Below are 72,089 nucleotides of genomic sequence, written 5' to 3'. Positions count from 1 at the left end.
AAACTAACTCTTAATGTAATGCCTGTATGCGGACATATATATTGATATGTTCAATTGTAGATGTTCTTTCACAGGTGCGACCTTTATTCTTTTGAAAAAACAGATTGTCATCATAATCTTGAGGTTTTATTTTCCATTCCATTGGATGCATTTATATGTGTGCGTTGGAGTTGCTGAAAAATCTGCATGTAAAGCAATCTCTATTTATTACGAGTAATGCTATAAGCAAAATAATTTATTATTCACGAGCTGTTACAGCTACATTCCAGTCTTTTGCAAGTGTTCCTTTTTGTTTCTGATTCGACTATTGTTCAGGTTGTGTTGTTGTAGAATAATTAGACTGGTTAGCAAGCAGCTAAACTCTTAGACTAAAAGAAAGAAAAGGAGCAGCCATTTATAGAACACATGAATGTAACTCTTTACAATCTTTTTAGCAGATGCTTCACCAGTGAATGAGAACTTCTTGCTATGGATTTGAGGTGAAGAACTTCACTATGGGTCAAATTTCAAGCCAGACACAAACTGTAATGAACAAGTTGCCAGAAAAAGTAGCAAAGCATGTCTCTTTGGTTCAAGAAAGTGGTTTCCTAACATATGAAGAATTTCTGGGAAGAGTAGCTGAACTTAATGATGTGTAAGCCTTGCTTCCGTCTTTTTTCATGTTTTACAGAGAACTTGTATGCAATATATTCTTCTGGGCTGGCTAAGCCAGGACTAGCTATCTGTTTTTCAAATGTTTCCTTTGGATCTTGAAGCTGTAATGGTTGTAATTGCACTTAATAATAATGGTTGCAATGCACTTAAAAAACAAGGCCATTTCTCCTCCGTAAAGTCACTTTTCTCCAATCCTCTTCTTTCTGCCAGTATTGCTTCTCTCTTAGAAGCTCACAAGAGGTAGTCATCTAGCTCTGTCTTTTGTATTACCTGTCACCCTGGCTCTTCTGTCCTCCATCAACCACCTAAAGATGCCATGCTGTGTCCATAGGAGGTAACAGTATCAGCCCTATAAAGAGACAGTACAGCAACCCAGGGAAGGTAGTACCTGAGACAGATACTTGTGACCATTTCTTAATGAGAGGGAGTGGAGGGGAATGTGCTGATCTATTCTCTTTAGTCACCAGCGATAGGACCTGTGGGAATGGTGTCAAGCTGAGGCAGGGGAGGTTTAGGCTAGATGTCAGGAAGAGGTTCTTCAACGAGAGGGTGGTTGCACACCGGAACAGGCTCCCCAGTGAAGTAGTCACTGCACCAAGCCTGTCGGAGTTCCAGAAGCGAATGGACTGTGCACTTAGTCACATGGTCTAAACTTCTGGGTAGACCTGTGTGGTGCCAGGAGTTGGACTTGATGATCCTTATGGGTCCCTTCCAACTCAGGATATCCTCTGATTCTATGTCTCTGGACATGCAGTGCTGTTCCTCATTAAAAATGAGATGCGCTTTACTATTTGAAACCAGTGAGCAAGATAATCCCAAACAAAAGGCTGCATAAGTAAGATTTTTTCATAGCATGCATTTTGTTTGATACATTGACAGTAAAAAGAAAAGAACAAAAAAGCAGAGTTGTTGTTTTCACTCAGTATTTATGGTATTAAATGGGCTGAGGTGGAAAAGGGGTTTTGCTGAAAAGGGTTTTTTTAATGTGTGGGTTTTGGTAGCGGTTGCTGTTTAACTATAATGCAAAGTTGTATTCAGTTTAAAAATATCTTGTATAGTGTCATGCTTTTATGAATGTCTATTGCATCATCAAGAACAGATAGCTACATTTGGGGTAGATGGATTTTGAAGAATGTTACCTTATGTTTCACCTGAGAATCTAAATATATTTCAGTATAATTAATTCCAAAATATCATTCTTGTTCAATTTTTTTAGTTCTTTACAGCATTTACTTTAGCCTGTAAATTTAGTTTGTTCTGGTTCTTGTGGAAAGACCATTGTGTCTGTATTTCATTAAAAAAAAATAATCATCTCAGGGGCACCTGAAGCTTACTGCTTCATTATTAATATAAGCTAACAAAAATACACCTTTTCTGCATATAATGGTACTTGCTTTCTTGCTTTCCTTTTTTATATATATATATATACATATATAAAAGGAAAGCAAGTACCATATGTGTGTGTGTATATATATATATATATATATACACATGGTAAGGAAATAAGCTTTCTAGATAGCATAACAGGATTGTATGACTACTGGAATAATCAGTGAAAGTATATTGGAATTAAAATGTCTGTAAAGGATGCTTACGTTTTGTGAGGTTTACTGTTCAATTTGAAATGGGCTATGTATTTTATATTGAATGACATGCAAAGAAGGTCACTACTCTGGGATAAAAAGCACATAGGTAAAAAATAAATGATATTATAGTAACTGAGGTTACTGATCTTTGCATATCTAGCACATAACGTTAGATTGATGTTCCTTTATTTCAGTATTGCAAAATTGGCTTCTGGACAAGACAAACATCTGTTGTTTGAAGTGCAGCCTGGTTCTGATTCTTCTGCGTTCTGGAAGGTGGTTGTTCGGATAATCTGTACTAAAGTAAGACTGCTGAAAAATTTAATTTGGCAGGGGTTTTTGTGTTTAGATGTTGGAGGACTGTCACTTTCACTGGTAAAATCCAACACCTGTTAGATTTTTGATTTTGATACAGGTGATGTATTCAGGGATATTATTTGAGATAAATCAAAGGTCTAGATTTCTGCAAAAAGCAGGTTAACAAAAACACTTTCACAACTAAGTTTAAAGGAAAGGTATCTTCTCATGGTGCACTTACAGCCCGTTAATTACAAATTCATATGACTTTTGAGATGACTCAGGTGATTATGGACTAAATGATCTTTAAAGTTCCTTTTCAACCCAAACCATTCTATGATTCATGGACATCAAAGAGTACAACAAACTGGGAACCATATATTTCCTTCATAGATGAAGTAAGCCAGCAATTCAGAGCATTATTAGTTGAGCTAGCATAACTGTATATATCCTGACTCCTTATAAAACCAATCTAAATGTTAAATATTTAACTATTTGTTTGAAGACCATGACAAAACTTACTAAGGTTGCTCTTACTAATAAGGAGATTTTTCCTCAGTGAATCCTATCAAGATAACATACACAGATGGTTCTGAAGCCAGTAAGCATTCTTAATGTGCAGTTCAAGCCAAGTGAACATTTAAACTTTGTTTGAAATGAACAGGTTGTAATTTTTTGGTTGCTGTTAGTTTTCATTAAGGCCACTATCACTGCAGGCTATTTTCAGCTCAAATGTGAAATGACTGATCATTCTCTTCCCTGTTTTAAGGTTAACCCATTTTTTAGGCATTATGTCCCTGCTTCCTTAAAACTGAATCCTTCTGAGCAATGATGATAATTGTCTTGTCCCAGAAACGTAGTCGTAATTGTTCTTCAAGAGAAAACAGAGAAGAGCTGTATTTTCAGATCTTAACTCTTACTGAAGTGGACTGCAATTTGCTAACACTGTGATGGACAGTTGGGAAAGTGGCTACTGTCATGAGAGTTGCAACGCATAAAAAGAATTTTGATAAATGTATGGTCAAAATCTGATATATAACTGTATTTAACAATTCTTATTTCTTAAGGTAAATAAAGCAAGTGGTATCGTGGAAGCTTCAAGAATCATGAACTTATATCAGTTTGTTCAGCTTTATAAAGATATTACCAGTCAAGCAGCAGGAGTTCTTGCACAGGGCAGTACTTCTGAAGAAACTGCAGAGAGTTTGATGTCTGTGTCATCGTGCCAGGCCAGCTTATGGATGGGAAGGTATTTTCATATACTTAAGCTTCTGACCACAGTTAAAACAAATATTTTGGCAGTTGTGTGTAAAACCTGAACTGCAAACACATAATGATCAAAGCTGCACGTGCTTAGGAGATGCAGACTTTATCATTGCAAGCATTAATAGCACATCTTCTCTTGTACCAAGAGAGCTGCAGTGAACTTGGTTAAAATTCTTTTGGCACTACTATACCTTAGCTTTCAGGACAATCATTTTAGTGGTCAGTTTTAATATAAACATGGTATATGTTGTATGTCCTGAATAAGGAAACAGGATGAAATGGAATCAGCTGCAGCTACAAATCTAGGGATTTTGACAGTGTTTGTTTAAACAGATTTTGTTATTGTTCCACTTAAACTTTCTCTTCCTCTTCTACAATTTGGCATGTGAAAGTCCCCATCTGTTGCCACTAGAAACTCATCAATTGTGGTAGTAATTTAACTTGTAAGACTGGAAAAATGTGAACTGTCTCACACGTGTTGACATCCTGCTTTGTTAACTAGAGGAAAAGCAAAAGACTGAGGTCAACACCTGCAATAACTTCAGTTCACATTGAATGTAACAGCAAGAAGCTGCTCACCCTTTCCCTGTGTGGAAATGTTGCTAGTGGTAATGCCTTATGTGCAGCTTTCCGAATCAGTTCAGTGTTCTAACTTAGTCTTAAGTAAGGTAGAGTTGCTGACCTTGGTAACTCTTCTTAGTGTCATATTCCAGCTGTTATATTGAGAAAAGGGTAAACAATGTTGGCATTAAATAGAGCACTTTTTTTTTTTTTTTTTTTTTTTTTTGTAAGCCAGTAGACAGCAGAATGTGCTCTTTCTGTTCATGTTCCTGTTTCTCATATTTGGAAACAAATAATCTTCAATTAATAATTAATAGTGATTCTGTGATTCTGTAATAGCTGTTCTGAGTTATTAAAATGCTAGTATCAGGTAGAAAATTTGGGGCACATTTAGGAAAGCATATTTTCCTGCTCTTTCTCAAAGATGAATGTATATCTAGAAATGGCCTTTTAATTAAACAAACTGCCACAACCTCAAACCAGTTGGTTGTAGAAAACAACTTCAAGTATTACTAAAGTCAATGAATAGATAAAAGGTTTCCTAGGTTAGTTTCATTTTCAGGCTTTGCGATGGGGAAGATGAGCATCCTATTTCTGTGCGTGTAAACTTCTTTGCTTGAGGTAGTATTGCTGACAAATAAAAGAAAAATTGAACATACTTCTCTAATATGATGGGGTAATACCCTAATTTAGTGAGCTGGCTTTTCCCAATTGTATCTTATCCAAGCTGTTCAAGTCATTCAGAAAAATACAGCCTGAAGCACCTTGAAGTATTTTGCACTTAGGAAATTGGTTTTCCAAGGTATCCTCCAACTTGCCTAAACTCTGGTCACCTTTAAACGTTGTTCAGCTCTACAAGAGCTGTCTGTCACTATCCAAAAATAGCAAATATTATCTGTTTCATTCTTCTTATCTTAACTTCTTACACTGGGAATGATAGCCTCGTTCTCTGAAACATACAGCTCCTATTCAGAGCATTCCAAAATATCCTAACTGCTTTATGCCTTCTGATAGTGAAGAGAAAAACATTTCCTTAGTTTATCGTTCTTATATTTTGCCATTTTTCAGTAACTTAGTCCTGTAGCTAAGTCTTAGATTCCAGAAACATTGTAAATAGGGCACCAGTTTTGTTTTAGGTGCTTGTGTATATATACCAGCAAACCTCAAAGACTGAAGTATTATCAAAGGGTAGTATTCAGAGCTGTGTGGTGGAGGGAAATGAAAGGGAGCAAGTCCAAAGAACACAGTGGGGAATCAAAAGATAAATATATATGAATTTTTTTTGAAACTGTGCTTCTCGATGTACGTGAATCAGCATCTGTAGTTAGAAAAAAAAAATCTGGCATTCTAAAGTAATTTCTCAAAAAGCAAATAGGAAAAGGAAGGTCCAAGAACCTACTGAAGAACAAAACAAAATTATGTTAGTTACTGTTCATTAGCTGGCTAATCTGTACAGTGAATAAAATTACTCTGTATTTGAGCATCTCCCAGGACACCTAATCTAAAGCAATAGTCCTTGAGGTGGACTGTCTTTCCTGAAATGCCATGTTTTCTATAGTGCTGCCTCTGTGCCTCAAGTCAGAGAAGGGATTCCCAAATCAGGGCTTTTGTAAAACCTAAAATTTCCAGGACACTTAACTAGCTGTTTTGCATATGAGCCTTGACTAGTTGGGTCATACCTAGTTGGATCAGTGAAAGTTGAGGATTCTCTGTACCTTCTCACGCTTGAGACATCTTAGTGATGCAAACATTTGAGATGTTGCTGTTATGAACTTGAGATACAGATACCTGTTATTTGAAAAAAATGAAGATGGATAAAATGAAAGCATCTGTCCCAGTGAGCAGTCTAAGTTTTGAACTCCCCTCACACTCAGGAATACCTGGAAGCTTAACTGGAAAAGCTAGGGTAACAACCAACTTGGGAGGAAATCTTAATTTGAAGGAACAATAATGGAGAGTGTATTGCAAGTGAAAACAATGCTTTTCAATCTTATGAGCTGTTTAGCTCTTGGCATTTTGATGGCATGTGAAATTAGTGAACATGCACTCCAGTAGTGAATCCTCTTAACATGAGTGCTTTTGTCACATTTCCTAGGGTTAAGCCTGAACACAGAAACTTGACCAAGTTCATTCTGAAATATTTCAGCCTGACAGTCTGTGAGAGGAAGGCAGATTCTTCTCCTGCTTTTAATGTAAAAAGTGTTTCTGTTCGTTGGCCCAGTCCTGTGATATGTCACAGTTACAATTTACATTTCCCTTGTTGATATGAAAAAGGATTTGCATAACCCTTTGCAACACCAGAAGTACAACATGACAGGAAAAAATAAATGTGTTTTCTAACTTAGTCTAGTTTGGTTGCTGCTATTTGGTAGCTTGAAGTTGTGTCGGCTAACATAGAATGGGATGATGTAACTACATCCACAAGGCTACATCTTCATCGTGGATAAGTACAGGTGTTGTGTTCTGTCCATCAGGAATTTTTAGGAAAAATGTTGTAACTAGGGTTTTTACTAGGGCATAAATAGTAAACTTGTTTGTCATCTGGGAGAAAATACTGCCTTCTCTTCTGCAGGGTTAAACAACTGACAGATGAAGACGAATGTTGCATCTGCATGGATGGACGTGCTGATTTGATCTTGCCGTGTGCTCACAGTTTCTGCCAGAAATGCATTGACAAATGGTAATAGATATTAAAGGTTATTCATTATTTTATAGCATGCACTGCTTATCTGACTTGTTTCAGTTTGGTTTAACAGATTCCTTAGTTAGTTGCTTAGAATTTAATGTTTAATTACAAAACATTGTAATCTTGTTTGAAAACTTTAGAAAAATTGGGCATATGCTGATGCTGGTACATAATGGTCCACAAATCTCATAAAAAGCTGCTTTTTGAAGAAAAAAAACAGTAGCTTGCAAGAGCATGCAGATATGAAGATAAGTTGGACCATCTTATTACTTCCCTGGGGAATAGCTATTAAAGGAATTTTTGTCTGCGTGTTGTGCTTTCCTTTGAAACAAATATACAATTTACTAGTTATTTTTTTCCCACATGCCATCCTTCTATCTGAACTGGAGAGATAAGGATTTGAAGAGCGATTATTCGGTGGATAAGGAATTGACTGGATGGCCACAGCCAGAAAGATGCAGTCATGCCCAGGTGGAGGCCAGTGACAAGTGGTGTCCCTCAGGGGTCCGTCTTAGGAGTGGTGCTGTTTGGTACCTTTATTAATGACACAGGCAGAGGGATCGTGTGCACCCTCAGCAAGTTTGTAAGTAATACCAAGCTGAGTGGTACAGTTGGTAAAATCAGAATGAAGGGAAGTCATCCAATGGGACCTGGACAAGCTAAATAAGTGGGCTCATGAGAACCTAATGAGGTTCAGCAAGTTTAAGTGCAGGGTGCTGCACCTGGGTCAGGGCAGTCCCAAATGTGAGCACAGACTGGGAGAACTCATTGAGAGCAGACCTGCGGAAAAGGGCTTGGCGGTGCTGGTGGACAAAAAGTTTGACATGCACCAACAGTGTACGCTTGCAGCTCAGAAGGCCAACTGTATCCTGGGCTGCATCAACAGAGGAGTGGCCAGCAGGTACAGGGAGGAGATTGTCGCCCTCTGCTCAGCCTTCCTGAGGCCCCACCTAGAGTATTGCATCCAGGTCTGGTCCTGCAGCACGAGAAAGATGTGGACCTGACAGAGCAGGTTCAGAGGCGGGCCACTAAGATGATCAGAGGGTGGGAGCACCTGTCCTATGAAGAAAGGCTGAGACAGCTGGGTATGTTCAGCCTGGAGAAGAGAAGACTCCAGGGACACCCCATTGCTGCCTTTCAGTACTTTAAGGGGGCTTACAAGAAAGATGGAGAGCGACTTTTTACACTGGCAGATAGTGATAGGACAAGGGGGGATGATTTTAAACTAAAGGAGGGGAGATTTAGTCTAGATTTTAGGATGAAATTCTTTACTCAGGATGGTGAGGTCCTGGAACAGGTTGCCCAGAGAAGCTGTGGATGCCCTATCCCTGGAGGTGTTCCAAGGCCAGGCTGGATGGGGCCCTGGGCAACCTGATCTAGTGGGTGGCATCCCTGCCCATGGGAGGAGGGTTGGAAACAGATGACCTTTAAGGTCCCTTCCAACACAAACCATTCTGTGATTGTGTGATTGTACTAAATGTATCAGAGTTTTCCTAGGAAACAATTTATTCTTAATAGCAATGCTTTGAAATGTTTCTATAACGTACCTTATGTGTTCAGCCTCATACTAAACTGAACAGCTTTTCAGCTTCTGTGTCTGATATATCAGTTGTTGGAAAACAGAGAAATTGCTTTCTGTAGGAGAGTAGCTCTCTCCACTGGCCATACAGAAGACCTGCAGGGATTAAGCAGTTTTCTGGCAGCCTAGTGTTAGGTGATAGGGATATTCTTGGAGATTCTTGACTAGTTAATCCACATGATTTTACATTTTAAGTCATAATGACTTGTTTTGTGTCTTTTTCAGTGGCTTATCAAGGAATTAATACTTTGTAATACTCGCTCAAGAAAAAACATAGTAAAAGTCTGTGGATCTCTTAGTCAGTCATCTAGAGTCAGTCATCTAGGAAAATATTTTAACATCAGCATTACAGGGCTTATTTTAGCTGTCTTGGTGGAGAATGGATTATATTCTACTATGGCTGATGCATCAGCTGAACTAAGTTCCAGTTACACCATTCTTTTCTAGTATGCAGTTTCTAAAGTTCATGTCTTCTTAACCTAGGCACGTAACAGAGACTCACAGCTTAGAAGCATAATTGCTTCAGACACCTGAGTAAGTGGGTGGAAAGGGACTCTGAGGGGCCAATTCTAAACTTTAGTGGGCTGATTGATCCAGGAAAAGGATTCCTTTTTCTCTTTACAGAGGAAGCTTATGGAGACTGGTTTTTGAAGTACCTCAGCTGTATATCTAAACATAGGAAGAGTTAATTTAGACTGTTTAAGCTTTCTGGAAGGTGTCTAGATGTATTCTGTTTTGCCTGAGCAAACTCAGAACATGACTCCAAATTTATCATTCAAAGACTAGAGCCGCATTCAGAACTGTGGGCAAATCTTTCTCATAAAGAAAAACTTCTGAAAGAAAAAGATAGTGGAGGTCTCATCCTATTAACCTGATGATTCTTTCAATTCTCACTGGGTTGTTGGTTGTTTTTTTTTATTATTTATGTTGTTCATTGGTTTGTTTTGGGGGCCAGAAAAAAGATTATAAATGAAAAATAGTCATTTCTCTGGATTTTTAACAGGAGCGATCGTCACAGGAGCTGTCCTGTCTGTCGTCGCCAAGTGACTGGGGCAAGCGATTCTTGGGTGGTTTCAGATGCACCTACAGAAGATGATATCGCTACTTACATCCTTAACATGGTAGATGAGGCAGGCCAGCCTCACAGACCCTGACACTGGCCAATAAGCTGACAGTAGTAGAAGCACTTGAAGCTTTTTTCATGAACATCTGGTTTTACCTCTTGTTGCCGTTCTTCCAGTCTTTTACTTCTCTTCTTGGCTGCTGTGAACCTACGTTGCTCTTTTAAAACACAGCATATATGAGCCAGTGTATGTGTTTGCAGTCTTAATTATTAATCTGTACTTTCAGTGAACTCTTTAATCATTAACAACGGTTATTTTAACAGTAACTTTTGATATTAACAATTTGACTACTAGATGAAGCTGTTTGTAACACAGCTACAACTGCTAACTGCTGTTTGAACATCACAGTGTACTGTTACTGAAGATGCACCGTGTTAGATGGATTGACCTCACAGTTCTTTTTCTTAAAAACAGTCCCTTTTAGATTCATGACAAATACGAATAAAGATGAGTTAGGACTAGTGATTACTGATTTGAAATTTTACTGCCGAAACTTGAAGATGTCACATTGCCTATTCTTCAGTACCCAGTCTTGCTGTTTTTAGAGTTAACAGATAGTGATTTCTGTCTGTTCTGCTACAAGTTTTAGTATTAATTATTTTAAATTGGTTTTGGAGAGTGCTAGATATCCATGTAAATATACTTGTGCGTTTACCGTTATTCTTCTAGATCATCTCTTAGGGTATTTATTTTTAAATGGATATTTAGCATAGTCTCATTAGCTTGAAAACATAAAAGTTTCACACACAGTCCTAAAGAAGTAAATCACTTCCTTTCTATATTTTTTTCATCAAGAACAGCCACAATTATTTTTAAACAGGCATATCTGAAAAGAATGACTTTATTCGAATTAGCAGTTAAGGTGTAGTTTAGTCTGACACTGTAGTTTTATTTGCTTCTCCTAAGTTTTCCAAGTGATAAAACTAGGTATTCTAAGGATTACAAGGTGATAATCTAAGTAAGTAAGGTGCTGTGCTTTCTATCTACAAGTGCAATATGCTTTTATGTAGCAGAGAGAATCTTCTACTTTGATAATAGTTATGTTTGCAGTGAGATATGCATGTGACAATGTGGGAAAGGGATATCATGACTGGAGTTCAGCAGTGTATTTCTGTCTAGCAGAATTAAATCTTTAAAGAGCTGAGTTTAGATAGTCGAAAACAAATTGTCATCATTAGTATTCAGGAAACCACATCTGAAGCCTCTTTGGCTTAAATAATATTGTGGCAACCGACTGCTGTTGTGAAGAATGAATTAATGAATATATTTATTTTTGATATTAACAAAGACTCCTCTTTTAACTTGAGGCTGTGAGAAATACTCCACTGTATCATTTGAGGGAATATCAGCATATATCTTACTTATTGCAAGACTGTGTTTTTAGTTGCCATACTTGTGCAAATTTGATGCCATAAGACGAAGGCCTTTTATCAGAGAGTAGTTCTCAAATACAAGGTGTGTACACACATCTGGGTTATTTTTCTTAATTGGCTAAAAATAATTGAATTATGTCAATGACCAAATTCCTCTGTTATACTTCTGTTTGCTAAGGAATATGCACATCATAGGGCACCCATTTAAGCTTGGCGTGTGGCACAGTTGTCAAATTTATCATAGACATTTAGACAGATAAGCAGCATACTCCTGGTGTGTGTATCATCTAAAAGCCAATATGGCTTAATGTATAAATCTCTATTTAACTATTTAAAAATCCATTTATGAACTATTTTTAGAACCATTTTAGAACTATTTTTTTCCCTTTGTTAATCCTTTGATATCAATGAGGTATTCTTCAGAAAATATATGGACTGTTTGGTTACATAAGGGCAGTTATTTGGGCTGAAAATTGTAATAGTCAGGGATTTTCCACTAAAATATTTGCAAATGGTCATAATCACATGCCAGTTAGGTTTCATTTTACTTTTTGAGCTTGCATTACTCCATATTAAGAACTTCAAAGTCACATTTGAATTTTAGAAACTTTTTTTTATGTCACTGGAATAGAAAAAGCATCTAAATCTGCTTCAAGCTAACTTCATTTTTCAAGTATTTTGAAAATTATACTTCTAAACTGAGATTTTATAAGTTAACTTTCTGCTGAGAACTTACACGAACTTCATAAAATATAATTTTCTAATGAATGCAAAGATTGTTAACTGTAGCATAATGACACTTGCAAATACAATATAAAATATCAAATTATGCAAAAAATAATTAAATAGTGAAAAGTAAACTTTGTATTCTGTACAGCTTTTTAAATTAAGTTGCTTATAATTCACACTGCTGTGATGTAGGTACTGTAATGTGTGCCTTGTAAAATGTATGTAGTGTATGTTATATGGGATAATAGGTACATTAACACCAAGAAATTAGTAATTTGGTACAGTTGGTGTTTCCTATTCTGAAATATATTTAGCAACCTGTTTTGGAAAAGGAATCACGCTGGCAGGGACATGGCAGTGTGTTCCAGAAGCCAGACCTTAAAATGTGAATTAATATGAATAACTATAGGTGGAGGGCATTAGAACTGAATCTTCTTGTGCTAAAGTGAAGATTTCTTACAGATTTAAAGTGAAAATATAATTTAAGTATTATAGATTGTATTAATTGCTAAGTACATTCCAATATATTAAAATTTGTGTATGAATTGTGCAATAAAGTTACTTTGGAAGAAATATCAAGCTTGAAGAATCTCTTTAGCTTTAATACCACAAAAGTCTGGAAACTGAATTTTAATCTGTATTCAATTCCATCATGCAGATGGTATGGTTAAATGTCGTAATGAGTCAGAGGTTTCTCAAATGTTAGTGTGATATTAGCAAGGTAGCTTAAATGCATCTCTGCAGAAGGACTCACTCTGTTTCTTCCTTTTTCTCAAAACAAATAAATTGGAACATTCTGCAGTGGTGGAAACAATCAAACCTCCACTTCTCAAAAGGACAGTATCAAGCAGGTTTTTTTCAGGGGGGGAAGAGGAGGGGGAGATTTTTTTTTTATTTTCCAAGGAATTGTGATTTATTTTGTATGCAAGTTTGTCCATTGTGGTTTTGATAATAATTTAAAGTTTAAGAATGATAAGGTGGGAAAATCTTTTCTTCTCAGATTTCACTTGTTTGGGTTTTGATTTTTTTTTTTTTTGGGGGGGGGGGGAGGGCGTCAAAAAGAAATTAAATCTGTAAATGTTGTGTTTCTTCTGTCTAGTTGCTTGGTTTATCTGTTTGGATCTTTGGAAGCCAAGTGAGAAATGAGAGAGGAATTCATTAACAGGTCAGGAAATTAACAATTGCAAAACAGTTGACAGAGACACCAAGAGGTAGGTGAAAAATTTTTTAAAATGTTTGTATTTAGTATGTTTAAAGATTTGGCATCAAATCAATGTGACGTATATGTTTATTTTTTTAGTGGTAAATGTCATATTTATCTTGTACATCTTTCCTTTTAAAGAGGATTCTGTGTAGAATTATAAAGGTTTTCAGGTTTTCTAATGCATATTCATCCTAGTTCTGTTTTCAGGTTTTCTAATGCATATTCATCCAATCACAAAGCAAACTATGAGATCTCTGTGCTGTAGGTTTAAAACACTTTGTGCTTTGCTGAACCCTGGATCAGCAGCCTCCTCGGGGTGCCTTAAATGTAATTGGGAACAGTACGTTAACCTGTCTGCCCTTAAATCTTGATACAACATCTACCCTTTAGTTCTGCATCTACTAAATACACGTTCTGTAATGGCAGAAATTATATTCTGACTAATACTACAGCAGTGAATTCTGTTCTTTGTTTTTCTGTTGCTAAACCACTCTTGAATATAAGTTGCCATAAAGTTTTACTTTCACCTGCTGGAACTGGTGACTGGAATTCTGCCTATGAGCATTTCTTAAAAAATATTAGAAAACTGATACTTTTCTAGTCATCTCTTTAGATGCTTGTCCTTCTCAAGCCTCATTTTTATCGTACAGCAACATACCTTAAAGACTTTTTTTTTTTCCCATTGCTCCATGTAGCTGACAGTAATGTGAATGGTACAGTGTTCTTCTCCAGTAACCCCAGAGTTCTGTCACCAGATATGCAATTTGCTGTAAATTAGCCTTGTTCTTACCAATGTTACATCTGTAATGGATTTGACAAGGTCTTTACTTTTATTATCTGAGATGTCCACTCATGCATTAGGAGGTAGGTGATTGCTTACCTTGTGAACCTAGCTATTGAGGTTAAAATACTGAGCTCTGTGCATAAGCTTCAGGTGCGAAGTTTAAAAAAAAGTCTGTTTTGGGAATGTGGTGGAACTGTGCCCCATGTTAAGACTGGTGGAGTGAAGAATGCTATTCAACAGGTAATCAAATGAGCACTCCTCTTTGATTCAAATTAGTTGTTAATATATTTGGAAACACAAAGTATTTTTGTGAATGAAGCTAAAGTTAGCCAGAAACTTCCCTTTCAGGAATTCGCTTGTGTATAGAAGACGGTAGGGTCTTGGTACAAAAGTCTATGCATCCACATTAATGTCTCTCCAACCCACTTTAACAGACCTTACAAATAAAATATCATGTGGGAGAGTACGTTAGCCATAGTTTATGATTAATGCATTAGCAGTGTTGTTTTTCACACTATTATGTATACTATGATGCTTAATGTCAGTATTTTGAGAAGTATGTCAGTGTTTTGAGAAGTATAAGAGAGAAATGCACATTATTCAGTTATGTATGTTCCCAATTTGCTATTCTTGTGCTTAATACACACCAGCTTGTTCAGAAAAGCAACAAAGGGTTTGTACAAAGAGGCACATTTTAATTTTCATCTGAAAAATCTTTATTTTCTACTAAAAAAGTAATTTGTGTTAAGCTTTTTCCCTCAGAAGACATCTTTACTGCAGCAGAATGTTTATGTTGCTATTAACTATTTCAGTTTGTCACTTATAAACTTCTTGGTTTTGTTGGTTCATTTTTTTATTTTTATTTTTTGGTCAGATAAGGCTGTTCTATGTGCTTAAATTGTTTCATCCGTGGGTGTCAGAACTGCTTTCCTGCTCCCAAATTCAGTTGTTTTGACTCATACTTTAGCATTAAGATGAGGCTCCAATATCAGAAGAGCTGCAGCATGCCCTACCCAGATTTCCATGAGCATGAGCATGGAAATTTCCACTTCGGATGAGCATGGAGACAAGGTACAAGATGGGTATCCCTGCAATACAGTTTCACCTTAGGATGTAATGCCAGGTCTTCTGTTGGGACACATCAACGTAATTGGTTTTCAGTAACACTGGGTTGCTCTAAGTCAGCTAAACATTTGCTACCTTTCCAAAATAATGATTATCATCTTCTGTATCTGTCTCTGCTGTTTTTTTTCAGTTTTCATGCTGTGGTAATCCTTCATCTTTGGTTTAATCTTCTGTAATGCTAGCAATTATATTGCAGTTTTTTAGTTATACTTAAATACAGCAGCTACAATTTTATGAGAGGCATACACACACAAAAATCCTATCCAGATTTTTTCATTTATTTATTAATGTAATGTTTAATGCTTCCACAAGAACCAAAGATAAACATCATTTAACCCAGGCACAGAAGGAAAAAGCAGTTCTCACAGACATCCCTTCCTTTACCCCCCTTTTTCAGGCCAAAATGTTAACTAGGCAACTAGAATGGAAAGGTTTAGCCACAAGTAAAGAGCAGTGACATATATGAGAAGTTAAGATAGGTCTGTATGAAGAAAGACTTGCATTACCCAGTAGCAGAGTAAGTGCCTTAAATCTGCTGAAGTTCTCTAGGAAAATAGAAGAGCATCACTAGAAGTTGTTCAAATGGCAATGTTTTAAATACCAAATAACCATTTTACGTGCAAGTGTAAAATGCTCTGAGCTACTAGATTTAAGGAAGTCTTGAATAATGTTTGAATCTTACCAATGAAATGATGAGAAAATAGGCTAGTCTCCCATTCTGAAGCACTCCTCCCCCCCACCAAATCACCACCTACAGTGATGTTCTTCTAGTCCTTCTGTTTTCTGTTTGGGTAAGATAAACAGTGGTGTAACCAGGTTGGATCTCAGCACTGTCTGGGAAAAATTACATCAGCAATTGCCCAGTTTCTTATTTGAGTAAAGGTGTCCAACAGTAATTCAGCTGACATTAACATTCCAGCACCAGATCTCCCCTTCGTTACATACATATCCTAATATTGCAGGGTTATTTTAAACAGCCCGAGAATCAGTAACCTTTTCCAAATTGAAAGATGACCAAAAGAGATGTAGTAATGGATGCCTGAAAGGCTGTACATTTGTTTTCCTAAATATAACACAGTTAGCTCAATTCACGCTTAAAAGCAGCACCCAAGAATGCACTGAAAGGAGAATTTGTGGTAATGGTCATTTGTGTGTTATTATTGTCAAAAATCCAGATTAGTGTCTCTTAACAATGAATACTGAAAGATTCAAATAGTTCTTTTGATTTGTTTATTGTTTTGTTTTAAAAAGCTACCACCATGTTAGAACCAGATGTTTCTGAGGTCGGGGAAGCAGAACACGTATTGGAACATACAATAGTATAATGTCAAGAAAACTAAAAAAAAAAATCTAAATAACAAAAGAAGCCATAACAGCAATGCTCAGATGAAGCAGCCCAAGTAAAGCAATGATTATGAGATGAAAAATACTTAAAAGTTAAATTCATCAAAAAAAACATGTTGCTGATACAGAGTGGATACAGTTGCTTTTCTCAAGTAAACAATGTTATGCTTATAAAAATTATTAGGGTCTTGTACTAATCAAGACAAGACCTGCATTTTATCAAAAGGTACCAAAAAGGTTGTAACCACTGTTTTCAGACCATTGTAAGAAAATTACACTCTTGGATCCTGATAATGCATTATCATAGAATGGCCTGGGTTGAAAAGGACCTTAAAGATCATCTAGTTTCAGCCCCCCTGCTCTGGGCAGGGTTGCCAACCACTAGAGCAGGCTGCCCAGAGCTGCAACCAGCCTGGCCTTGAATGCCTCCAGGGATGGGGCATCCACAACCTCCCTGGGCAACCCATTCCAGTGCCTCACCACCCTCTGAGTGAAAAACTGCTTCCTAATTTCTAACCTAAATCTCCCGTCTTTCTTTAAAACCATTCTCCCTTGTCCTATCACTACCAACACATGTAACCAGGCGTTCCCCCTCCTGTTTATACTCTCCTTTCAAGTACTGGAAGGCTGCAATGAGGTCTCCCAGGAGCCTTCTCTTCTCCAAGCTAAACAAGCCCAGTTCCTTCTACCTTTCTGCATAGGAGCAGTGCTCCAGCCCTCTGATCATCTTAGTGGCCCTCCTCTGGACCTGTTCCAAGAGCTCCACATCCTTCCACATCTGTTAAGTGAGCTTCTAGGAATTTCTAACAGCGAGGCCAATAGGTATTGTTGGCTAAGACCTTAGAACAACTTCATGTTACACAGTTGGACAGTATAGCACTAGTTCATGGTGCTAGCGTGCTAGCTGCACAAGGATTTAAAAAAAAATGGCACTAGTGGAACATTGAGACCTTAGGCTAAATGGCTGAAGAGCTCAAGACAAGTCTTCTGCCACCTGTCTTCAACCATATTTTGGATGAAGAATTCCTCTTCTATCCCTGCCAACGCTGCAGCTCCCTGAATGACCTTAAGTCTGTTCCTGTTCCCCCGGGCATCGTGCAGCAGCCTTAGTTCCAGGCTGTTTCCTAAGAGTCTTTTTTCAGGTTAATTTCTCTTAAGGGGCTGTTACAGGTCTGTACAGTTATAGGCAATGAGAGGGAATTCTTCCTTTCCTCACTTTGCTATTTTCCTGCAATCCCCATTCAGGACAGCAGGTACATAGGAAAAAAAAAAAAAAAAAAAAAGAAATTGTAGATCCGATAGCCTGTGGAGTCTGTCTTCAATAAATATGTATGTTTATGCCATTGAGTTGTTCAGTTTAGGTATTATCACCAACACACCTTCTATCTGCATTTACAAGGGAAAGTGAGACCTGATCAGCTCCCGAAAGGTGTCCAAGAGAAGGGCCTGGCCCAAGTAACTTGAGTGGCATGAGACATTTGATGTAGTAAAAGCTAGCAGGGTTCTAGGTCTATTAAGGCTTAATTGGCTAAGTTTTCTTATTTGCTTTTTATGCATTAGTTCTGAATTGCTGTTCTAAAGATGCCTAACGTCCCAGTTTATTGTTTTAGCTATCCAGGTCTCTAACTGTAGGCTGAGGATCTTAGCTTAGGGACTACAGGCTTTCAGATGAAGTAGTGTAATGTTGAATTTACAGGCATTTACATCCTCTGTTTGCCCCTAGCCTTGAAATCCTTTTTGGTGTGAAACTACCTGCAATTGCTACTATATGGAGATACTACCTTGTAACATTACTTCTACTCCTTTCTGAGTAAAGTACTACTTTGCCTTATGAAGGATGTTCAAATAGAAAAAAGAATCAAAGCGATAAATACTGCAGTAGCTATATTTTACTAACCACTCTGTCATAAATAAAAAGTTTACATTTGAAATGACCTGGGGTAGCTCTGTAAAAATAGTTTGACTTCTCATTCAACTCTGTAATTGTCTAAAATAAAAACTAACACAAATTTGTAAAAAGACATCAGAAGTAGGATCAGAACCCAGGTCTGGAGTTTCTACCACTGATTTGTAAGAATGCTTCCTTTGTTCAAGTAAAAAACTTCTCATTACATGCAACTAAAATTATCTGCATAAATTTCCAAGTAATTTGAACTGGCGTACCCACATATTCTGATTACAAAGCAATAAAAAGTGTTCTCAACTTACAAGACAAAGTTTGCATAATATAATTACATTTCTTATTACAATGTACAGTAGTGACAATTTTGACACCGTGTTTTCTACCTATTAGATTAAAGAGCATTAATCTGCTGTTCTTCACAGATATCCTACATGACAACAGGAAACAATTAATTAATTCGTCATTAAATGTGACTACCAAATTTTGTTTTTTCTTGTTTTCCAATTTAACTGGTGAAACGTTAAGGTAAAAATTGTGTCAGGATGCATTCCAGAATGAGAGGGTAGCCTCTAAATTATACACACCATACAACTTCCAATTGGTAAATGCCACAATTGCTACTGAGATGTGCAGGACAAAAACAGGTGCATGTATTCTGTCAGCATCTGCAGTATCCTACGATGCATCTTACAGATGCATTATGTATAATCTCCGCAGTTTTGCAAGCTACAATATAGTGCACAGTTAAGGCTGTATGAAACAAATTATACATAATTCTGAGTTTGCATGTAATATTTACAGCAGTCTTACAAACCCTACTGTTTGTAGAAACTGAAATTTTTGCGATGAGAATAATGCTGTAAAAGAAAGCAGCAAATGCTGTTTGCCTTCCATAGCTACTCTATTTTTCTCCGAACTCTTCAGTTATGTCTTGGTAGCATCAACAACAGATGATTCAATATTAATTAGCATCTCATCCTGTTTGGGAATGAAATGTTGTGGTTTCTTTGAGTTTGTAACTACTTTGACAGAGTAGAAATCTCTTCTGTTCTCATAGCATCAGACAGGAAACTAAGTTCATTGCACAGTGTCTCATACCTGAAAGCCATCCGGATCTGTGCAACGTTTGTCTTTCGAATGTCATTTCCTTCAGGTCCTTCTTTACAGTAGTTCAACCCTAGGAATTTCTGTTTTTCCTGTGAACATGATTAAACATAGAGGAAGAAATCAGTTCAACTCTTTTGATTTATTGCATAACTGAATATATAGTTGAACTATTCCAGTACAAGTGGAAGGAGCAACTTTAACCAGCTGGCCTTTACATCAGGGTCTTAACCACTTCTTAAGCTTTTAAAGCCAACATTTATATATATAATTTACTGTCAGCAGCACATTTAGTTTGGCTTGCTAAAACCCTTTGTACTAGTGTTCTATCTTTCAAGTGAGAAATCAAAAAAGAGGCTTAGGTTTCTTTTGTTAAAAGTTTGCACAAGAGGAAGATGAGTAGTTGTCACTACAGAATATTGGAAGACACAACAGAATATACTTGCAAAGCCCCTTCACATACTTGTTCCTTGAAAGGAGTGTCTGAAAGGGACACAAAAAAAGAGGATGTTCTAAAGTAAGTCTTAAAGAGCATGCCATAGATTTATAGAATTTTAAAGCAAGGGGATTTAATGTAATGTGCCTACCTGTCTGAAACAGAACATTTCATGTAATACTCACTACTAGCTAAAAAGAAGTCTTGCTTAATGACAGGCAGTTTACTTTTACTTATTGCAAGACGTATAAAATTACTTGCAGAGGGATACTGGATTAAAGGATTAAAGTTTTGGGAGTAGAGGGAGAACTGAGTATAAATAGGTACCTAGTCTCTGCTTATTGGGGATTCCAAAACAAAGCTAATGAGGAAAAACTACAACTTTAATACTTTTAAAATGTGAGACTTCATAGATATTTTGCAAATATTTCAGTAAAAGAGGATAGGGATGTATTACATTGCATAAGGACCTGCTATGTAATTTTCAGACTACTGGATTCTCACTTCCTACTCGCCCTAATATTCACAAAAGATGTCTTTCAGCCACAATTACCTTATCTGACAATCCACTCTGTAACACACTGTTTCTTGCTATTTCACACAAGTCACAGGTACTTAGTTTCCACACCTGGGCTGCAATAGCATATTCCTCCATGAGAGCTTCCTGTATCACCAAAATATGTTTAGTATCAAATGATAAATAATGCAAATAAGATGTAAATGTGGATATGCGGTCATTACTAATTCATGAATTTATACATGCTGTTTAGATAGCTGTGAAAACTTACAGGATTAAGACATTAACATCACAATTATTAACAAAGAGGATTGTTTATTTAAAATTTTCCAAGGGTGACTGTTAAATAATAGGCACTGGGTATCAAGTTATTTTAGCCTAAGAAATTGCAGCCTGTAGTCCAGAACCTCAAAGGCATTTATTAGACAATTGCAAATGAGATTCTGGGGATTATAAAAATCTTGGAGGATCTAGGCTTAAATCTTTAGTGAATATGCTACATAGACAGACAGGGCAATTTCTCACTTCTAACCTCCCCTACAACAAAGATGTTGGTTCTGACTCTATTGGGCTCTCACATCTAAGGATGTCCCGCACTATGTGTAATTCAGACTGTGTTGCGTTAAATCCATGCAGAAAGCCCCCACCTCTGTCTTTTCTAGCAGAGGCATGTATATCATGGGCAAGAAGCAAGCCTGGGTGAAGCACAGCAGAGCTTGGCTCATCCTCAGAAGACTGACAGTTGAGCAGCGTATGGGTCATTGTAAGGCACAGCGTGACTCAAGTCAGCTCTGATGACAAAATTGGGGCATCATAACAACCAGTGACAAGGCATTTCTGTCCTGCCAGGCCACCCAAGGGCAAAAATCAGTTTCAGTTCACTGAGCAAAGAGTTTATGTGATCTTCAGAAACTCCACATGGTGTGTTAGTAGTGTACTTCCCCAGATTTATTAGTAAGGAAACTGGACTTTCCTGGCACTCTAGAGGATTGTTTATGAAGGCTCAAACCTCCCTCCAGCCTCATCCTTCATTCTATACTTCAACAGCCAACACTGGAGAGGCAAGAGTACAAAAGAAACATAATTAGGAAATTAGACATTTCCCTCTGAAACCTAATAGTGAGCAGTAGACTGAGAATGAGGAAGAATAACGAATGAAGTGATTGAAAGACATGGAACTTTATATCCTAAGCAATGACATAAAACAGCTTTCAGGTCATTCTGGGCCTACGAGGTACATTGTTGCCAAATTTGAAGACCAGTGATTTTTGCAATTCTTACCTTTGTATAATGAAACTGCATAGGATCATCTGTAGAGAGAGAGACATGAAGTCCCTTATGTAGAAATTCCCGTAGTGGATTTTTTGAGTACTCCAGGAATAGGCTGTTGTTACTAAGTGGAGACATGGCAATGGGTATTTGTGCAAGATAATAAAGATACTGGAGGACAGGACTCTACAAAGACAAACAAACAAACAAAAACAGTCAGCATTTAGTGGTACTGTGGGACAGTGGGGAAAAAAAAATATCTCCATTAGGGAAAATGGAAACCATATTACAGTGGGAGGATGAAGATCAAAAAATGTATGTTGACACTGAACTCTGTGACTTTTTTAGAAAATACTTAAGAGTCTGAATTGTAAATTGTTACTGATCTTTATAAAAATAATGTATGTTCCTCAAAACAAGACTGCAGTCTTGTCTTTAAAAATAAAGTGACTTCACTGTAGATTAGAAAGCGTATGAGACTATAAAGGGTGCTGCATTTGATACTAACAACCTACCTGCCCCAGAAGCTTGAAGTCACAAATAACATCACATGTATCAAAACTGCTAAGCCATTCGTTATTTTCAAAACTGCAGTCCAATTTGAGGAGCAAAAATAGTTGTGATTTATTAGACATTACGTGTTGCTGTGCACATAATATAAATAATCTGTGGTCACCTCATCTTTATTACTATTTTTGGCTCAAGCAACCAGTGAAGCACCTTCATTATTATTATCTATCTGTTCTGCCAGGTTATGCCACCAAGCTGAGCAGGAGAGGGAAGAGGAGAATATTCTGGGTCACGTACAGCCTTAGTACTACTATGTCTGGGTCTAATTTTAGGAATCAGTGGTTAAGAGGGTAACATCAGACATGGTTTTAGACAAAACTATTCTTTATTCCTGGATACATTGTAAAATACAGAGAGAATTTTCTAACAGTAAGCAGAGAATTCAATTTATGAGAAAATTTTCAGAAGAATTACAACACTCATGTTTCAAGTCTGCCACCCACTGACAAATTATTTTAATTACAAAACAGTGGCCTGGGGATGAGGAGTTGTATGATGGTTATTTACTGATATGCCAGAAATGATGTCTGTCCTAGCCACGACAGTCAAGCTGTATATACAATATTGCTGTGCTATACAGCTATGTTAAATTTCATGATCAAATGATCCCAATTACTCTAGATATAAATAATCAAAACCTTAATCATAACCTTTTGAGTGAATGTTGAAGCACAGGGATGTCAGTCAGGGAAAATGACCTTTGTCCCTGTGCATAAAAAAAATTGGGCTTTCCTTAAATAATTCTAAGATCTAAAACAAGGAGTAGTAACAAGCTAAAGTACTTTTTTCCACTGCAACTTAAGCTCTGCTTAGAGTAACCAAAAGCAGGCATCATCAAGCCCTTGACATATAAGAACAGTTGATCTTTCCTATAAAGACAGAGCTTCAAAATACTCATGTGCTGAAATACCTATTTTTGTAGCTTAAATAAGAAATAGGAAGCTCTGCTGAGCTTATTCTTTTATGATCAAAGTGAAGAGTAACTTGTGCCATGCTAAGAATATAAATTTGGGACTGTCCAGATAAGTTAACTTGGTGACTGCTATTTGAACCAGTGACTGATGTCTAAGCAGATAGTGATTAGTTTAGATGAGCAAGCGAGCAATACCTTCTTCAAGAGCAATCCATGAGAAATGTTGTCTGCTGTCAGAAAGGCTGATACAAGATGCGTGATAGACCCAGCTTCTCCACAGTGAGGTCGAAACAGAAAAGTACACATGCCTCTTTCCCTGAGGAGATTGAAACCAAGTTCCACTAACAAGAAATGCATGATTATCTATCTGTTATGTATATAATTATAATTAATATGGTATTTTAAATAACATTTTAATATATGCATTCTCATACAGTTTGGCATGACATCCCATCAGGCCTACGTATCGGCCTATCGAGCTGCTGTCAAATAGGGCAGGTCCCTCTACCCAAGTCTCTTCCATGACCTTATGTATTTGTGTGTTCCTTCTTTCCTTCCCCAGTTACGTCTCATTTAGCAATTGCTTAACTACTGGGTGAACAGTTGAGCTGGGAATTTTAGTTACTATGCTAGACTTCACACTATAATTTCTAGAACTGTTTTATTTATATCATAAATATTTAAAAATGATGCTCTAAGTTATAATGGACCCTGTTTATACGGCGCAGACACATACCCCAAGTCTTTGGGGGTGTTCAAAACAGAATTTCAACAAGGACTGATGGAGAATATAGCAATTTGAGGATAGATGGTCAGTAATGCTTCTCCTGAAAAAGGATCTGAGGATGTAATCTAACTTTGCTGATGTAGTTCCTATTACAAATAGCGTAAAACAGTCCTGCAATGGACTGGCTGTGATGTCTCAAATACTTACTGTGTTCAACGGGGTGAACAGTTTTACTGACTTGTTGATGAGTTGTTTCATTGACTCACCTAGCTATAAAGATTATTTTATGATTACCTAGGGAGATTTTCAAACGGTAGCTGAAATGATCTTGAGGTTAAAAAGAAATGTGTAAGTTCTGACAGAATCTCTGTTTTTGAAAAGACAAAAAGTGTACACTACAGAGAATGCAAAGTCAGGAGGAAGGGATGACTTTAGTTTTAGTTCTGTAATGAACAAGACACAACTCAGCAGGTATCTAACAACTAGGCCTGTCTGTTATAAGTACAAAGCAATCCAGGGTGGATGTTTTTATTATGAGATTTGATTATATAGGGTGGTAGAGAAAGAAATGCTTAACGTAGCAGTGGGAGAAGGCAAGAGGAGAAGGCAAATAACATTTTGATTGTAAATTCGAATAAGACTTGTTAAAATGACAATTTATGTACCTCCTATAAGAAAATTTCCCAACATTTTATAAATAATAATGAACCAAATCCTTGCAGGGTAGGTGACGATACTGTAATATCAACAGATGACCTCTCTGTGCCTCTATTTGAGTCAGTTGTGCAGATCACTTGGCAAATCAGCTACAAATTCAGGAACATAACCTCTAGTTGAATTTTAGGCTTAACTGAACCAATGCCAAAATTTGCTTTCACAGTCATGTTTTTGTATTCAGAATCATACATCCCTGCATTACTTGCCTAGGCATTGGTATCAGAAGTGATAAAACTGAATGAATCAGTAAGGACGTTTAAGGTAATTAGCTAGATGTGTGGTTTATATTTATGGCTTCCTTTGTCTGTCTTCGGTAACAGCAGCAGCCCTTAAACTAGCATTTCACAACTTTGTATCTCTGAAATCACCAGGAGATAACAAGCTACCAACAAGTATGTTAGATTTGGAAATCCACTGTGAATCTGAGCAAAGGCCAACAAGTCAATTTTGTGGGGTTTCTTTTCTTTCTTTTTTTTTTTGTTCTAAATATATTCAGATTTAAGGATTTATACACAAATGTCAAATGAAGATATTAATCTGATGCCTTTACAATTTCTGAGTATTTCATTTAAGTTAAGTCTACAGTTAACATTTTCAGAATTAATCATGTACTCCTCTTGGACTCTTTAAAATCGTTTGAGATAACCTTTGCTTCCAAAGATGTATGATTTAGACACAGGCTTCGATCAAGACCAAGATTACTAACTGATATTTTTCTTTCCGGAAACTCATAACAGAGCAAAATGACTACTTACTTCCTAAGGTTGTTTAGCAACATGATGTTGACATACATGTAATACAAATAATAGCTATATGGGGGATTCTTCTCACTGGTCCAGAGGTCAGGGTTAAGGCTTTTATCAGAAAACATATGGCCACTATGTTTGGATTCATCATCAACACTGTCAAAGCCAGTCACCTGTGGGAGATGAGATTCACAGGAATTAGTGTTTTCAAGAAGCAAACTTTGATGTTACTTATTCTTGTTTCGGGACTTGTTTGCACAAAGCATCTAGTTTCCCTCCTTATGCTAGCAGTCCTGCTGTTCTGCCCTTCTACCATACCATGCAGACAACAGGAATAGCATGTTTTCTTTGAAATGTTACCCAAACAGCAACACATTCCAGAAACTAGTTCTACTATGAAGCAGGGTTTGCAGAAGCACAAATAAAGAACAAGCATGAACATGGCACATTCCTCCTGTTATGCAGGAAGATGAGTCCTGCCACTGATGCTACAGTGTTCGGAAGTGCTCCATCTTAACAAGGCACAATAGTATGGGGCGAGGGGAAAATAAAAGAAAATCTCTTAGATACAGATTATAACCCTTTGACCTCATCTGCTTTGTTATGTGAACAGCAGCTGTAGGCCAGAAGCTCCCAGGAAACCTTCAGTTCTGATTTGAGATATATTCACAAATGTCTCTCTTAATGAGGTCAACCAGATCCTTCCTGAGCCCCATCAGGATCTACACGTTGTTTCCCTTCAGTCGCCTCCTTTTCGGAGGTGAGTCTCAGAGGCAAGCTCCTTCACGTACCAGATTAGTAGGTTCCCTCTGCACAAGAGCATGTGAACATCTTTTGGTCCTTCATTATAGAGAGGACTACTGGCAGTACAAATAAATAGCTGTTGAGCTGTTTTAAAACAGTAATAAGTATTCTACATAGAAGAAAGGTTCTTTTAGTGTCTGGCAACAGCTGTGTTGAATAGAGGCTCCATTTCATGTAAGACAGAAAATCTGAGCATACTTACATATTTGAGGAAAAGGTGCAATTCTTTGTGGTCTTTGGGATTGATTGTTGCTTCAAACAAAGGCACAAAAATGTTCTCTAACATCTTCCCAAAACTAGGCAGAATATTTTTTGACCTAAATATATCACTGAAGGGGAAAAATACACACAGTTGTGACTACTCTTTAATCATCTTATGTTTTTCATCAGTTTTCACATTTCCTTTCATTTCTGTTTATATTCTAAGGCTTCAGTTTTACCAGGATTGAGAAATCCAAAGTTTAACATCAGGGCAGGGATTGTTCCTGTGCTTTGTTTCCTGCACAGCCTGGCATTCTGCTTCATCCAGACTCTGCAGAAGTTCCTGAGTGCTCCCAAAACAGTGCAAGTAAGCAGTAGTAGATTCAGTCTCAAGAACAATGACCCTTTCCTTTACAGCAATCCAAGTACTAAAAGGGGAGATAAGGAATCACCCCTCATGAGAGTCTGTTCTCTAGTTTTAACTACTCTAAATGAAAGTAAAATGTTATGGTTTAGTGAGGCTTTCACAAAAGAGAGGCAGTACTTCAGTGAGTCATTAAATGCATGACTTAATGAAGCGCTGGTGAGGGGTCTGGAGAACAAGTCTTACAAGAAGCGGCTGAGGGAGCTGGGGTTGTTCTGCCTGGAGAAGAAGAGGCTCGGGGATGACCTAATCGCACTCTACAAGGTACCTTGAAGGAGGCTGTAGCGAGGTGGAGGTTGGTCTATTCTCCCACGTGCCTGGTGACAGGACCAGGGGGAATGGGCTGAAGTTGCACCAGGGGAGGTTTAGGTTGGATATTAGGAAGAACTTCTTTACTGAACGGGTTGTTAGGCATTGGAATAGGCTGCCCAGGGAAGTGGTTGAGTCACCATCCCTGGAGGTCTTTAAAAGACGTTTAGATGTAGAGCTTAGGGATCTGGTTTAGTGGAGGACTTGTTAGTGTTAGGTCAGAGGTTGGACTCAGTGATCTTGGAGGTCTCTTCCAACCTAGATGATTCTGTGATTCTGTGAAAGGAGAGGAACTTTCTCCTTAGTGAGTAATACACTCTGGGAGATACACGCGACTATGACAGCTCTTTCTCTACTCATATTCCAACTATGCAATTTTAAAACACAAAGCTCAGCCATTAAGGCTGGGAAAATCATCATGGGAGACTGTACTAGTTACAATACACAGTAGTAGAAACACAAACCATTTAATAAAGGACCTAAAGTCCCATAGGATGCTTAAAAACTTAGCAGTACTAATACTGTTTTAAGCTTGTAGATGCGGGTTGCCTTTCTAAGTTCACTGTCATTTAGTCACTGGTCTTGAGGAAGTTTGGTGATAATGGTCTTGCAGAGCAATTTCTGCTCCCTTACGGAATTCAAGTGTTGATTTATTTTCATTACTGAATTGCATTTTACCTTGCCTTTGAATGCAACTTAATTTCATCCAGTTGTGATTTTTGTTTTCAGTATCTTCAGGCTTTAAAGTATTTCACAGTTGTTTTGAATAGCTTCATAAGAGTACATTTAAACCCCATCTCCTCCTCCACCCCCAGACTGTCAGGAGATTTGCAGCAATGGTCAAGAATAAATTTCCCAGGCTGTTGCTTATAAATAGAACTACAGAACAGCTCACAAGCCATTTAAAAAATATATCAGAAATTAAACAAATTCATTAGAATGATTTCAAACTCTTAAGATTACCAAGAACTCATAATTACTTACTAGATTCTGGGAACCTGAATTATCCAGCGCATATTTGGGGAATAAACTTTATGTTTAATGAACCATTTTGCCAAGCTCAGCCATTCATCAGGAGACCGTCCATAAATGGATAATCGGGGTTCTGTATATTGGTATTTACTTTCTTCTAGTTCACGGGCTACTTCCTGTTGAACAATAAATATATTTGCTTTAGTTTGGACACTGAAGATCATTAACAGCTACTAGTATATTCATCACTGTATTTTCCTCAGACCAGGCATAGCTTTGTTCTGTTACCCCTTAAAGGGAATTGTTTGTCTGTTGTTTTTTTTACTTTATTTTAGGTATTTAAATACTCTACCAGAATGCCATTTGAGTATAACTAACTGTAACACCTCGATTTAGAGGACAAAATTTTTGTGCAACTATTCTGAATATTTTTGCAAGACATGTTCAAAATTGGTAAATCAGAACAATTATACTTTACACCATCATAAATGACTGCGTAAAACAAGCAGAGCATTAACGAATCTGACCTAGAACTCATGGTAGTAAGTAACTTTAAGGCTATTGATTTTAGACAAGTACTTGTGTGTATCTAAAAATTGTTGGTATCTGGTTCATGAATACAACTAATTCTTTTGTTGTAAGAAGCAAATCTGAAGCCTGTGCATGTGTGTGCAGATACAGATTTCTGTAGAGGTGCTTTCTTAGGTCTTCCCTAGCAACTAGCACCAGCCAACTACATCCTAACAAAATATTAAGCCAGTGATTTGAGTCTTGGCAGCTCCCCATTATTTTGAAACCACACACAACTCTGCTTTGAACTTATACACAGTTTAGAGCTCAGACAATTGTTTAGGAAGCAGCAGTGCCTGACTTGGCAGAGGCCTTTCCGATAAATTGGTAGAGCATGCTGAATACTTGAGAATCACTTAACCACACTGCTAACTCTAGATACAGTTATCACAAATGTTTTACTAACCCTTATTTCTGTACAACTGGAAAAGCACAAAAATTATTTACCTTGACCATGCGAGCAAAATATTCACCACCAATGTAGTTCTCAGTTTTCAAATACAAGTCCCTCAGCTCACTGGCACCAACTGGATTGTACTTAGAATTGAATTTGTCAAATCGATGAAATGTTTGACGACCCTATAGAAGGAAAAGAAAATCTTAGTTTTAAGTACACAAATAGTTTATAAATAAAATTGCCTAGAAATAAAATGCACAGAGAAGAAAAGAACTATGCTTAGTTCAAACATGTGAAGTAATGCATGCGTTTAAATTCTGATTTAATGTTACCATGAAAAAAAAAAAAAAAGTAGAAAACAATTTCACACTTAGAAAACATAGCTTTTTCTCTTTTATTTTGGTATCTTACTTACTGCATGGACATCTAAAGAGTCTACAGTGAGGTCATAAGGGTCCATGTGAAGGCTTTCAAAGACTTGCTTTAAGGTCATCTTCTTGCCTTTTTTCTCTGCAACAATCCTGTCTGGCTCTGTTTGATATGTATGCTTAATAAACCTCAGTAAGTGCTTCTGGTTCATGCAAGCAGCAGCATGGATATGAGTATCAACCTGAAATCAAAATAAGGTCATTCATGCTTGTTACATTCATATATAAACTTACTTTGTTAATTGATGTATGTCAGTGATAACAATGACTAAAGCCTTCTAAAATATTCCTTAAGCAATGAATGGATTAGTGCCTCAGCAAGTCAAAATGTTTCAGAACCCTGACAGTTTGGTTTGGGGAGGATTATTCAGTCATCAGAGCTATCAATAAAATCAAGTAGCCATCAGTTAATATTTCGCTTTTTATATAAGAAAATTTTCAACAAGATACGTTACAAATGCCAATCACAGAATTTGGATTCAGAGAAAAATTTGAGGCTTCCTTAAAGAATGTTCCTTTAGTATCCTTCAATAGATTTCATCCATGAATCAATGATGTTGTTGTAGGTACAAACGTAGTTTATAACTAACGTCTCTGACTGAAAGGACCTGGAATTCTCAGCCGCTTCCTAAAGCATAAGTCATTTTTTGTTTTTCGACCACATGAAACATTTCAGGTCTCATGCATGGGAGAGATTTTTGACACTTTTTTCAAGTTTAATCAAAATACAGTAACTCATAATACTGACAGGTCTTTCAGTTTCTTCAGAACTGTTCACACACTGAGGGAAGTGCAAGCTTCACAGAAGGGCCGAGAGCACTCCTTCATTTTTTCTGGAGTGCCTATTAAAAAAAAAAAAAAAAAAAAAACGACAAGAACAAAACAGCATCCACTGATATTCTTCTCTTTTGCCTAAAAGCTTGCACTGCTATTTGAGCAGCCTGTATTAGATAGATCACAATCCAAAGACACAACTGGTGAGGTCTGGGAGTTTGTTTAAGTTTTCCATTTTAAGTATTTGTAATTTCTGCCTCCAGGAGCTATGTGCAATGAATAACACGGTCCCCTTGCAGTCAAGGGTTCAGTATTTTTAACTACACAGATAAAGAATAGAATAAAACCAGGTATATTCCCCAACTTCTGCTTTTATGAAAAGGCAGGTAATGCTGTTAACTTCATGAGGACTAAGTACCTGAAAGGAAGGAATAGGCCTTAGCAGGGATAATGAGGAATTTAACAGCACAAAAGTATCCTGTGTGTGTGGAGCAGCACCTATGGGTACATTTGCTGTGAAATTCCTTGAATAATCCATCCTGACTGAACAACAGAATAGCCTAATGCATGTCCTAGCCAAAACAATGAAATGCCTCTAGAAACAAATTACTATCAATTTAAAAGCAAAACCAACAAAACAAACGCACACGCAAAAAAATAACCCATAAAACACTGTCCTGATTAGATTTCACAGTTGACAAAAAGATAAGCGCAAAAGCCCTGGGAACTGTTTGACAGACTCTGAAACTGTTCTCCAGTCCAGAGTGCCAGATCCTAGCAGAAGCAGTTTTAGCTCAGTAGTGCTACGGGCTGCCTGCTAAGCTTCAAAATTAGCCTCCAGCCCAGGAACTAGCTGGACACAGAGGGCTGCAAGAGCAAGGATGTGTGGTAGAAACAGTCCCAACTTTCACTATTTCTAACACTTGCCTTGTGCACCAGCTACAATTTCACATAACACTTTATGGTAAAATGTTATGATTCCAAACCATCTCCTACCAAATATATAGGATAGAGGAACTATGAGGTGCTTTTTTATACTTATCACCTGAACCATCTGCCCCTGTCATATATCATCTTGAAACATGTATTACAAACTGACTATATGCTGCTTCCTGCTCCTGCAGAACCCTTCTGTTAGCTGGTCTTGTAAGACCTGTCAGTTCAAATATGCTGCACACTACAGCTGAATGAAGAGAAGCAAGAACCAGTCCTGTCTCGGAGTACACAAAAGGAGGTGCACTACTAATGCACAGGAAGCACTACTGTGTGTAAAATAGTAAAACCGGCTCTGCTAAACGTATTATTATGTTCCCTGGAGTACTTGTATAGACATTTGAACCCAAGTGCATTTTATAAATGCTTACTTAAGTTAGGAATTGTCTTCTGTTTTAGAAAAACATTGGTTACTACAACCTGGTCCTGTACCAATGAAATACCACATACTAGCAGGTTTGGTTAACTTCCATGGGAGAACTAAATAACAGTTAATAGATATATAAGCTCTAAACATTCATGAGAAAGCAATATATGAGCATACAATACCAGTTACAGGGAACCTCAACAAGTATAGTTTATTTAGTTTCAGAATGTGGTAGTTTCAGTGGTGGCTCAGCTACTGAAATTACTGTCCCTTCAACACTTCCTCTTCCTTTAAATCAACATGACTCAGCTACTGTTATAAGCGAAAGCAAGGAGACATTTTGTTTGTTTGCTTGTATGCAAGGATCAGATGACAGAATAGTAACTGCATTTCTTTTAAAGTCCTGCTTCTCTTTCAGAAATAATTTTCTCAAGTGTGCCTCTGCAATTTGGCAAGTTCCTGTCAAATCCTCACCAGTCCCCATAACCATATCACACACAGCTCTATAGCTATGCTAACCACATCCGGCTTATTCCCTGAGAACCAAGACCTACCTTCTTTTCCTTCTCTTCCTCCCTGTCTCAAAATATATTGCCTGAGAGTGAGACTTTCTACCAGAGAATGCTTTTATCAGAGAAGATGCAGTACTTTGGCTGCTTTAACTGTCCAGTACATTCTAACATTTACATAACCAGCAACTTTATACCAACAAAATTTAACAAACACACAGCTTTTTCTTCATTCTGCATTTTAGGAGCTACTTCATTTTTTGGAAAGGTTTTAATGACTTGAGCTTTGACCTAGCCTAGCACATAATACATTACACTGTATGCTCTTGTGCATTTTCACAATTAAGGGTGCAATCCCATCCAAATGAAGCAGCTAGTCATAGAATGTGACAAATGGTCCCCTTGCCTCCTCCCTCACCCTAAAAAAAGACAAAACTGGTCCCATTCCTGTGGCTGGTACTATCCTGTTCTTCATACATACTAAGCTAAGTCTTTTATGGGACATGATTAACAATCCCCTACCACAAGGTTTATTTGCTTCTACTTGCATGCATTCTACCTGCATGTCCAGATTTATTACGCTGCCTCTCCATCCCAATTTTCCCTTAGTGAAAAAATAAAAAACACTTGGCTGCACACCCTTAGCCAAGCTCTCTGACTGTAGTTCTTTTTCTCCTCTCCCCCCAAGAGGAAGCATTTTATGCAAGGTCACATTAACCTTCAATGAAAAGAAGAAACAAAATGACTGCCAGAAGCCTATCTTGGAACACATATGCCTTGTGTGAACTTTTTTTTTAACCAAATGAAGATAATGGTTAACCCAAAGCTTTCCTTACTACTTTTAACTCAATCATCCCATTCAAGCAGTGGCAGACACCAGTTTTCTTCCATTAATGGATGGTCAAATTCCCTTCCCTCAGCAATTCTCCAGTAATGGAGCCAGCCTGTTCCTCTGCACCTTCTCATTTCAGACCAGCCCTTTCCTTGTTGACCGGAGCACCCATGCCGTTCTGTCCGCAGACTTTGCAGATGAAACACTTATCCTTCCCAGTCAAGACGGTTACACCTGTGTACACCTCACAGTGGGGAATTCCCTTTGCCCTCCAACCACGCCTCAGAGGCACCCCCTTCCCTAAGCCGCTCTGCCTCCCTCCTCTTCCTGCATTGCTTCCCTTTGCTCCCACTCTCTCAAATCTCCACAAAACATCAAGTTGCATCAATTTCATGGATATATTTCAGTGCATAGATTAATAACATCGCAACTGCAAACTACCTGTTCTGCATATGCGCACTTCACCTTGTGCATGCTTCTGCCCCGATAACTACGACCTTCGTGGACTTCCCAGGGAATCCCCTGCAGCCTCAACACCCGATTGACACAATATCATTCCACATTGCACTGACAGATAACCTGCTCACCAATATATTTACACTGCATTAGCTTTTCAAAAAGGAAGCAACAACCTTTTTCACTAAGCTTAATTCTTTATGTGTAGTTCTGTAATAGACAATGAAAGGCAGAAGACACAAAATTTTCTGCTCTAGGGCGATGTGTCATATCCTCAGGTCTGGTTGACTGACACACTGAAATAATGGCTGAAAAGAGAAAGCATATGGATGGAGAACTAGGCCATCCATTTTTCACCTTTAGAAGACTATATCAAAGCTACTTGCATTGGAGGACACCTAGCAATGCAGTACATAGATACACTTCATACAGGCAGTGAATAAATGGTAGGTAATCAAATATTTTGCCTTTACCTTTAAAAGAATAAAAAGGAGACAACCTCCCCCCTGAAAAGAACAATACAGACGAACCAGAGTTCCTATTAAGAGAAACCGCTCCAATACCAAAAAAGCACAGTAAATGCCACCTGCAATTAGCAACATTTTATTAAAGTAAAAGAATATTCAACATCCTGCCTTTACATTGAAGGCATATTTCATCTGAAAGGCTGAACCATCAGCCCTCAAATATCTGAGGCTGTTGGACAAATGGTCTATTTGAAGCGCAGCCCAAAAACCTCGCATCCTTGCTTATGAAAACAGGATACCCTAGTACACAAAGGCTAGAACTCAGTTGCATGCTGTGGAGCTAAACTTACTACTTTATTTCATTCCTACTGCAGTCAAACAGGAGTTATGTAGCAGTCACTGTGACTGCACTTTGCTATGCATTGACTGGAGAACGTGGGAGAGCCTTGCCAATGGCAGACTCCAAAGTCTTGTCTAAAGTTAGCCTTCTCCTACACAGACAGTTGTCCACCTCCTGTGGTGAGCCAAGTGGAGTCAGTCACACTATCTTACCACCTGTGGACTCTCATCTGGGTAGCGAAACATTTCTCATTATTAAAGGGTAATTTTCCAATTCCAGCTTGATCAGTGCAAAACATCTCCCTGTTTGCATTCTGGTCAAGTCCAATACCTCAGATATACACATACACTTCCCTTACTTAATGGAAATCTTATCTTGGGATTTATTATATTGATAAGCTCTCTGGATAACTCCCACTAAACCAGGGAAAGAAAAGGGCAGGGTCAGAGACAAGGGAAAAGAACAATAAACTCCGATTGTCATGGCAGCAAATAATGCTGACCAGCTTTCTGCTGTACCTTTCTAAATACAGTGATAAGTGCCATTGATAGACCTCGCTACTATATCACGATCGCTTTAATTTTGTTATTTTCCATCAGTTACATTAGCAAACCGATTGTACCAGTATTTCCATACTAGTGTCTCACAGATGTAATCAACAACTTGAGTAACAACTCTGTCAGGAGGTGAATCTTATTTCTTGCTTTTCATATGGGCAGTTTGTATTGTTAAGGATTGAATAAAAGAGAGACATCCTGAAAATACAGGCCCTAGTAGTGTCCGTTTCCTATGATAAATTTCACTGTTGATACTGTTACCATTAAAGAAGCACTTCTGGTGAGTTATGGATCCAAACATCACTTAGACTAGCAAGATAAAATGATTATTTGGGGGCTTACAGTAACTCTGTCAACAATGCAGTTTACTTGCCACAGAGAGTACTTTATAAAAATATTATCTGTAAGGGTTTAAGCAAGATTAACTCTGTGCTGGAAGATTTTTTTAAGCAACATCTAGTAGCAGGACAAGTCTCTGCCAGAGAAGAGCAAGCTTGTTCCTGCTCTCTTGAATTTGAGTGTTGAGTGATGCACATTTTGTCCTTCCGAACAACATGAATTCATTTGTAGACCGGCTTATTTACTAGTAGATAATTAGAAAATAATTACATGCTCAGAGACACTGAACAGTTGCTTTTAAAAGTTGAACAGAGCAAGTAAAGCTTCTCACTACTCAGACTGATTGCCAAGGGATTTATCTGATCCACACCTGTCCATTGCATCTCTCAGTCACCATATGTTTTATTATTAACACCTCTATCAGCTAGGCAAGTGTTTTATCTGAATGTAGCACGGAATACGTATCTTGGCTGGAGTTATGCAAGATAACTGCCAACAACTTCAGATTCGAATCCTGCCCACTTGAGTGAATTAGCTAACAGATCATCCCATCCACACTCAGATAAAAACGTGAAATTCATTAGAATTTATCTAACCGTCCATCTGCTTCTGGCCATGTGAGAGACAGAGATACATTCATCAAACACTTGCTTAGCAGATTTTGTGCTTGACAGTTTATTACCACAACAGTAGCAAACATTCAGCAGCCAGCATGCTGGACACTATAGAGGAAAGCCAAACTGACTTTTTGATGTACTAGCAAACCAAAACATAACAAAAAGGATCAGATTGTTGACCTAAATTCCAAAGTTACAAAGTAAGGACTACCTCTTTCAATTGTCTATGGAAACAACGCAAAATGGACCCGAAATGGTTAAAAAACACAGCAATGATTACTGCTTTGTGAAGAAATCTCACTTATGAAACTGAAGCATTTTCTCTCCAGTAACATCCTTTAAAATTGAAGAAATGAAGCAAACTAATCAACATAACACTGTTGATTCTATGCTTTTAAAGGAACGCAGCTCCCTTGAGTATGTGGTAGGAAATGAAACAAGCTACTGTGATTCCCCTAACCTGTCTCCTAATTAAATCCCAGTGCACATCAGGTGCAGCTAAGATTATAACTCTAGTAAGTGTGGTGGTTTTTTGTAATATTGTGCAGGCTTTATTTTTTTAAAACCAGATACTGATGGGAGTATAAAAACATCAGTTCCGTTTCCGTAGATCTTTTGACATGTATTTTAACACATGCAAGTTCAATTTGAAGTGAAATTTTTACCCAAAATATACACAGCTGTTCATACTGCAGTTTATTATGATTTATCTACATGAAAGCAGGAAAATGCAGTTGAGCTATCTTTTAAGCGAATTAACTAAACTCAATTAAACCTCCACATGGATGCTTTTATTCATAATCCAAGCAAGCTTAATTTGATTGACCATTTCACTCCTTTAAAGCAATATACATACAGTTAAACCCCTTTGATTCTGAAAAGGTAAATACAGGAGTTTAGCATAATCCCCTTAACACACATTCTGGTTAATGTTCCTGAGTGTTACCATGTAGAAAAAAAAAATAATATTCTGAAAATAACATAATTCAGTTGAATAGTATTCACACACAACTTCATGCATATCATTTATACCTCACACACAAAAAAAGTACAATTGTTGGAACTCCTGCTGAAAATAATGTCATGTCTTTAATCCTTCCCACACTTACCTTTCTCACATTATAGAAGTCTCGATGGGGATTGCTCTTTAGTTCTTTAAATTCAGACATTTCATTTAACATCTCATGCAAGCTAAATTTGGATTCTAAAAAGTTAAGCCGACGATGACAGTATGTCTTTCTGTAAAAGAAAACACACACAAAAAAATTAACTATAACTTAGAACTGTTTGTATTTCAAGTTTAGAAAGACCTTCAAAGGTTTCACAGTAAAAGCAGATATTTTTTAAAATGAAATAAAGGGCAAATCCATACTTTGTTTCCTAGAGGTTAACACATACATTAGTCAATATCCAGTATTATTTCAGACCAAAGTTACTTGTGAAACCTCTAACGAAACAGAACTATACATAACCATACTGTTAGGTGCTTCACATTGTCCAAATATTTTATCGCTCTATCTGTGCCTAAACCAAGTTCTTTTAGTAACGATGTGATCAGAGAAAACAAAAAACTTAAAATGAAATGTGATATCAATCACTACTATTCTGGAACTGAAAAATTCCAGAGCAGATCACTTTATATATAACAGAAACAACCTATAATCAAGACTTACTATGAAAATAAAGATTTTTTCCCCCAATGCTTATTTGCTTTTCAATGTGAGCCAAGATAAAGTCCAATATAATTTCATTTTTATGCCTTAGAAACACATCTATTGTGTAGATATATTAGTTTTCTTTTTTTTTTTTCCAAAATACTTTTGTGCGCTCTTCTTAGAAAATGTCATGCTTTTCTGTTCCTGCTTGCCTACTCCTCCAGCTTCACTTTCATCTTCTGTTATGGTTTTAATTCTCTTTTTAACAAATGATGTTTGTTCTCTTCACCGTCTGTCAATTCTTATCAAATCTACAATATTTTTATGGCACAATTAATGTAATACTCAGCCTTCTTTTTTTTTCTACTTCTTTATTGACAATCTCTCCAAGGAACACAAATCCCATAACAAATTTGAAAGTCTGATTCAAACACAGTCTCATGGTATCAGATACTGATCAAGGCGAGTTTGCCTGCTGCAGGCTATCTTTGTCGCGTTACACTGTAGTTCAGAAGAATGGAAGTCTGAAGAGTAGGGGTGAGATTTCACCAGTTTAAGATCAAAGGTTAAAGAGCAATGGGTTCTTGATCTCCAAGGAGGCCCATGTGTGACAGACATAAATGACAGACAGGAAAGCACTTGTTGCAAACAAGGAAACAACAGAGTATGAAAATCTTATGCAACAGGATTACTGAAAAGACTTTTTTTCTCTTGGTTTGTGTATAGTGATCAGGGAGAGTGAATCAGCCTGCAAATGCTTAATCTGAAGAAGCAAAAGGAGCAAAGGACTGCTGCTGCATTCACAAAGCTGCTGAGTTTTCTCGCATGTCCCACCAAGGCCCCTCCTTCTTCTGGCTTTATGTAGACTGTTAACAAATGCTGTGAAAAGAAGGGTCTTCAGTATGTCAGCTTGGTTTCAAGTTTGTCCTCATTGTCTGTTAATCTTCCCAATATCTGTCTTCTCTTGGAATATAACACACCAAATGAAACTGGAAATGCATTTACCCAGAGCATACTGTAAAGCAGCATACTCAAGCTAACTTTGATCTGGAGCAGGAACACTGACAGTAACGGCAGGAGCACAGGCTTTTGCTCTTGAATAAGTGGTTAGGGAACGGGACAGCTCTGTTCAGGCCAGCTGCTTTGCTAGCAGAAGGCAGGCCGATTATGCTGCAGGTGTCACACACAAACTCCAGTAGGAAAAAATGCACCAGGTGTGACTTGTCACATTGTAACCACGACTTGATCTCAAAATCAGGAGGAAAAGGAGTGCAGTGCTGGCAGGCAGGGCAAATAGTTTGGAAGAGGTCCAGGTTCCTGCTTTGTTCCATCCTGAGATGGATTCTTTTCCTTTCCTGGTGTTGAGGCTATAGGACAATGATGTTTTCAATACTCAGCTGGGAAGTAAACTTTAAAAACTAGATACACACATTTTCCCTATTCACTGGGCAAGGACTTTGCAGTATGCCAGTGACAATGCTAGAGTTGTTATATTTCTGTTTTTTAGAGATTTCCTGGGAGCTTGATGGTTCTGGGAAGTGTGACCTATTTTGATTATGATCATGCAAATCAGTTTTGCAACACATGAACGGTTAATTCACATCTGGAACAAACTGGACTGAGTATTTATACTGCTGAGCTGTTATGTATATTGTACATACACACAGTTTCTTTTCATGCAGCAAGAGCAGAGCAGACATTAAGGAATTCCAGACAACTGTTCAAAACCTCAAATTCAGCACAGGCCAAAATAGAAAAGGTGAGGTTCAAGTTTCAAGTTTCAGTTCCCATGCCTCAAGAAGTTTAGGTCAGATTTGACTTGAATGGGAATGTTTGACTGATGTCTTGCTTTTCTGTTAACTGCTGCTCATTCTGCCATGGCTGATGCAAAGAAACTAAAAAGAAAAGAACATAAAGCTAGATTTCAATTATTAAGTCTTTGTGTTGTGTTAATGCTAGAGAAAGGCAAAACAAGCATGACTGTAGAATGAATATTTTGAGGAATTAAATATCATAGAAGTGAGAAATATTAAGATAACTAGCAACCTGAAGGGGCAGGGAAGAAAGAAAAAGAAAAACATACGTTGGACCATCTGCAATTAGAGCAAGAACATGGCTCAAGTCAAGAGTGTAGGTCTCCAGGTCAGGATATGGCAAACTCCGAGGCTCATTGAGTTCCATCATTTCTTTGTTATCATAAACAAAGGGAATGCCACCTTTTATCTTGATAACATAATCCAAATTGTCTGGAGCATCATCAAGATTGTAAGGATCTTCATTTTCATCTGGGGGTGAATGGAAGTCTGGAAATAAATTTACATTGTATTTAGAAGTAGCTTATACGAAAGGCCAAACAAGTAGAAAGAGGACTTTCTACTTCTATGTTTCACTTTTAGCAGATCTCAATATTTGCATTAAAATTATATTTTTGGTTACTAGAGAAGATCTGTTTGTTACAACATAGCTCTATTCTGACAGACTCATATTTAATTGCAGTCACTCAAGTTATTCAAGTGCCTACCTTTGTTCAAATATTTTACTGTTAATTATTAGAGTTCTATGAACCAATGTATAAATAGATTTAATACTATTCTTTATTAATGTATGATGACACAAGTTTCAAATTAAGTTTTGAGAAGTATTTAAATTGGGATGGTTGAAAGTACAGTTTATATTTTAGAACAATCTAACAGTTGTAGGCTTCATACCCACCTTCACTGCTTTCACCTTCTGACTCATTGTAGTAATTTTGGAAGTTTATATTGAAGCATACAGTATGCAGCTGTTCTCACATTGAAACATTAACCAAAAAAGAACAGACTGCCTTACTTCTCCACCTCTGCCCCTCCCATAGTCTAGTGAGGTAGACTAGTGCACACACAATACAATTGTCTTCTCTTTCTCTCAACAATCACTGAATACACTTCCTGCTCGTGGAGCAGGAAATTTAAGACCCTAAGACCCAGTGCTTCTCAATCTGACCAAGGCAGTGGTGGTGGGTTTTTTTGTTTGTTTGTTTTGTGTGTGTGTGTTAATAAAACTCCCTTTTTGTTTTTTTGTTTGTTTGTTTGTTTAATTGGTTTTGCATAGAACCAAGAAATGTGGAACCCAGAGGTATTACAACACAACTGTAGTTTTCTCCTTGGCCTTCTGATCATGACTGAAGTACCAGAAGCACAGTTAGGATTTTGTCATCCCTTACAAAATTAATTAAATCACAACTATATATTTATGTCAACTGAATCACATCCTTGCACTCATTCTATTTCAGAATCCTTTTACCTCTTCAGTTAAACCAAGACTAAAAAGTAACTATCCACTTTTATCCACTTAAAGCATCTGAACTTATGCTATAAACTGATATCATACTATAATATTCATAACTATCCATCTCTAACTTGTGCATATTAAGACAGTGTGATATTTTGTTACTAATAAAACATCAGCTTAAAACCATAACTGTAAAAAAATCATTAACCTAACAATAGCTTGGAAATATCTTCTCAGCAGCTGTTCTAAAGTATCTGTCCTGTTGTGAATATTCAGGGTACTGTTCTCTTTGCACTCCTTTGGTATAACAAATGCTTGAAAATACTTCTTTTCATTGTCTTCCCTCTAGTGACCTAGATGCTAATTGATTTAAAATAATATAAAATGTCACTTTACGGCTGAAAATACATTGCCAACAATACGGATGTGTCTACATTGGCAAATCTGAACAGACCAAAGGTTGCTCCACACAGGCTAATCCAACAACTAGCAATGCAAACAGTTTCATGTATAAGCAAAGCTTTCAAGACACAACCCACTTAGGTGACAAATATGATTTGTGACATAGATGGTTGGGAATATGTCCAACCTAATAAGCCTTGTTGAGAGATTGGAGTTTATTTACCCAGGCAGACTGCCCAACAAATGTGACTATCCAGCTTCCAGACCTGACATGGCAAGCGTGCCATGCCTGTGAAATTAATGTCTCAGGGCTGGCTAACTGGTATGTCTGTATCATGCTTCAATTTACAACATAGATGAGCTCATAATCCATTTTATTTTAGTATGCCAAGATCAGGAGGAATGACTTTTCACTTGAAGCCATATCCATGTATGTTTTTCCAGGAGGGGTACTACGTACCATCCCATTTGCTGGAAAGAAATCAATGGCTGTCCAGTACGGTTTTAGCTTTTAACAGTTTCAAACTTTCAGATCAGATATAGGCTTTATAATTAAAGTCCGTCAGTGATTCTCCACCACTTACTAATAGAATAAATTACAGAGACAAAGACAGTCTGAAGAGATCATAACAAAAACCCAACTCACCTTTACTAAAGTAGTATATGGTTTTAATTCAGTATTTTAAAAAGAACAAGGATATTCACCTGGATGCACTTCATCTTCAACCTTCCATTTTTCATGTTGCATGCTACACAAATACTGGGATGTTGTTCTTGGGAAGCGATGGTAGGCAAGACGTGAATACTTTTCTCGAATGAGAAGAGCTTTCACCAGGCTCTTGGCAGCTTGTTCATAATCATCAACTGTAACCTGAAAGGAAAGACTGGATAAATACTGACAAAAATAAAATGGCAGTTTTAGTCATAATCTGAAACCATGCCAGTAACAAGGAGTGTGGATTTCCAGAAATACAGATCTATGTGACCTGAGCATAAGGCTCTTACCTGAGGTCTCAGGAAGCCAGTGACAGAGGCAGAGTCCAAATGCAATGTGCAAAACATACACACACAGAGAATTTCTTTCTCCTACCATATATTACCTGTGTATTCAATGTCTATGTTTTTATCTATTTGATTTACCAATTTATTTTTTTATGGGAATAAGTATAAATAAATTGAAATGACATGAATTCAAGTGTTTTACAAATCAGTCTGTTCATAGATCCTTTTACAGTTTGTTGCAGAGAGCCATGATGCAGTATCATTTCACACTTGAAATATATTAGCTGCTTGTAAATCCACTAGCTGCTTGTGGTTTGGAATTTTTTTCTTTACAAACAGGAAGGGAGAAAAATAATTTCTTACCCCTGCACAGTAGTCCCCACTAATTGAAACTCTCTGAAACTCTGGTACATCGTATGGCACCTGGACTGGCAGAAAACCACTTTGAAGAACTGGTGTTGTAGGAGACAGAACAGGATTGGCAGACGGTGCTTTCCATTCCTGAGATGGAATTTGTAATGATAAAGACTGAGATCGAATCATCTTGAAACTTTTCTTCCTAGGAATTTATGGTATAAAGCATTAAATGAGCCTCAGTATAAAACATGAAGTATGCTGGAAAACAGATTACAGCAAAGAAATCACCCCCGAAAAAAATTTTACAAAATGAAGTATCTCATACCATGAGCAAAATGTTGGTCACAAAATATTTGTGCTTTTAGCTTTTATTCCAGTGATATTTCACATGGTATATGCTACATACAGTTGCACTTACCCTCCACACAAATACAATATGCAATGATTTATTTACAATCACTCTTAGATACCACTAAGATTATTTTGTATCACTTCTTACAAATTCAGTGTCAGCAAGTCTCTGGGTAGAAAGAAAACATGATCACTGGGCTTACTTTAGGAAGATTTGATTCTTAAAGACAGTAAGATTAGAATTCAAAGTATCAGAGGAAAGTAAGTCAATGTCACATAAGGTAAGTTGATGTAAGTTATCATGCTGTTATACAAACTTTTCAATCTTCCCAAAACATACAGGCTTTTTAAAGTTTTTAAACTCATCTACTTGTCCAACAACACTATGCACCAAAATTTCATATATAGTCATTCAATTAAACTTGTAAGAACAAGGATGAGCAAATTTAGTTATTCCTTAGGTGGTGTTTGATGAGACTTGAGCAAAAGGCTAACATTGGTTATCCGAGTAATAATACAGTATGGCTGTGATATGCACATTTATTTCTTCCATCTGGGCAGTAAACGGCTATCCCCATTGTGATGGATGTGTACCTTAGAGAAAAACAGCTGAAAAAGCATGCTGTAATTTTCAGTGAAGTAATCATAATGTCTTGAGTGAAGTTTTGTAATATATCTAAAGATTTCATTATTTTTATTACTCTGTTTAAATGTCTTTTGAATATTCATCTAATAAGCAACCTGTGATGTCACTTTATTATGTGCTGTGGAAATATTCTCTTCGTTTACTTTATAAACTAGATGCCAACACTATAATATGTTAGTAAGAACCACTAACAAAGGAAAAGAAATACTGGAATTCTCTCTGGAAGTTGCATATTACCTCTGTGGCATTCACCACGCAGTGGTGGTGTGAATAATATGAATAATACCCTATGACCAAATTCCATCCTCATGACTAATTGGAGCCACCTTTGAAATCAGTATGAAATTCTTGAAAGGCAATGTTGGATCAACTGCAACTGAAAGCAACAGAACTTTTACTCATATAACTGTTCTCTAAGTACATTTCAATCCTTTAGGATAAGGGCAAATACTTGTTCTGTTCCCACATGTAAGCAACATAAATGTAATATCCCACTTCCCACTGTTAAACTTGTACAAAACTTTAGGCACACACACAGTTTGGTAGAACATTCTTATGAGGCAGTTTCCCAACTTACAAGTGAAGCTTACTGTTTCAGAAGGAAAGATACCAGATAGTTGTATGAATGATAACATCTAGTTTTCCCTTCTGCACTTACGTTTAAGAACATGCCAACTGGAAAACCCACTTGCACAAAGCAAAAACAAAAGTCTAAGCCTGCATCATCAGTGTGTCATACCTTAAATTAATTAAACCAACTCTTCTCCCTTCTGTTTCAGAAACACGATGCCATGTGCTGCCCAACTGATGGTCTGGAGCTAACAGGGTACATGTGTTTACCTATCAGTTTCAAAAGCTATTTTGTTTGCCTGTTTTTTGATGAGTCTGTACACATCCAAGACTTTGGCATTAGACTGCTGCTGAGCTCATGTGACTCTAGTAAATAGTCTAGCCAGTCCACTAAGGTTAAGATACTGGGACAGCCTGACATCAGGGTAAGGCTATCTCCCTCACGCAAGAAAACTGTAAACCAAATTGAGTTTGGCTTAATTAGATTCATGGGTAAACTGAAGGTGGACTGACTGTACATTGACCTAGGAAAATAAAATTCAAAATGTTCACTTTAATAGCTGACAGTGGTTCAATTTTATCTCCATGAGTTAAGGAAACCCACAAATAACCTCATTATGCCCATCCCACTCTCTGTTTCTCCCTTGATGTTAAATGTCAAGACTTTGCTTTCATCTATTTTTACAGAGACTAAAAGAAATAGCTTACCACTAGTCGTTTTCTGGAAGTTAAAATTTTCCATTTCTCTGAAACTATTCTATTCAAGAAAAAAAATTGTCCTCTTTTTTTTCCCTGATTCTTTCTTACATTGAAGAATGAGTGAGGTTTTTTCACTTCTACCCGGCAATGCTGTTTGTTAAAGTTGCATAAGCAATATCTATGCTATTGCTGGAAGCACAGCTGAGGAGACGACTTCACCCATCCCCACGCCATCTGCACAGCACGGAAGGACATCAGGTGCCCTTGGTACCTGCTGTTCACCTTTCTCCTGAAGTAATAACACGCAGAATGTTATTTGCCAAACATTTCAGTATTATCTCAAACAAGTTTAAAAACAATTTTCCACTAAGGAAGCAACTACCAAACAAACCTTTTAGCTGTCTCCACAGACTGTTGTTCTGCCAGTTCCTTTTGAAGTTCCCTTTCCTTGGCCTCTTTCTGCCCAATAGGGCAATCTTCAGGCACGGTGAATAGTGACAAGGCATCTTTGCTGTCTTCTTCTCGGAGGACTTTAGCAAATACTTTCTCTGCTAGGAGCCGCACGTGTTCATCCACCTCAGAGATGTTCAGCTTTGGAAACTGTCTGGGCATCTCAGCTAATAAGGAAGACAGTTAAAATTATAAATACAAGTAGAATTAAGATATGTGAGAGATCAGGGTTTGTTCTTTCTTTTGTGGTATGCCTGTTGAAATTAAGAGTTCTGAACAAAAAGCATAGAATGGTTTGAGTTGATGACCTTAAAGATCATCTAATTCCACCCCCCTACCATAGGCATGGACACCTCCCACCAGACCAGGCTGCCCAAAGCCCCAACCACCCTGGCCTTGAACATCTCCAGGGATGGGGCATCCACAGCTTCTCTGGGAAACCTGTTCTAGGGCCTCACCACCCTCTGAGCAAAGAATTTCTTCCTTATATATATATAATCTAAATCTGCTCTCTTTAATTTAAACCCATTACCCTTTGTCTTGTCAGTACACTCCCTGACAAAGATCCCTTCCCAGCTTTCCTGCAAGCCCCTTTTAAGTACTGGAAAGCTGCTATAAAGTCTCTCCAGAGCCTTCTGTTCAGAAACTGAATTAAGTAGACGTCAAAGCACAGAATTTAAACTACTGTGCAGTATGCAAGAATTGTAAGAATCCACGAGCATCTTTACTTATTGGGGCCATGCTAATTTGCAAATTCAGAACTTTTTTGTGTACTCATTGAGGTGTTTGGGTTTTTTTCTCCTAGTAGGAACACAATTTATAATCTGCCAGTTCAGTTTGAAGTTTAAGAACTCCTAAAGGAAGGTTAGGAGCATACCTGAAGGTGTACCATATGAGATTTTCACTGCCCCATAGTTCTTGGCTGACTTGGGGAGGTACTAAGTGTTAAAACATAAGCAGAAGATGGCCTTCCGGATTGCTTTTGAGACCATAACAAAAGGCAAGGATATAACGTGTAATGGGAGTGTTCTTTCCTTGTCACATGGTGATACTTTGCATAATGAAAATTCCTAAGATAGGTACGTGCAGATTTGCCAGAAGATGCAATTTACTGGCATATCTGATAGGCCGTTGTTTGCCATGTGCGTGTTTAGCTGTATGTACTTGCACCGAACAAGGAAATCACATCCACTCAGTTGCCTGCTTCCTTCTCTGCTGTGACTTGAAAGCAATTTTAGAGCCAAAAGCAAGTTAGAAAAGAACGTTGCATATTTCTACCTATTTTTTCTACCTATTTCTTTTTTTCCTATTTCTACCGCATTCTTCCACAAATACGTAGGTCGTGCAGCTGCTATGAAATAAAATGGCTGTACAACCAAAGTAAAAATGTAGTTAGTTAACTCGGGGGATATTTTTGTAGGTCATATCCTGCTTTTGAGTTGCATGTGGGAAGCAGACAGGATATAGACTTTAATTTCTTCTTGGCATTTAAATATATTTTTTCTAAAGATATGTTTAGTATTTTCAATTTGTATTTAAGCAGCCTTTCATAACAAAATATTTCCATTTTGTTTCAGCAGCACTACTGAAAATACCATCTTTAGCGTTTAGTTTCATTGTTTTATTTATATTTCATTCTTATGCAGCGAGTGGATTTTGACATATCTGGTAGCACTCTGGAGCAGAAAAAAATACAGTTCTTGCAAGCGCTGTCCAGCACTATTTATTATGTGCTTAAAGCATTTTTCAATGCATTCACAATAATGGAGTTTACAACAAAGATGTAATTCTTATCACGTAAGTTAAAAATAGCAGTGGATCACAACAAATGGATCCAAGCACTGCCAATATGTTTAGCTTGTGTCCAAACCAACATTTCAGAATCCTTCTTGGTTACAAAAATATAAATAAACTTTGTAAGATGGTATTCATTTAAATAATTTGATGTATGCTGAAATCAGCATGGGGCATGGCAGTTTTTAACCACTCAATGCATAACTTATCAGCACTCCTATTAGAGTGTTTCTGAAGGCATGCTTCAAATTTCATATGTTGATATGTGATCCCTTGTGATATGTGATCCTGTTGTTTTCAGTCTAAAAGATTCTAATTAATGTCCACCTGTTTTTACAGTTGCTTTGAGAACACTTTTATTCTAAAAGCAAATAGAGTATTAAAAGGTGACGAGAGAAACGCTGGACTATAGCTTGGCAATTTAGTGATCACCTATGTTGTGTTGTGTTCTTATTTTTGTAATGAATTCAGGACAGTGGAAAAACTATACTGATTTTAAAGAACTTCTGATCTGACCCCACGCAGTCTTTCCTCTTGCAGAGTATTTGTTTTGCAATTAGTACTGAGTCTTCATTTAAAAAATAAAAAAAAGTATAACTACATAAGAAACAAAAATACATACATGCTTAGCTGAATGACTCAATGACAATGCACTATGATGCCTTAGAAGCATCCAAACTTAGATTCAGTTTCTCAATTTCAAACCTCAGTGAAATCATGGGAGTCTTTCCACTGACCTCAACAAGCACAGTTGTCCACAACAGTAACTGACACACAGCTGCCAGCAACAAGGACCTTTTGGGCCATTACAGCCATGGCAAAAACAATGTTTCTAGTTAGTAATTCAACTACAGTAAACGTTAGAGATCTGAGTCAAGTGTGGAATATTTCTTCTGCTGCTGAATCAGCAAATAAGATATCTTCAGTACTGGCTGATTAGAACAGGAAAAATTGCATGCTTGAGTGGTTATCGCTGGCTGAGTACTTTCTGAGTATAAATGAACATTTTCTTAAAAAATTGTGATCAGAAACAAAAATGCAGCGGGCAATAAATTGTGTGAGAAATCCTAACTTAAATTACTTGAGTAACATGGGTTCAAGTCTGAAAGCATAGCTACAAGTACAATCAACCCTCTGTGGAGAGCGGCATTTTTTGTTTGTTGTGTTTGGGTTTTTTCCTTTCTTTCTTATAAAACCTCATCTCGTGTTCTTTGGTCAAGCAAACGAAAGGTTTACCCACATCACTGCTAGCTTATGTCACTGAAAGGAGTTTAATAAACCTAAAATAGTCGTAAGACACCTCATGCGAACTGTGCCATCCCGAACCGGAACAGGGATGACGATCTCATATCCCATGTCCTTCTGTAGAAGTGCTTGCTGTCCTTTACCCAAGGTGAGTGACTTGGAGAGCAACAGCTCAGCATCCCGATGGGATGGGATGGGGATACAACCGCCAGCCAGCAAACGCTCTCCTTTCCTCAGTCTCCATCGGCAGCTTGGGCTGCTGTTGGGTTCAGCACCTTTGGGGAAGAGAAAGCTACTTCCCTTGAAGTGTGCGGCATAAAACCAATACAACGACCATTTAAAGAGCAGCTATCGACCAGGTCTGCCACGGGCTCCCGTACGTACCGGGCACACGCCATTACAGCCGCTGCCAGGGCTGCCAGCCCGCACGGCTCCGCGCCGAGCAGCTGGGGCCCAGCCGGGCCCTGCCCGGGGCGCTCCCGCCGCAGCAGCCCCAGGCCCGCTCCTGCCGGTGGCCAAGGCCCCCGCCGCCCCCGGCAGCCCGCCGCTGCCCCTCCTCTCCTGCCCCCGGCCGGGACTCACCTATTGCCCCGGGCAGTGCCATGCTGCGCCGGGGCGGCTCCGCCACGAGCCGGCGGCGGGGAGGGGACGGCGAAGGGAGGAGCAGCTCCAGCCAGATGCGGCCGCTTCCCTCTGCCGCATTCGCCCGCCCGCTACCGCAGCGCCGCCACGGCCCCCCGGGGCGCCGCCCGCCCCCGGCCCCGGCCCCACCCCGGGGGGACGGCTGCGCGCGGGGCGGCCCCGCAGCACGTGTGCCCCCCCCCCTGGCCCCCCCAGCGCGAGGGGCCCTGGCTGCCGCGCGCCCCGGCGAGCCGTTAACGGTCGCCCGGGGCGGGGCGGGGGCGCGCGCCGCGTCCATACCTCCGTGAGGAGCCGCCCGCCAGGCGGGAAGGCGGCCGCGGCTTCGGGCTGCACCTGCGGTCACGGGAGGGGCCGGGATGGGACCTGCCCCCGGGCCGCCGCCGCCTCAGAGGGAGCCGGTGTCCCGCGTCGCGGCTGGCCGCTTCCCTTCGGAGGCTTCGGGACAGCCGTCGCGCTGTCACATGGCTCCGCGCGGCCGGGGGAGGGAGCTCCCTGGGGCGGGCCGCCTCAGCCCGGCCCGCCTCGCCTCGCCTCGCCTCCGCCGCGGGCCGGCCGGCGCCGGGCGCCCCGTGAGGGCCGCCTTCCCGAGCGCTTCCCTCAAACCACTTCCTCCAAAAGCGCTTTCACACAGAAAGCTCCGCTTCGGCAGCAGAACGTCGCGAGGCTGGTGCAAAGATGCCACTTGATGCCACCAGTTTGCTGCCACTGCATCCCTGCTTTCAACGATGCTCGTCCCTCTGTAGAGACACGCTTTGGGTGCCAATGTACCATAAAAAGCAACTGGAAAATAAGTTTATTGAGTAAAGAGCCCAAGACAAGTAACTGAAGGTCAAAACAAGCATGACTCAGCAAGAATGAAGACCATAGCATGTTAAATAATTTGACCCCATTGTGAGAGATTCTAGGCCCTGGAGCTGAACAGTTTAGAAATGTAGAAGATAAGTTTAGGTTACAACATATGGAGTCGAATCCTAAGACATTTAAATACAAAAGTATCTTTCCAGTGCAGGGAAGCACTGGGAATGAAGCAATTGGAGAAAAGGCCCTTAGTGTAAGATGACAAAGAGGATAAAGGTAACTCTCCCAAAGCATGCCAGGCATCGGGTAGTTCTGTGTTCTTCCAACTTGGTCAATGAAGAAATGCTCTGTTCATAAACTTCAGGGTCTTCAGAAATTCTTTTGCTTCACACAGCTGGTGTGAAAGAAAGGGAAGTAAAAAGAAATTAGGTGACTCTACAAAATACAAGTTGCAAAGAAGACCAGCTGTTTTGAGTCTTATGCTAGTATCAACCTAGTATCAACGTAATCATATCCATCTATTGTGGGACTTGTTAAAAAAAAAAAAAAGTTTTTTTTTAAAAAAAAGCAGAGTTATGTCTACAGTATTGTATGAGTCATGGAACTATTGATGCCAGACATCTGAAAACAAGGCAGACATCCAAACTCATAAGATTGATTTTAAAATAATGATGGTGGGAAAAAAAAAAAAAAAAAAAAAAAAAAAAGTTTATTCTCTTAGCTTGAAAAAAGGCTTACGCTGCATGTGAGTGTTTCTCCCACAGTAACTTTGAACGTCTTCAGGAGCTGCTGCCAGGCTACACCCAGACGAGCCATCTGCTGCCCAGGAAACTACATACTGTAACTGTCTGTAATTCTGACTCACAGTTGTCCTGCCCACATTATACATGAGTAAAGGACACCTGTTGTTGTTGGCCATTCAATACACCCGTTGACTGCTGGTGCATTTGTCCTGATTCCTTTCTCCTGTTTCCCTAGTCCTTCTCCCAACCATCTGCCTGAACTTGCCCAAACTTAGCTGCTTCCCATCCCAGAGTTTGCCTGGCAGTATGGGCTCCTTAGTGAGTCTCTAATCATAATTGTGCCCTCCCTGCCTGCAGGGGCTTAGATAACCCATGGCTTCTTGGATTCCTCTTCTCAGCCTGGCAAATGTGTCTTGCCTCCACGCTTGATTTCATCTCTGTTCTAAGCTACGCAAGACCTTGTGATAGTTCTCTCATGCTGTTGCTGGCTTTCTACCAACCACAATGAAAAAACGGCAGTATCAAAGATAACCAAATTTCTACATTTTTTTTTTTTTTCATGGAAACAGGCAGCTCTGCACACCCCAAGTTAAGAGAACATGGTAGCATGAGTTCACATTTAATGAAGACCAGATAATTCACATAGAAGAGAAAACTTTAAAATGCCTTAGCAAAGAAAAAGCAAGACCATTGAACTATTTCAATTAGGTGTTTTTTTGTTTTGTTTTGTTTTGTTTTAGAGCAGAAGTTAGCATGGGTTGTAAGCATAGCGACATGATAATAAATTGACAAGAAAATGCTTCAAAACCTCTGAGTTTTTGCGGAAGCAATTACTATGGTAGTTATTTTATAAACTGTGTTCAGAGCACACATTTGCTAGTGGGTCCAGCTAGTTTCATGTCCTGTCTCTGCTCTTATAATGAACAATTCACACGTACCTTTGGAAAATGGAATTTACACTTGGCTAGCAGCTATGAAACAGCATATTTTTAAAGGTAGGTGCTGTGTACACTTCCATGAGCACCTGCTATGCATAAAGGCATTACACCTTGTATCTGGACTCAGAACACCCCAGTGATGCCAGTTAACACCTTGTTAAACACTTACCATCTGACCCATAGAGGAGTCTATCTGCCTGTCCAATTTATGCTTGTATATAGCATATTAAAAGTAGTGCAAGTCTCCAGAGTTATTTTAAATGTTCTGGTTCCTAATATAAAATGTCAATACTTTTCCAAAACCACCAGGGTTTTGGTTCACTTCTTTCAGGTAGCTACCAGATAAGTTTTGCACTGTGTAAAAATAAATTTCTTTTTATGTTTTTAATCTTACTACAGAAGATGAAGTTACCTCCTGCCTTTTACCACACAACTACAATTGATTTTGTTTATTTATATTATTCTTTAAATTTTGCATTTCTACTATGTCATCATTCTGCTTTAAGCCCTACTTTAGAGACAATTATTTTGGTAACAGTGGCAAAGTCATGGTTGTTCCAATGTAGGTGGTATTTGGACTGCTCTTTCACAGTCAGTTTGACATGGTAACAAAAAGAAATTCAGAAGTTTTAAAGATTTGCTTGCATGTCAATATCTACTGAGGAATGAACGAAAAGAAAGCACTGATTAATTTTTAGAGTTAGGCAAATGTCTGTGAGATGGTTGAAGCTGGCATTCATATTCATTAGGAAATGGTCTCTCATTCTCACTTGAAATTGTTTCAGTTGTTGTAAACATTCTGCTTTCATGTGAACACTGCCTTAAAAGCTAATGGATTTGAATTGAATTCTTATTTATTTATTTATTTATTTATTTGGCAGATTCATATTATTGACTGTGGTATTCATAACAACAAAACAACTAACTGATCAAATGAAATATTTGATTCTATAATGGGCCTGAATGGTGAATTAGTGGCATCCAAGCAATGCTACACCTATTACTCATTCTTCTGATCTTTAATCAGTTCAGTTCATGGCAAACATGCATTTACCTGCTGAAGAGTAACTGATATTCCAACACCAAAGAACATGGTCAAATACAGTAATTTTCAAAAGCTGGAGGGGAAGTGTGTGCTAAGTGTGAAATGTAATTGAATCGCATTATCAAATGTTGTCTTCTAGAAGGGAGAAGTGATTCAGCATTTTAAACAAAACAATGGAGGAAAATAGTCATGATTCAAAAGAGGGAGAAAATTATTACAATGAGTGATTGAAATCATACAAAGCCAATTGTATCTTTCTGTTATATAAAGCCAGGAAATCGGAAAGCATCATCTCTCTTATCCACCGCTTTTGAGAGGTTGTAGAAATTCGTCCAACGTATGAGTATCCAGCCCTGTATTTGAATCAGGCCCAGTTCAGGACTCTTGATATGGGTGATTGGGTCTTTCTCAGTATCGAGTTAAACTAGAATTCAGAAATCTAAACGTTTTGTTCCTACTCTAAATATAAGCAGCAATTTCTATATGTTTTGGAGACTGCTTGAAGCTATTCCAGAAAGTATGCTAGGGGGCTACCAAGGAGGAGAAACCTGTATTAGGCCAATTTTTGATAAAACCCTATCTTGAACAGGTGTGGTGTTAGGAATATATACCTACAAGATGCATGTATGGATATGTAAAATGCAAAATGTTTTGAGAATGCCTTGTACTCCCACTAGAATTGATAGTAAGTTAGGAATCCAATTTCTTCTTTATTTCAGTCGAATGACATTCTCCTTCCTGAAAGGATGCCTGCAAGAATAATTGTCCTGTAGTTTATTATTATAAAATAAAATACATGTAGTATGCTAATATAAATCTGATTGTCAAAAAAAATGAAATGGAAATGAGACCTATAGAAGTCACAATAGGATGTCACTATTTTAAAAATAAACTAGGAAAGCATCCGTACAGTCCTAATAATGTCAGTCTGAAATAACATAAGAGAAGTTTTCCATGAGTTTATAAATGGAATATACCGTAACACTTTGTTGCACAAGAAAGGTTTACAAGCAAGATGGAAAGCTTTGGTATGTTTGTAATTGTAAGCTGGAATCGTAAACTGTCATTTGGATATTTGGAATGCTTTCTTTCCAGTCAGTTGGCAAATTCTTTGCTGGCATCTACTAACTGCCTTGCTTTGTTGCAACAGCCATGCAAAAATACCAGTTTAAAACCAGTTTGTCTTAAACTTACTTCGCTTGGACTTTGCAAGTACTTACCCCTGGTGGGAAATTGTCTTGCTCTGAAATTATACAGAAATTATCTGAAATTCTGCATCCCTTCTAAGAAGGAGAGCTCTCACTGTATTAGATAAACCTATATGTGGAACTGAAAGATCTTTAATCTGATTTATAAAAAGGAGGATTTTCTGAAAGTTGCATTTCACATCTGTTACATGATGTCCAAATGAAATCCTTTTTAACCCCAGCTCTGATGTACCATGCCATTTTACTCAGCTCTGTTTTAGGAGGAATTTTATTTGTTTAAAATGCACATAAAATAAAATATTCAGCATACAGCAGTCTAATAAATTAGACACCGCTAGTGAATGATAAATAATGAAACACTGAAATTACAGCCCACAATTAAGAGCTCTGTGGTCTGTTTTGGAAACCCCCAGAATAAAGAATATTCTGAATTATTTGACTTCTGCAAAAATCATTCCTGAAACTTAAACGATATGTTTAAAATTGTTTTTCATATTATGTTTGCAGTAGAAATACAGATAGTTTCATTAAGTGATATTAAGTTCTGTACTTGTGTTACTTTTAGATGACCAGTAGGGTTTTTCATGATGATCTATGACTACGGATGGCATCTGGATTATTTGGCTTTCAAGTCAGAAATTTAATTCCAAAAAACAGATATCTGTGTGATGCAGGTGGAATAAATAACTGTGCCCAGAAAGTGGAAAATAAAAGATATGGTTAAACATAACCTTACACAAACTTTATGTAGCTTTGTATGAACCTGGGGTTACATGTCACTTAACTGAATTCTTCAGTGTCCCCAGAACATCCCCAGTCTTTTCTTCATTTCCTGCTTTAAAGGGATGAGTGTAAAACTGCAACCTGAAAAGCCAGGCATTCATTGTACAAGGGGATTCCTTATGGCAATTTGCAGCCAAAATAAACATTATCTGTATTGCTTGTGTAGTGCTAAGCAGACAGTTGGCAAGAAATAGAGCCCCAGATGTTCCTATTTTCATGTAGAAACTTAAACTTTCACCTGAAAATAAATAAATAAATAAATAAATAAATAAATAAATAAATAAATAAATAAATAAAAGATTATTTTTTCCAGCCTACATGAACTACAAAATGCTATGGCTATGCCTAAGCTTATGCTCAAAATAGCTGTGAAAGGCCCTGTGTTCTTTCCATAAAGCTCTTCTAAAATATTAGGTACTAGCAGTTCGTGAAATTTTCCATACTTTTTTTGCTACCACATAGATAATGGAAAAATGACGTATTTTATTTGTTGCAAGTGTGGTTTGCCAAGAGGGAGATGCAGGTCTGCCGTTACCAGATACCAGGACGTGCCACCCAGGCAGCACCAGTTTGCCAGATGTTGTGTGGTGTGGATGCGATGAGGAGAGGGCCGTGGCACCACCTGCTGCTCGGGGCCGTGGCGCAAGTCTGCTGCTCTCCCTGTGGCTTGTGACCTTGCCGGTGTTATGTAAACTGCAGTTATGCAAGGAATGCAGATTTCACCTTACATAACTGTTCGCTACTGCTCAAGATTTCCTTATGTGTACCATTGGCTCATATAAATTAAAAGAAGGGGAAAAGCAGTTGTTGTGTTATTAAAGAGACATATCTCTGGTTCCAAAACAACTTGATTACCTGTTTGCTGCTGTGGTATTTCATACTCAAGCAATTTCATGGAATTCCAGTCTCTTTCTTTACCTGGAAGAAGTTCCCTTCTGTTCAAAAAAACAGTGCATGTACCTTAGTCCTGTTTGTGCCACTTTATGAGGGTCTGAGAAAGACTTTACTGAATCTTAGTTCTTGCACAGAATGAATTTTACCTAATATGAGTGAAGGGAAATAAAATCCTGTGTATCTCAAGTTTTGCATTTCAGCTGCTGTCACAACCAGAAGACCTGATTCCCATTTCTGTGTGGAAAGGTAGATTTCCATGTCACTTAGGAACATACGAAGGGCTGGAGAAAAGCACCCAGTAGCCCATACTCTGTCTCTAACAGCCATTAGGAGAGATCCTAGAGGCAGTGGGGCTGGTTTCTGTTTGTTCATCGTTCGTTCATTCGTTCGTTCATGCACATGAGAATGTGCAGACGTTCAGAACTTCTGCATGCGATGCCTCACTCAATTCCTTCCATACTTGTTTTTGATCCTGAAATTCTAAAATACCTTTTCTTTTTGATTTAGTTGCTTCCTTATTGCTTTTTTGGTTTTGTTTTTGTTTTCTTCACTTTGTCCCTTTTTCTCCCTGGAAAGACCTTGAATTCAATGGATACCTTGAGGGCTTGGTGGACAGGGCTACTCTGCTCAGGGTTTTGCTCTGATTCTCAATTTACACATCTTTGACCATACACTTTCACACCCCTTTCCTTTTTCATTTGTTTCTAATGTCCAGCCAGTTCTAAAAAGAAAATCCAGTGTGAACAGAGGCAGTTCAAATGAGTAGATGGGTAGATGGAACAGTCCTTTCCCTGTTGTGCCTCACCTGTAAAGCTTTATGATTTTTATAAGCTGGAGGTGGAATGTGGGCTGTCCTAACTGATTGTCTTCAGTCAGTGAACATCTTCCAAGAATGAGTCCAGTACCTTTTTTAACCACATCTATTTTGGGGCTGACAGCATCCTGTTGTGGTGAGCTTGTTCTACACTTCATTGTGCACTGCGAGCCAGGGGGACGTGAGCCAGCTTTGATCCAAATATTGTATGACCAGATATAGCACAGCTCTTTGAACCACTAGCTAGGACTACAGCCAGGGTAAGCTTGTGTCTGTCACCTGTGTATTGCAAAGACTTCCACTAACTGATGCGTCAAAGGAATGTGCCGTAGATTACCACACTCAGACAACTCATGTTACCACAGAAAGACAAAGGATCTCTGGGGAGGGTCTCTGCGCATGGTAAAGCTCTTTTCTAGATCATGTTGCTGAAAAGAAGTAATTTCCCTGGGGAGTAGCTCACATGGAGAGATCTCTCTGAGTCAGGCAGATGATAGAGACTAGAGCAGATGAAAGAAAGTGTGAAATGAAAGATGACCTGATAGATTAGTCAGATGTTAGGATGGCTTACACTTGTCCTCTCCCATATGATCCAGTGGGCATAAGCAGAGAGAAGGGAAATAGGCACTCTTTTCTGATCTAGACAAATGTGGTGGAAAAATAGAGCTGTTAGACTCATTGCCTGTCCTCTGTAATAATTCCATTCTGATTTTGGACAACCTTTTTTTTTTTTTAAAAAAAAAAAAAAAAAAAAAAAGGAATTTCGAATTTAAATTAATAATTACTGAAAAAAAAAATAAAAAGAGAATATCACATTGACATTTCTTCAACTTGGTATTTCAGTTCACTTTTTCTTTAAATTCAGATTGCGGTGTTATTTCATATAGATGAGATACAGATTTTAAACTCTTACATATATAATATCCAAAAAAAAATACATAAAGAAAAACTGGCTGTGTGCAATTATTTATTTATTTAGTAATTGAGTACTGAAATTGGGTAGTTGTGAAAATAGCAAGAGTAAACTTTATACATCCTATCTCTTTGCATAAGTATATGCTTATATTTATAAGTATATAAATATAAGTATTTACAACAGTTCATGATGTACTGACTGTTCGTACAAAGTATAGCTACTGTTGATTGCCAAAATAATCCACAAAGATTACTGCAGTGATGTTTTCTACAGATGAAAATTGTGTACCTGGGAAGAATGAAAAAGTTTTAAATGTAACTATTAGGGTCATGTTCGGGGTGATAGCTGCAAAGTTGCAGAGAAAGAAAAAAATGTATGCATTTCTTTTCTGTCATGAGGAAGTATGCTAGTTGTGGCTAAAGGCTACAGAAGATAGCACTGAAATCTCCAACATCTCTGAAAGACATAAAATGTTTTCACAGTCCCAAATGAAATCAGTCATTGATTTTGCTGCTTGATAATATAAAGCCTGTTTTCCCCCACACCAAAGCATGGGTTGTTTTGGGTTCCTTGTTCTAAAGAGAAGCTATTTCTCAGCTCCACTAGCTCTGGGGTGATGGCTTTGGAAGAACAGAATCCAAAGATGGTGCCTTGGGACAGGTTTTCAGCATTTCTCAGCACAGTGGGAAGGAAGGGCTTCTTACACAGCTTAGGGATCCATTGCTGCCTTTGCAGTGCCTTGGGTTACTGTTAACAAGAAAAAAAGGACAGTTTTTCTTGAATATGCTAGCTGGACCAGTGCAAAGTGGTTCAAGAATTCGGTGAGTATGTCAACAGATTAAAAACACTTTTGCCAGCTTTCTTCATGTATAGGACCAGAATCCAAAACCTTTTGTTTTTCTCTCCCTAGTCAGCACACAAGCATCCTGCGGGCAAAAATAACTATTAAAGTTCTGTAAAACACAGGAGAGAAACTGAAAGCTGATGCCTTTGTGCTGCTGGTGCTGTCTGTCAATTCCAATTTGGTCAAAGGCTGAAGTTCGTTTTCTTTCTTTCTGAATCGCATCTACTTTTCAAGACTTGGACAAGATTGGGAAATACTGTATTAAAAAGCCAATAGAGCCACCTAGTGCTTAAATTACAAAAGTTCAGTTATTTGTGTTCTGGACTTCTATACGCAAGAGCAGTGTTAAGTGTGATCTCAACTGTCAAAGAAGGAAAATATCTCATAGTCTTTTATATTAATCCCTGAGAATTTTTGCTGCTTACAAACTTTACAGTTATTGGTGCTCAAATTAAGTCTTAAAATTGTTTTTGGAGATTTCCATTATTTCTCTAGAGACACTGTCCCAAGGATAGTCAAAACGTTTTCTCTGATATTTATCTTGAGCCACGTTCATATTATTTCTAGTTCTACATTTTAATTTCCTCTTGGCATTTAAATCCCTTTAGATACCTCTGCTCCTTCATTGCTTACTGCTTAGGGCGTCTATACTTAGTTATTCTCTTCAGAGTGTACTTCCTTCTGTGAACTCTTTTGACAGTCTGGTGTATCAGACTTGGTGCAGTGCTCTGGGGTTGGGTAGAAAGCTGGGAAGGATCCACATCACAGGTTTCTTACTTTTTCCTCAAAAGGCTGCAACAAGCTTTAATGTCTGTTAACTCCTTCCTTGTAATCAATGTGCATGTATGCATGCACCCAACAGACATGCACGCAATTTTTACTGCTTTTCTTTCCCCATCCTTTCTCATGTTGAGCTCAGATGTAGTTTCTCAGCATTCATCACCTAGAGCCGTTTCCTTTGCCGTATACTCATTTTGTCATTTTCTGCCTCTGTGGGTAACTTCTAAAGAATAAGAAATATATTTTTATAGTTACTGGCTAAGTAGTCGAGCTGGCTTTTTTCTCCCAGTAGAGTAACCAAAAAAGGTGAGTGTAGATCAGCTAATGGCTACTCACCAAACAGGCAGAACAGAATTTTGCTGCCCGGTGAGAAAAACCTGGGGTCAAGGCAGAACTGGGGCTATGTCAGAGCCAACCTGGCAGTTTATGCTGCCAAGGGGGGAGTAGGACAGAGGACAAAAATGGCCACACTGGAAACAGCCACTAATATTTCTGAGAAAAGATACCTCTTTCTTGATCCATGACTAAAATAATTCTCCCACATACTCTGTCACTCAGCAGAAGTTGACAGACTGAATTTCTAATGTATGAATAAGGCCAAAGAAGTGTGTTGCCTGTTTTGTTGACCCCCGTGGCTTACTATTTGGACTATTTTATTTTGCCTGTACCCAGGGCTAGTCCTTATTAATGTGTTTTAACTTCAGTCAACCCACAGAAGACGTTTAGTCATGGACTGTGGTGCACAGATATAGGCTGGTCTCAGTGCAAGCTCAGGAGATTCCTCAAAGCAGCTGATGTGTCAGTCAAACAACAATTTCCATACAGACTGCTATTCATACTCAGCACCATGCCTCTTCTGTATGTAATCTTGCACCAGTCACTTGTTTGCCCATAGGCCAGTTTTCTTATCAGTAAACTGGAATTCATTATGTAATTATCTTTACAGAGATCAAGAGGCTAAACTACTGTTTGTAAATACATATGTAAAGGCATATCTGCTTGAAAAGTGCTGTAGAAGGGCAAAGAACTGTTTTTGTTATTTCAGTATCCTCACACTTTTGTAATGATTTTGTTTAATTATCATTGGCAAATTCTATTAACATATTTGTTGTTCATCTTCTACGTGTCGTCTTAAGGATATTCACTGAGACGGTGATCCAACAGATTCAAAGCTAGTTGTATTTATGTGTCCGAATACTCCCACAAACCGAACCTTAACCCAAATGAAATCAAAGGGACTAATTGCATGCTAAAAGTTGAGCATGAACATAAGGATTTTGCAGAAAGAGGGTCTGACACCAAGAAGTGAAAGTCTGTCAGTGTTCTGAATGATGCAATTTGTAATCACTCTTTTTTGTTTGTTTGTTTGTTTCTGTCCAAGTCTGATGTAATACTATGATTTTCTGAGGCAGCATGCAGGGATTTATTTGAATCCTAATGTCCATCATTAAATCTACCATATGTACAATTCAAAGGTAGGACGAGCACTGGCCATGGTAACATATCTGACTTAGCTTTAGATGTTTAAAAGGTACTTACTTACATCTAAGCTGGAGTTCTGACTTTCTTTATAGTCTGTGAGAAGAAGCAAACATTGCCAAAAGATTATTTTGATCTCCACATCGGTGCCTAGGAATGCTGGAGTCAATAACCCTAGAGTCAAATCCCATGTGACAGACAGTGGGATCACTAAAAATCACTTACTTACCAGGAATTTCAAAGTGAGGCAGAATTGTATTAGTTATTTTGGAAGCTACTTCAGGAAGGTCATCTTAAACAGGAGGGGCTACATACTAGGAATGCTATCCTTCAGAGGAATCACTTAATAGCTGTACTCCTTTTAGTAACTGCCCAATGTGCTCCGGAAAAGAAACTGAGCAAGCCTTCTGCTTTTTAAACCTATTTTGCTTATCACTGATGTTTTTTTGTTTGTTTGTTTGTGTTTTTTTTTTTTTTTTCTGCACATTAGATATTTAAATCTTTTAAAGACACTTGGAGTTTTTTAAGTGATTATATTGCCAAAAGTCAAAATTAAGGTTGTGATAAAACAACAGTGCATTACTGCTGTATTCTGTTTACCAAATCCCTTCAAAGGGACTATCATATTATCACTATGACCTCAAAAAACGTGTTAGTCTTGTTTAATCATTAGAACAAAGCTGGAGGCCAGAAAGATCACACCACAACAATTAGGAACAGAGAAGAGCCAACAATGTGGTTCATAGAAAACAGAGACAAGAAAAGACATATTTAAGCTTGTGAAGTCTTCTATTTTCCCCAGCTGATGTGCTGCACAAACCTGTGATCCATTTTCCCCAGAATTTAAGTTTACATTAAAGTCAGCCATGTGCCAAGCTGTCCTGTTTACAAAATCCTTTGTCTACACAAGGAAAATGATTGATACAGCTCTGATAGCATGAGCTATTTCTGCACTATTCTAAAAGCTGCAAGGAGTTATTTAAGAACAACTATTGTGGAATAGTTTATGCTACGGTGGTTACACCCATCGCTTTCCCTGGAGAGAAAAAAAAAAAAAAAAAAAAAGCGTTATAATATTCTAAATATGAACTCATGGTAAACTTTTGCAGCATTTTCTCCAGGACTCTACAAATAGGCAGCTTGAAATAACATCCTGAATGACATTAGTTGTCTCTTTGTTTGAACAATTAACTTTAAAATCTAGTGGCATGAGTTAGAATGCTTAGCAAACCTTTCTGATTGGAGGCAATCGGGATTAAGTATGAGAAGTAGTAGGAATTATTACAGGGACAAAAACTTGAAAGGAAGAAAAGACAGAAATGGGAACAGAAAGGGAATACCAGCAAAAGGAAATCCGGAAAGAAGAAAATCAAAGTGCAGAAATAACAGTGACAATCAAGATGGAAATGTTACCTCAACTGAGAAATGATCACAATATTAAGCCTGACATAGTTGTCACAGTACCAAAGGTTAGTTTATCCCCTTGATCTTAATGCCAGGATCCCACTGATATCAGTGTGTATCTTGCTGTAGATTAAGTGTATCATATAGTCCTAAATTTAGACAAGTAGTCATTAAATGTGGAATTTGGCCTTCTCTGCAGAACGACTTTGCACATCCCTTGCGTAGGTCCCAATGCTAAGACAATATTTTCTCCATTGCATGCCTGTGTTTGTTTTGCCAGGGTTTTCATTACTTGCTTCATTTGCTCACAATATGTCAAAGCCCAATTCTCTGACATTTCAATCTAAGTACATTTTAAAGGAACTGTTTTTTCCTCTGTTTTGAACAGTACAAAGCAACTTGTTGTTTGTTTCCCTCATTGTGGCAGACATCTCTGTCATTCAAGCAGAAGTAAATGCTGTGATAGATTGTAGGAAAAGTATGTTATTTTCACACTTATATATGGCATGAGCTGAGGAGCAAGTGGAATGCCAGGGATCCATAATGTATAGCAAGAGCCAGTAAGGACAGAACAGGGAAGCAGAGCTGCCTCCATCAGGCCACCCCTGAGACAGTGTCTGAGATGTCATGCCCCGATCTGTCAGCTTCCCACACAGCTCCTGGATGAGTTTTGCACTTACTGGCAGGATCGGGAGCTAAGTGATTTTACAGAAGCATTGCTTCTTTTATTTTCCTAATTTTTGTATCATTTTTATTTTTATAATCATAGAGGAAGCTGATAAAGGATTACATCAATCAAAAATGTTATTAATTGTAGTTGGAGTAACTGAGGGGATGCTGTCTATGTAATGAAAACTTTTGTCCATTTTTTAATCTTTAAGTGTGTTTTTAATGCTGATGTGTAACTGTGTATCCACTTTTGTTACAAAAACCTTTGTATTGTCCTTAGGATTAAAGGGGAATCATTTGTTTTAAATCTTATAGCTTGACCAAGCAATTAGTATGTCGAGGAAGTTAGTTGAACCTTTTAATGCAGATTTTTCTTCAGGGGAATGAGACTTTAACAAAAACAAGGAAGCCAATTACTCTAAATGGGTAGATAAAATGGAAGAGGCTCAAGGAAATAAAGGTACTCAGGAAATAAATGGAAGGATTTTATAGAGGATGGGACTGAAAACATGGGATTAGAGGTCCGTGTTAGCTGTAGTATCAACAGAGGTATCTCAGTATTTCAGTATGAAAGAGCAGTAATGTTTTTAAAATGCATGCAGTATGTGCAGTAGTGCGTAGACCTAGCAGGCACTTTATAAGATGTCCAATGTAATTCCAACTATAGTCATGCTGCAAGTGCCTTGGGGTTCTGGGAACCAGAGGCAGATTAGCTGTTGGGTCTGTATTTGGAAAGGGGGAACAGAGAACCTGTGTCCAGGAAATGTAGGTAACCAGAGAAGCTAACAGACGAGATAATGCTGTAGCCCGCTAAGAGAAGCTTGGTGCTAGTGAGACAACTGGAATGAAATCCAACACAGCATTCTGGGGAGCGTATATTGCTGTGATTTGAACAGATCTATAAGAAATTCAGTATGGTTAATGTAAATTTGGTTGCTTCAGACAGATCCAGTTTCAAATTTGATTGAATATACATAATTATGGAGATGTAGTAATACAAAATCTCTTGTGAAGTGTTCAATTAATATCTTTGAAGTTTAAGAAAAATTGCATTATTTGATATTAGTAGAGTTTGTGCAAGATATCTGAAGGACCAGCAAAATAGCATAGATGGGGTTTGGGGGCAGCATTCCAGAGCAACCAATGTTAGACACAATGTTCCTGGTGGCTTTCATCAGTGATCTGAAAGTAGATATAATAGGAGATAGAGGGTGACACCTAGGGAATATTTCAAGCAGTTTGGCATTAACGTTTTAAGCCTGTTGGAAACCTGGAGAAGGTATAGGGTAGATCCATAAAGTGTTTCAAGGCTAGAGAAATTAGCTTGCACTGGGAGCCTTATGGCAGAGCTAGACAGTACAGCTGAGTTCCTCTCTTCTGTCTCCACGTCTCTGCCCTCAGGTCGATCCTCCTTGTGGCCTTGCAGTCACATTTTGTCCCTTTCACCTTCCTCACCATACAATAAGCTTATTCACATCATTAACCCTGGAGAAGGATATTCCCTTTTCTGAGGGAGGTGCATCAACTCTTTTTCCCCTGCTAGAGGGGATTCAGTCATCTGCTTGGACAGTTAGACAAGCAGCAAAGCTGGTAAAAGGGAATTGATAAGAGTAAGCGGGAAGGAGTAGGAGGATGGGAAGGAAAGAAGGCCATCCTCTTTGGGAGGCAGTGAGGCATTATGTCAGCCCAGGTACTTCATGTAACAGTGTTAGCTGCACACTGTGTTCACTTTGCCCCAAAATGAGCCAAGGGTGACGAGATAAGTTCACAAATAACTTCTCTGTGTGAGATTATCAGGGACACATGGGCTCTTTAATATCATAGAAAGAGGGAAAAATGAGAACCAAGTTATATAAGCTGAAACCAGCAAATTCAAATGAGAAGTTACGCGTGCTTTTTAACAGTGTGGATGATTGATCAGTGCCAGGGGAAGTGGTTGAGTGTCTAAACCTTGACACTTTTACTTCAAAACAGTGTACTTCTCTAGAAGTAATTCTTAATTTGAAAATAGTTGCAGATCACAATATAATAATAAAGGGGTAAAATGTAACGACTATGACAAACAGGAATCAAACTAAGAGATCTATTGGTTCGTCCAGCTCTTAAATTCTCCAAGTTCTATGAAAGTTCTTAGAGAGTTTTTAATTCCTCCTCCTAGATTTAATATTCTTCTCTCTACATTCAGTTTAATGTTTTAAGTGCATGTCTGAAGGCCAGAGGTTTTTTGTTTTTTGTTTTTGATTTTTTTTTTAACACGAACTGAAGGCTGAAAACATTTCTGTTTGTCCAAACCTGGAAAAATGCGGAAAGATTATGTTACCAAAGAGAGAGAGAAAAAAAAGAAAAAGAAGGAATACTGTGTACCCAACAAAACCGGGGCAAGAATGCAGGAATGTAAATGTCTTACAGGCTGTTACTAGGATTTTGGATATAAAAATAAGAAATAAAAGACTGAGGAGTTGGAAAGGTATAATAAGATACAGTCTATTTAGACTAAAAATTGTATTCCCTAGATTGCTAAGGTGACAGGAAAAAAAATATTAAAAGAAGGTAATCATATTTGTTTTAAATCTGGAATTTTCCACTAAAATGCTTGTCTCTATAATTTTTTTTTATTTTTTTTTAAGAAAGTGCCTTGGGGAATTACTAGAAAAATGAGCTTTATTAAGTGTTCATGGCCATCTGAACTACCCACCCATCCAGTATAAATGTGTTCTGGCAAAATAAGTGTTTGTGTTGCCATGGCCTTTCCCATGATGTTATTTGCTTAAGCAAAGGCATTTTTCTAGCTGAGATCTTAACAAGGACACAGGCAGAGCGCCATGATTCAGTCCTTGAAGAGAAAAATAATGATTTGCAGGGAATGGTGAAGTAAAGAGATGGTCTCAGAGCGGGTAGAGCAGAAGAGTTGGGTGTCTGGTGGTGACTTTTGCCCAACAGAAGCAGTGATGCTTTCCCCTAACCACTCCAGGTCTGTGGGAGAGTAGTACAGCCTCCACCAGCCCTGCAGAAACACTGACAGACCCAGTGCTAAGGTTCTCCTGTAGCATCCTCAGTGTAGGGAAAATCTCCCTTTAAAAAATAGCAACTTTTTTTTGCAGATTTTTTTTGCAGATTGCTTTGCAGATCATACACTTCAGACACAGCCTTAGTCAGATGCAGTTGCAGGGCCCTGCCCCGTGCACAGGTACAGAGACTCTAGACAAAAATACTTCCCTAAGGTCTATGTGGATCCATGTGGGATATCTGCAAGACAGGAGATGTGAACTGTTTTATAGATTGGATTTTTGTCTTCCTTTGCCCTGCAAAATCCCATCGGGAAGATCCTGTCTAAGAGTTTCACAGTTTTCTGTCCTTTGGCAAGTGAAAATGATTGTGAAGTTTACATTGCTTAATTGTTTATATTCCAGTTTTAGATTAATATCAAAGTGTTTTGTCATAAAAAATAGTGAGCTGGTCACATAAGCATTGAACATTATTATATAGTCAGTATAAGTCACAGCTACTGAACAACTAAACTTATTTTTCTTCATAATGCAAATCACTTCACAAGGCGGTGACCAGTATGTCTTCTGTTCAAAGCAATGCAGTCCACATCTTACTGATACCTGAATACAATACCGTTTTAGTAAACAGATCAGTTACAGGCCTATGGTAAAACAAAGAAATCAACATGGAAAACTTTTTTACCCTTCAAATAAAATTGATTAGCTGGAAACTAAGAAAGGAAACAGGATTTGGTAGAAATAACAGAATACACTAGATCTTTACTTCCTTAACTGCTGAGATCCATTCAGTCTTGTGCTCCAGCTCCATTAGTTTTAGAAACCCCAGGAGCAGAGCTCTAGTCAGTCCTCTGGGAAACAATTTCTCAGCCTACCAACTCACTATAGAAGTCCTTCCTGTTCAACTCAAAATTTAGCTGCCATCTCATTAATCTTGTTAAAGTACTTTCAGTAAGTCGTACTTGTCTTTCATATTCACACCCACTGGAAAAAATCACAAGGTATCTAAGTCAAAGCTGAAGATCCATAGAAAGCTAAACTAGAGCTTTCATAGCAAGCTTGAATGAAATTAATTCCAATAAAATTAAGACTATTCAGGGGAAGGAAGCAAAAATACCATTAAGAAACACCAGTCCTACATTTGATTTTTTTTAATATGACCTTTTGAAAATTAGATTAGAAAGAGAATTCCAAGTTAAAATTAAATCAATTAAGTCTCTTGCTCTTGCAGTTCAGGATGTGTCTGCTGTGTAAAGCAGTACAGGAACTGCATATTGCAGGATGTGTCTGCCTTGTGGTCCTAAGCAGACTGAGCTGTCACAGTGATGGAAGTTGATGGAAGGAGTTTACAAACTCCATGCTGCAAGAAATAGGTTAACCTGGAAAATGATTCCAGAGCATAGGGAAAGGGAATCAGCTGCAGAGGATGACAAGGCTGCCAGGAGAACAGCAAGAACAACTCAGAACATAATATTACCTAGAGGGAGGCAGTTGTAAGTTAGTGCTGACAGGAATTTGGAGATGTGGGAAACCAAGACGTGAATTACTGGTGCTTCTTATCAGCTGTCACTAACAGTGACTATTTTATAGATGTACCTCATTTGTGATACAGATTTCCTCAGGTTCCTTGTAAAAACTCTGAAGAGAGATGCCCCCTTTACATTCATTTTCTCACTTGGAGTATAAAGTCCCTATAGCAGAAAGGGCGTGATGGAACTGATCTACTTCAGTGTCCCACTCTATAGATGGCTGTATTAGTGGAAGCTACTTCTAGTTCTGTCTTTGAAAGGATTAGTCTTCAGTTTGAGGCTGCTGAAGGAGTGGATATGCATTTAATTTAGCCGTTCCTACTACTGAAGCCACAAGTCCTACTGCTGGGTCAGGCCAAACCATCTCCACCTGCAAATGTGAGTAAGCCTCCTTCAAATCTGATTGTGGAAGACTAATTCTAATGACTAAGTAAATAAAGATAGATTTGCATGTGTTGCAAAAATTAACTTATATTAACCTTATAAACAATGAAGGCATATTAAGTAATCCACCTGTAACAAAATGCTTAAGAATGCAATGTAGTTACAATTAAATTCCAAGTATGTACATTATTATTACATTATCACATATTACATCCAAGTGAATATAGAGAGTGCCTCTTACTTCTCTGTTGAGCTCAATCCTACAGATAAGAGAGGTAAAGCAGGCTCTGCAGAAACACAGAAGTTGCTTTGAGCCACTTCTCCAGTTATTTGCTAAGATAAATGCACTAAAGAGACTTCAGGTTTATTTGATGCAAGACCAGAAGTTTTCTTACACAGACCAACTGCATGCTATTCCTTTGTTCAGGCCAGATTACAAAGTGATAATCCAGTCCTAATTTTGCTTTTCCCATCATTAAATAAACTAAGACTTAACAAAATGCAAAAGCTATATTTAGTCTAATTATAAAACCTTAATTATAGACGGATACCGTTAGGTTATGCAGTTAAAATATTGCAAACCTTCCTAAAACACACTTTGAACAGTTAGAACCTAGTTTGTGTTCACATTCAGATGCTTATGGAAGCTGAATTTCAATGGTGCAGTTATGTCTTTCATGTTTTATAAGAGAATGATCTGGTAGCGTATTTCAGTTTAAATCAACTATTGTATAGCAAAAGTTCAGTATTTGTCTACTGCTTTTTAAATATCAAAGGACTCCTGATACATGTTGTAAATAGTCTGTTACCATTGGCCTATCATAGAGAGGCATTATTCAAATCCTGTTTTTGGTGAAGTCATCTGTTGAAATTCATAAACAATACGCTGTTAATTTCTTGTATAGAAATAAAGACAGCTGGTAACACCCAACAGTAACTCAGTGGCATTCAGCACAGTGGAACTGAGCTTGAAAAAGGAGGCCTTCCCGATGCCTGTGACATGCTCATGCCAAAGATTGCCATCTCTAATGCAGGAACAGTTTAACTGTGTGCAAAAATGCTTGCAAATCACCATGTTCTATACTGCAAAAAGAAATGGTCCTGATTTTATAGTGGAGCACTTTAGAAATGGCTGGATGGATTGTTCAGGTTTCCCTGTTGTGGGATGTTAAGAGCAATCAGACAGACAGGTAGCTGAGGGCCACCATTGGTTGAGTCTGCTTATGTCTGTGAGTTACCTTCTCCATATATTAGGGGGGCAAATGTTGAACATTAAAGGAAAGTATAAATATTTATCATGGCAACTGGCAATCACTTGTCTGCAGCAAAGCACGATAGGTACCCAAAAGTTTGGTTGCATGTTGAATATTGCCTCCAAGATTTTAAAAGGCCAGAGAACTGGCAAACCTATCAGACAGATGTGAGTTATGGAAACATTGTGATGGAATTCATTTAATGTTGGATGCATTTTTATCCCTGTAAAGATTGTGACATGGCCAATGTTCTTGTGCAAACGCTGTGTTTGTCATTTGTGTTGGAAGGACCGAAAGACTTCTGCCAAATTATTCAGTTGTTGGTCAAAAGCTGGAAGAACTACCAGAATATGTTCCCCTAATCTTTATGAATCACATAATTTCAGGTATCGTGTTGCCAGCATTTTAGATAGTGCTAAGGTATCAGAATAACTGGTATGATCCAGAAATTAACTTCATTGCAAATCTGATAAGTTACTATGAAGTTACAACTACCTTTGTACTCTGTGGTTTCTCAGCTGATGCCTGTGGCAAGTGATCTCTGATTTCAAATTCTTAGAATTTGAGAATGTGGCTCAGAAATCTCCAGTGTAGTAGAGAATAGTCAGCTGTACCGATAATGTGTTTGGGGTGAAATCTTAGCTCTGCTGAGGCCAATGCAAGCTTGCAACTACTGATTAATAATAATAACATACAACCAAATGAGGGGCGTTGCATTGGTTTTTTTTTTTGGTTTTGGTTTTGTTCATGTTTGTGTGTGTGTGCATTTGTGGCTTTTTAGTTTCTTTTGCCCTAAACCAAATCAGCTTTCAATGTGTTATCAGTTCTGGGAATCAATGAAATCTCATCCTTCTCTGTATGGGATTTCCTGTTATTGCATGAATGAAAAACAAAGAAAACACTCTCTGTATCTTGGAACCTTCAGAAAGGGAACTGTGGCCAGGGACAGTACCTGCTCCTTTCAGGAGACTGTGGTATGGTTATGAGGCTGGGAGGCTGGTTTGAATTCACATATTATCTGAGACATCAATTATAAAATTAAGCCACTGCAGGTCATGTCATTGTTACTAGGCACTAGACAGCCACGCTTCTTGGTGCTGGGCCATTGTGCAGAGCCTGCCTTGGGAGATATCCCAAGGATACCCACTGAGCATGAAAGGAGCACTCGGCCAAGAAAAGCAGGAAAAAAAAAAAAAAAAAAATGTTCTTCTGAAGTGGGAGCAGGGATGCTGTTTGTTTTCAGCCTTTATTCCATAGGAGCCCAAGAAAGGAAACCAGAAAATGAAAAAACGAGAGGACTGAACCTGGGAGAAGGGGAGTAAAAGTATCTTTTTACATCAGGAACTGCCAGAGCAGACCACTGTTTAAACCTTAGAACTTCATTATTCTTGGTCCAGCTGGCAATCTGTTAGAAGAGTCCTCCCGAGTCCTGGGTATCCTGGCAAGTTTGGAGAAATGCAGGTTTTCCCATTTCCACTATTGCAAGAGTAACAGTTTCTTTGCCAGAAACACCGACTAGGGGAAATTGCATATCTGCCACTAGAGTAAGGACAGAGTTGAGCTGCTGCTTCAGGGACCCAGAGGGAAGTAACTGGACTTCTGTGAGGCCAAGAGTGTCTGTCAATGTAGGTGCTGGAGACAGTTTCCTGACTGTGTTATGTTTGTATTAAGATTCTCTCAAAGTGCAGTATTAGTCAAAGCCTCTGCTGTAATATACAAGTTATTTTTCCAAAGGTGCTCTCTGCCAAAATAATTTGGTTTCTGTCTCATCATTTCCTGCAGACCTTTCAAAAGCAGGACATAAGCATGTCACCAGAGCCACAGGAAGGGGTTGGTTTGTCTTGCCTGGCAGCCCTTGAAAACCAACATCTTCCCTGATACTTTTTTGCCTCTTTTTGAAAACATGTCACTGAAGGGTGCTTGCAGCCATAGACATTGCTCTTCACTGCTTCAGCAAAAATATCCATCCTGGCAAAATAAAGTAAGACAAACTGTGATGCTGCCTGAAGAAAACACTGACAGTGGTGGACTTTTTCCAATGGCTATTTATGAGGGGAGCAGGGATTACAACTCTTAAGGGTGAAGGGAAGGCTTTGCCTCTCTTCCTTGCCTTAGTTGTTCTTCATCTTAGTGCTAAAATGTACCTTGATATTCCAGTGAGACCAGGAAGTCCTTCTCTGTATTATCTGTATTATTTTCAGTGCTTTCTAGTAACCAAAAACACAGGTGAGGGATCCATCAAATTGCACATAAAGAACAAAAAAGAATCACAGGGCAGAAAAGGCACTTTTCTGGAGAAAAAAATAGAAGATCATGGGAGACAAACCGTGATCCATTTGTTAATTGTGTTAAATTCAGCAAGGTAAACAATAAGCCTATAACTTTTAAAAGTTACATTCTCTATTGTAAAATATAAGTCTATATGAGCTGTTACCTCTTTCTCACCACTTTGCCTTTCAAGGGATTTTGGTTTTAAAGCCTTTTGTCCATGTGGAGGCATATCTGCATGAAATGACTAACCTATGTAACCATGCATATATACACATCTTTTTAGAATTGTATAGAGGGAAGATAATGAAAATAATAGAAATAAATAGTCCTGGAATGTTAACATGGTATTTTTTTTTTGTTTCCTTGAAAATTATTTACAGATTTATGAAAGAAAACATGACTTCACAAAGGCTACAGATTCCTACAGGAGGTCATGGAGAAAAAGATTCCTACTTTATGCACTTCTCACTTCCTTTAACTTCCAACTGGCTTTTTCCAAACCTGAACACTAAAGCCTAAACACTGGCATACACATGCAGATTTCATTTAAAGTTTTCAAAGGTCTGTTCTTAGCACATATGTGCTTTGGAAATCCATTTAGGAACATGGACACTTTTCTTAGGCAGTAAGGCAATGAAAATGGACATTTATGCCTCTAGCTGAATATTCCACAGAATTATGGAGAGGACCATTCCTAAATAAGATTAGTACTGAGTATCTTGATATTCTGTGATTCTATATATTTTATAAGTTCTTAGATACATTTAATTTATTCTTGTAGTAAAGAGTATCTTTAACTAGATATATCATCTCCTAGATAGATCTATCCCTTCATAGATCTTCTGGATACAGAGCATGACCAGTGTGTGCTATTTGAACTTCTTTTTCTGAATCACTTTTATTGCACAAGGAACCTGTGCCAGTGTTCTGTACAAGTGAATACAGCACACTGTATTCACCCGCAGACTAATGTTTTCTCGCCTATGAACTAACTTCTACCATACGTTCTCTAATCCGTGCTATGTCTAGTACGTCTCATTCTTCTTGACTACCTCATTCCCACTCTTCAGGTTTTTGACTTCATGTAGCTCTTTTTGTTTCAGATGTCTACATTTTTGCAGTTACAGACTGAACCCTGACTGTTTTTTATCCAGATGGTCCCAGTTCTCCTACCACACCCCAGCTGTCAGCACAGACATAGGCAACCACTCCCCATGGCAGCATAGCAGAGTGGGCATGAGCCACATAGAACTGCTTGGCGCAGGGACCAGTGATTGCTCCTTGGAGGACATTACATAATCCATAAAGGTGTAGCCTGTTTGCATGCTCATCTCCCAGTCTCCCCATAGTATCCTTGTTTTCTCTTCTTGCCTTAATGTCACTACTGGTAATCATTTAATTACCCAGGGAGTCCTACTACCTTACAAAATGAGAGTCGCGTACATAGGAAGTACAGGAAAAAAAAAAAAAAAAAAAAAAAAAATCTGTCATCAAGCCCAGGAAGATAAAGGTGTTTCTAAAAGAGATAAATTTTACTTACCTAATCAGGGAGAGAGATGTCCCCACATGCTCATGGACTATGCCATCATACAGGTTCAGCTTTGTAATTCTGTAATTACTTGGAGATATTTAGTCAAGTACAGCTGTATTGCATACCAAGATTGCCCATTTCTGAGTTA

At 38.2% G+C, this 72,089-nt stretch overlaps 2 protein-coding genes across 5 annotated transcripts in view; one reads left to right on the top strand and one right to left on the bottom strand.

The window, feature by feature from the left end:
- Positions 1–10,218, top strand: part of RNF141 (ring finger protein 141) — a 16,684-nt gene extending 6,466 nt beyond the window's left edge. The window contains exons 2-6 of one of the 3 annotated variants that reach the window (XM_035326853.1): positions 438–634; positions 2,435–2,543; positions 3,605–3,786; positions 6,937–7,044; positions 9,633–10,218. In XM_035326853.1, the coding sequence (XP_035182744.1) occupies positions 453–634; positions 2,435–2,543; positions 3,605–3,786; positions 6,937–7,044; positions 9,633–9,783 (732 nt within the window). In that variant the 5' untranslated portion in view covers positions 438–452 and the 3' untranslated portion in view covers positions 9,784–10,218. Of the gene's footprint in view, positions 1–434; positions 635–2,434; positions 2,544–3,604; positions 3,787–6,936; positions 7,045–9,609 lie in introns of all 3 variants that reach the window. The other 2 variants (XM_035326854.1, XM_035326855.1) reach the window with 2 other exon arrangements.
- Positions 10,219–18,178: 7,960 nt separating this feature from the next.
- AMPD3 (adenosine monophosphate deaminase 3) lies at positions 18,179–49,099 on the bottom strand. 2 transcript variants are annotated; one of them, XM_035326851.1, is made up of 15 exons: positions 48,933–49,099; positions 44,914–45,139; positions 42,263–42,458; positions 41,603–41,768; positions 39,309–39,528; positions 36,680–36,809; positions 29,307–29,501; positions 28,942–29,073; positions 27,937–28,100; positions 26,221–26,347; positions 25,224–25,387; positions 23,220–23,340; positions 21,554–21,727; positions 20,309–20,419; positions 18,179–19,411 (listed from the first exon to the last, which is right to left on the bottom strand). In XM_035326851.1, the coding sequence occupies exons 2-15, from the start codon at positions 45,132–45,134 to the stop codon at positions 19,235–19,237; spliced, it is 2,298 nt and encodes a 765-aa protein (XP_035182742.1). In that variant the 5' UTR covers positions 45,135–45,139; positions 48,933–49,099; the 3' UTR covers positions 18,179–19,234. The 2 variants fall into 2 exon arrangements, with proteins under 2 accessions (XP_035182742.1, XP_035182741.1); XM_035326850.1 differs by lacking the exon at positions 48,933–49,099 and adding an exon at positions 48,594–48,752.
- Between the last annotated feature and the right edge of the window lie 22,990 nt (positions 49,100–72,089).

The sequence above is a fragment of the Oxyura jamaicensis genome, chromosome 5, assembly GCF_011077185.1.
Source record: "Oxyura jamaicensis isolate SHBP4307 breed ruddy duck chromosome 5, BPBGC_Ojam_1.0, whole genome shotgun sequence".
In the NCBI taxonomy this organism is placed as follows: Eukaryota; Metazoa; Chordata; class Aves; order Anseriformes; family Anatidae; genus Oxyura; species Oxyura jamaicensis.
The sequence above is the reverse complement of the archived record's forward strand: the minus strand, read 5'-3'. Positions and strand labels throughout refer to the sequence as shown.

Excerpts from the sequence above, each read along its gene's own strand:
- AMPD3 (XM_035326850.1), bottom strand. The coding sequence starts at position 48,615 with ATGGCACTGCCCGGGGCAATAG. Across the intron at positions 41,769-42,262 it reads GTGGGGACTACTGTGCAGGG|GTTACAGTTGATGATTATGA; the intron begins GTAAGAAATTAT and ends CTTTCCTTTCAG. Across the intron at positions 20,420-21,553 it reads TGCAGTTTCATTATACAAAG|GAAGCTCTCATGGAGGAATA; the intron begins GTAAGAATTGCA and ends TTGGTGATACAG.